We start from the raw sequence: 57091 nt of genomic DNA, 5'->3' as shown, positions 1-57091 counted from the left end.
GGGGACGTGCAGGAGGCAGATGATCAATGATTCTCATCATTGATGTTTCTATCTCCTTTCTTCTTCTCTGAAATCAATAAATATATACATACATTTTTAAATTGCACAGAACATTGTTAGGGAAGATTGCAAACACTCCATATGATACTATAATGGCAGATACATATAATTATAATAAATTTTCCTAAATCCATAGGATGTACACTATGGGTGAACCCTAAGGTAAGCTATGGACTTTGATTGATTATGATGTCAATGTGGATTCATTGACTGTAACAAATACGCCCCTCTGATGGGGGCTATTGATAGTTGAGGAAGCTGTGTGTATGTGTGTGTGGGTGGGGGGTAAAAGGGTATAAAGGAATTCTCTGTACCTTCTGCTCAATTTTGCTGGGAACCTAAAAGTACTCTAAAAAATAATCTCTATTTTAAAAAATTGCTCTGGCCAAATGAAACCCATTAATAGCATGGATTTAACCCACAGAACACTGTTTAGCAACCTATGGCACATCTTCTAGCTTTACTCCACACTCCTTTCTTGAGCTTGAGACCTGTAGTTTTTTCATTCAAATTTGGATAAATTGACCTGTGTATTCTACAGATGGCTCAAATGCAATTTGTATAAATTAGAATATACTTTACTCACATAAACAAACAAAATGATATCTGCTCCCACCTTGAAGTCCCTGTCAGTCACAACCCATTTGTTTGTCCTGATTAGAAGCTCTGAAGTCATCTGTGGCCCTTCTCTCTACTTTATCTCTCACCTCCAATTCCTTCAGTAAATCTTTACTGAGCATCTTCTAAGTGCCAGTACTGTGCTAAACACTAAGGATAAAAATACAAAAAGAGCCAAAACCAGTTTGGCTCAGTGGATAGAGTGTCGACCTTCAGACTGAAAGGTCCCAGGTTTCATTCTGGTCAGGGGCATGTGCCTTGGTTGCAGGCACATCCCTGGTAGGAGGTGTGCAGGAGGCAGCTGGTTGATGATTCTCTCTCATCCATGTTTCTAGCTATCTATCCCTCTCCCTTCCTCTCTGTGAAAAATCAATAAAATATATTTTATTTAAAAAAATCTGTGGTACATTTACACTATGGAATACTACTGAGCCATAAAAAAAGAAGGAACTCTTTTCTTTTGGGACAGCATGGGTGGAGCTAGAGAGCATTATGCTAAGGGGGGGGGGGTGGAAACAGAGGAAGACAAATACCATATAATTTCACTTATTTGTGGACTCTGATGAATGAAACAACATAGAAACAGAGTCCTAGATGCAGAGAACAGTCTACAGCTGTCGAAGGGAGGTTGGGAACTGGGTGAAAAAGGTGAAGCGATTAAGAAAACAAGACAAAACTCAGAGACACAGATAACAGCAGAGGGATTACCAGAGGGAAAGGGGGATGAGGGGCAGGAAGAAGAGAATAAAGGTGGATAAATGGTCATGGAAGGAGACTTGACTGAGTGATGAACACACAATACAATATACTTGTGATGGAGAAACCTATGTAATTTTATTAACTAATGTCACCCCAACAAATTAAATTAAAAAAAAAAATTTTTTTTAAATAGGTCCTGCCGAAACCGGTTTGGCTCAGTGGATTGAGCGTCAGCCTTTGGACTCAAGGGTCCCGGGTTCGATTCTGGTCAAGAGCATGTACCTTGGTTGCGGGCACATCCTCAGTGGGTGGTGTGCAGGAGGCAGCTTATCGATGTTTCTCTCTCAACGATGTTTCTAACTTTCTATCCCTCTCTCTTTCTCTCTGTAAAAAATCAATAAAATATATTTTAAAAATAAAAGAATAAGTCCTAAATAAATGGTGTCTGACTCATTTCCTGAGAACCCGCCTCTCCCAGCCCCCTTGTGGAAACTACATTTCCCAGGCTCCCTTACCAGTTGGTTCATAGCCGGGTTCAGCTAATGGGACATTCAAGTGGGAGACTGACAGACAGGAGGAAGTGAGAGGCAGGGTATTCATCCCTTTCTCCCTCTCCTTGGGGGTGAAATGGGACCTGATGTTCCTCTGTAGTTCTCACACCCCACTGGACATCCCTTCCCTCTGTGGGCCCATTACTCACCAGGTAGCCCCCACATATCAGTTCCCACAATGACTCAGCTCTTGGGCTCTAGTAATACCACCTCTAGTCCTGGGAGCAGTCAGAGTTTCCTATTTCTGTGCCCAACTTCTGGGTTTCCTCAGTGTCTCCTACTTAGCTCCCCAGCTATTCTACCACCTGTGCGACCAGCCCCTATTAAATTCCCCCTCTTTAAAATAACTATAGTGGGTTCAATTTTCCTGACCGGACTCTGGGCTGATACCCATGGCAAGTGTTCAAAACAAGTATGCATGAAAGGATAACTCAGCAGGCTTGAGGTGCTAAACTCTGCACACTCCAAGAAGGACTTGACTGGCTTCTGGGACATAACAGAAACCCTTAGAATATCCCACCTAATAAGAAAGCTTTTGTATACCTGGGGCCTTGGGCTATGCCAGATAGTTTATGCTAACAATGTGATTTATGGTGAACACCTGCTTTTATTTCCCGAGGCCAAGGACCATGCTGTTTCAGTTTGGCCTGGGGGTGGGAATAATGGAGACTGAATACCTGTGGTCAGTCATGCCGGTGCTCCATGCCATTGTGACTGACTTTCCACAAAAACCCTAAGCAGTAAGGCTCAGGTGAGTTTCCCTGTTTGGCAGCATTTTGAGCATATTGTCAATCATCATTGCTGGGAGAATTAAGCACCGCCTGTAGGACTCTTCTGGGTAAGGACACCTGGACGCTCACTCTCCTCTCTCTTAGACTCTGCCCTATGCACTTTTCCTTTGCTGATCGTAATCTTTGTTCTTTTGTTGTAATAAACTGTAACCGTGAGTATAATTGCTTTTCTGAGTTGTATAAGTCCTCTGGCCAATCGCTGAATCTGAATGTGTTCTGTTGACCCCCAACACACCAATTAAAAAGGAAAGTTTCCCCCCTCACAGACAAAATGACTAGGGCCCCCAGAACTTAAGTAACTTACCTAAACTGAAGGCAGGTTCTATTTGACTCTAAAAACCTGGCTCTTGTCACCATGTTGCAGTGCCTCTTGAAATGGCAGAGCAGGGGGTTGAGGAATGTGGAAGCATAAAGACCACTTGACTGAGAATTTGAAGTAAATGGCTGCTAAGGGCCCTTCTGGCTCTAACAGCTTATAAATCGGTAAGTCAATAGCACCAATTGAAGTCTTAGACGAAGCAATTATTTGCTTGTCAGGGAGTGACTGAAGGTTTGTGTGGATAAGGCCACTCCAGCTGTAGTGTGATGGAGGATTGGAGAGGAATGAAACAGGATGGAGGCTATTGCAGAAGTCCCGGGAGACAGGCTAACAGCCTGGACAAGGGGGTGACAGTGGGGAGGGAGAGAGAGCAACAATGCAGAAAATGGGCTACTGGGCATATCCACTGGGAATCTTGTTTCTATCCCTCCCTATACTAGGTAATGTTCTAGGTTTCCCGGTTCAATAAATAAAAGTTGGCTAATTAAAGCCAAAAATATTGGCATCCTCTTTGAATCTTTCCTTTCCCTTGCTACACCCAATTCTACTTCCAAAATATATCTGAAATGGATCTGTGGTAAGGCAGTTAGACAGACATGAGCAGAGCAAAGGCGATGGGCCAGGTACAGAAGGTCACCAGGTAGAAAGTCGTGGATGCCTCGCAAAGGACAATTGTAAGGTGGGACCTCACCCCAGGGTGACCTTTCCTCCACTACCATATCACTAGTCAGGCAGTTTGGACCCCCTGATCTTTCTTCCCTACAGATAACATCTAGGCAGCTTATGGTTCAGCTCCAGGCCCATAAAAGCAACAAAACCAGAGTGACCCCATGGTTGACCTCAGGACCAGCTGCATTGGATAATGACCCCCCTGTCCCGGTGCAGACCAACCAATCAGTGAAGACCTACATCCTGCAAGGACATACCTGGAGAGCTGCTGAATATTCTATTGAGATCTTGCCCTGGGGCCATCCCTAAAATCTCTGCCCTTAAACCCCTTAGCCCAGAGGACCCAGCTCACCCTCCCTCCTGGGAGAAGGCCCACTTTCTCTTCTCCCTCCCCCCAGGCTCCTTACCTTGACCTTCCTCACTCCCAAATTCTGGGGGCCTTTGCTTTGCCTCTATAACTTGTTTCCTAAGCCCATTTCTTCTACAAATTACTTCTACCTCTTTGATTTTCCAAATAAATGTTCTCTTATAGTTTGAGTCTTGGCTCTGAATCCGAGGTACCGAGGTTTATTACATGAAATATATTCCTTCTATATTTTTGAAGTATGATTTGTGCTCACTCCACATACTTATATTTGTAAGTATGATTTGTGCTCACTCCACTATATCGCGTGCATGTGTGCGTGTGTGCGTGATTTAGTTGTTTATGTAAAGACAAACTTGTTCTGGGGGCCTCCTGACTATAAAATCCCCAGATCCAGACTGTGTTTACTATGTCCAGGTGTTACGGATTGTACAAAGAAGCTTACCAAGGGATGAGTGTAGGCCTCAGAGCTCATTACAGACACTCCCTTTTGGTTTATTAGACTGTCATTATTCTTCAGTCTGCTGGTGGGTGGAGATGTTCTAAAGCCTTCTCAGTCACTGTCACAAGTTTCTAGTGAGTCATTTAATAACTTTTCAGCCACGCCACTTTTCCCGGAGGGTGGAGAGAGCCTGAGATGATTGCTTCTCCTACTTTTGTAGTGGCAGGGAAACTCTCAGTCACTTTGCAGCCCTGTAGCAGGCCCGTTAGGCTTACAGTCACACACACAGAGAAGGGCAAGGTGGATGTTTATTCATTTATTGGGAACTGAGGATCCACAAGAAGCTGATTTACCCTCAGAGTCCCAGTTCAGGGTGCTAACATAACAGGAAAAGAATAGCATACATCTGCACACAAACATTGGTTTGACTTTAGATGTAGTTTTTCTTTTTAGTAAATCAGTGATCAACAAGAAGGGATTTCTTATTGCATAAAAAGAATAAACATGGAGTTACTAAGACCCTATTTGTTTATTCAACTGCTATTTACTGAGCACCTACTATGTGCCAGGTGTCAAGTAGTTAAAAGCAGAGAGAGAACAATAGACAAGTGTGGTGGTTAATTTTGTGTCAATTTAACTGGGTCATGGTGCACCCAAACATTTTATTCTGGGTGTTTCTGCAAGGGTGTTTTTGTATGAGATTAACATTTAAATTAGTAGACTGAGAAAAGCAACGAATCCTCCCCAGTGTGGGTGGGCCTCATCCAATCAGTGGAAGGCCTGAACAAAACAAAAAGGCTGAATAAAAGGGACCTACACCTGCTTGATTGCCTTCTGAGATATCAGCTTTTTTCCTGACTTTGGACTTGATTTGAAACATTAGTTCTCCCTGAGTCTTGAGTTTGCTTGTCTTCAGACAGGAACTATATAATGAGCTTTTTTTGGTTCTCAGACCTTTGGACTTTGACTGGAACTAAATCACTGGCTCTTAAGTCTCTAGATTGCTGACTGCTGACCTTGTGATTTGCCAGCTCCCATAACTGCATGAGCCAATTCCTCTCCCTCTCCCTCTTTATTTATTTATTTTTTTAATATTTAATTGATTCTTTACAGAGGAAGAGAGAGGGATAAAGAGCTAGAAATATTGATGAGAGAGAATCATCGAACAGCTGCCTCTTGCACACCTCCTACTGGGGATGTGCCCGTAACCAAGGTACATGCCCTTGACCAGAATCGAACCCAGGATCTTTCAGTCCGCAGGCCGACGCTCTATCCATTGAGCCAAACCGGTTTCGGCACCTCTTTATTGTTTTTATTTCTCTGCAGAACCCTGACTAATATAACAAGCAAACTAATGATCATTTGGACAGTGATAAATTAATTTCCATGAAGAACATAAAACAACATCATGGTAAACAGAGGGGTGGTACTTTAACTCAGAGGTCAGGAATGCCTCTCTGAGAAGGTGGCCACTCAGCTGAGCCAGATTGGGAGAGCAGCAGCCATGTACCACACTCTGGCTGCTTTATGTCCCTGGTTTGCTATGTGGTCTTGGGTAAATGCATATAGATCTCTCTGAATGTTAGTTTCCTAGTATTGTTTTGAGAATAAAAAGCGACAATATAGGAGGATGAGTTAGTATTGTGTTTGGTCCAAAGAAGTGGCTGTGCTGTAAGCAGACAGGAGCAGAGCAAGGACGATGAGCCAGATACAGAAGGTCATCAAGGTGGAAAGCCCAAGGTGCCTAGTAACAGACAATCAATTGTAGGGTGGGACCTCACCCCCAGGGTGACTTTTCCTCCCTTAGCATATCTGCTGGTTGTGTGGTTTGGACCTCCTGACCTTTCCTCCCTAGAGATAAATGTGGGCCTCAGTTGTATTTTAGCTCCAGGGTCCAGATAAGTAATAAAACCAGCCACAGCTGATGTACAGCTCCACTGAATAATAACCTGGTGCTGGCCAATCAATCAGTGGAAACCACAACCTGGAATGGACACACCTGAAAAGCTACTGAATATTCTACTGAGATCTCCTGGGACCTCCCCTATAATCTCCGCCCTGGCCGAAACCGGTTTGACTCAATGGATAGAGCGTTGGCTTGGGGACTGAAGGGTCCCGGGTTCGATTCCGGTCAAGGGCATGTACCTTGGTTGCGGGCATATCCCCAGAAGGGGGTGTGCAGGAGGCAGCTGATTGATGACTCTCTCTGATGTTTCTGATTCTCTATCCCTCTCCCTTCCTCTCTGTACAAAATCAATAAAATATATTTTAAAAAAAAATCTCCGCCCTTAAAACCCTTAGGGTAGCCAAAACTGGCTTGGTTGCCAAAACCGGTTTGGCTTAGTGGATAGAGCGTCAGCCTGCGGACTGAAAGGTCCCAGATTCAATTCTGGTCAAGGGCATGTACCTTGGTTGTGGGCACATTCCCATTACGGGGTGTACAGGAAGCAGCTGATCGATGATTCTCTCTCATTGTTTCTAACTCTATCCCTCTCTCTTCCTCTCTGTAAAAAAATCAATAAAATATATATTTTTAAAAACAAAAAAAAAACCCTTAGGGTGGAGGACCGATGTGCCTTCCCCTTTTTCTTCCCCTTCCCCAGGCACTTTACCATTAACTTCCTCACTCCCAAGCTTCAAGGGCCCTTCCTTTACTTCTAGAACTTGTTTGATAAGCCCATTTCTTCTAGGAATTACCTTCTCCACCTCTGTGATTTACCAAGTGTTCTCCTACAGTTTGGGTCTTGGCTCTGAGTTCTTTCCTAGCCAGAACCTTAGTACCAAGGTTGCTGAACCCAGGTTTTGGTCTGACCCTTGTGGTCAGACAGCTCGTGCCTTTCCCGCAGCCTACAACAGCTATAAAAATGTCAGTTTCTCTTCCTGGTTGTTCACTAGGGGCAAAGATTGGTAAATGCTGACACTGAAACAAGCTGGGCGAGTAGAACTGACATGGATTTCTAGAAGGCAGTAAACAGCACACCCTTTGATAAAGGAACGCCTACTAGAGTTGTAGCCTAGGGAAACAATGGGAAACAGAAACAAAATGTGTCACCAAGATGTTCACCGTCATGTTATTTACACATGGAAAAGCTGAGAACAATTAAATTTCTGACAGGGGATGATTTAAATAAACCTTTACTAAAAGAGAGAGCTTTGGAGTTAATTAGACTTGGGCTCAAACTTTGGCTCAACTGGGTGACTCTGGGCAAGACATGCCATCCTGTAACCCTCAGTTCATTTGGAAAATGGGGATAACAGTACCACTACCACTCTCGGGGGGTTAAATGAGAGTGCTTGTGAAACATATGACACAGTGCTTGGCACCCATCAGACCCCCAAACATGGGAGCCATCAGGGAAAAATGCAAGTAAAGTCAGATTAACTTTAAAAAAACAAATTATATAGAGTGAAACCCCGTTTCTCTAATTTAATTCATTCTGGAAGGCTGAAGTGATTTGTTTGAAAGCTGAATCATTTTTTTCCCCATTAGAAATAATGTCAATTGAATTAAACTGTTCCGGATCCCCAAATGATTCAGTTTTAACCTTTCTTATTCACAGAACAGGTCTAATCACGGTTTAATCTAGAAACAACACTTACGTAAGTTTATTGAACCACTCCCTACTAGCCTTAAACGAATCACTTTCAGCACTCCAGGAATGTCTTTCTGATCAGTATGTAGCATCTTGGCTTATTCACATGTCATTGCCTCCCAAATTCTATCACTGGCTGCTCTTCTTTCTTTTTATTTTTAAATGGAATTACCTATTTTTATTTTTTCAATTGATTTCAGAGAGAGAGGAAGGGAGGAGAGATAGAAACATCAATGGTGAGAGAGAATCATTGATTGGCTGCCTCCTGCACATCTCCTCTTAGGGATTGAGCCTAAACTCCCCTCCCCTCAACCCCCATGTGCCCTAACCCGGCAATGGAACCTAACCTAAGTCTTTAATTGCCTGTGGCCATTATTTCTTTCACACACTGGATGGCCTCTTATGTTCTTGGTTGTGCTGTTGATTTCCCCAGCAACAAAAGCATTCTCTTCTTTGTTGCCTGAAAGACACCTTTTTTTTTTTTTTTTTTTTAAATACATTTTATTGATTTTGTACAGAGAGGAAGGGAGAGAGGTAGAGAGTTAGAAACATCAATGAGAGAGAGTCATCCATCAGCTGCCTCCTGCACACCCCCCACTGGGGATATGCCCGCAACCAAGGTACATGCCCTTGACCGGAATCGAACCCGGAGCCTTTCAGTCCCCAAGCCGATGCTCTATCCATTGAGCCAAACCGGTTTTGGCGAAAGACACCTTTTGTAATGCTGAGGTATCATCTTGAAAGGGTTGTCAGTTTGAGAACCAAAGTTTGGTTTGAGACATTTTTTTTCTGTGAACAATTTGGTAGAGAACCGAATTGTTTGAGATGGGAGACATTTGAGAAACGATGTTTGACTGAATACACTAATACTAAAGATTGCTTAAACTGATCTATAGATTTTATTAATTCTAATTAAAATCCAGCAAGTGTGTTCATGGAACGAGCTTTATTTGGAAGATTGACGTTAAGAAGTAAATGTTGCCGAAGCCCGTTTGGCTCAGTGGATAGAGCATCCGTCTACGGACTGGAAGGTCCCAGGTTCGATTCCGGTCAAGGGCATGTACATTGGTTGCGGGCACATCCCTGGTAGGGGATGTGTAGGAGGCAGCTGGTCGATGATTCTCTCTCATCGATGCTTCTAACTCTCTGTCCCTCTCTCTTCCTCTCTGTAAAAAAAAAAAATCAATAAAATATGTTTTTTTTAAAAAGTAAATGTTTCGCTCAGTGGATAGAGCGTCAGCCTGCGGACTCAAGGGTCCCAGGTTCGATTCTGGTCAAGGGCATGTACCTTGGTTACGGGCACATCCCCAGTGGGGAGTGTGCAAGAGGCAGCTGATCAATGAGTCTCTCTCATCAATGCTTCTAACCTTCTATCCCTCTCTCTTCCTTTCTGTAAAAAATCGATAAAATATATATTTTTAAAAAAGAAGTAAAGGCCAAGAAGGGGCAAGATATGTCCCAAGGAAAACAAGATGGAAGGACTTGACCTACTAGATATTGATATTAACACTTATGATACTGAGGACCAGGCGGTGTGCCTCAGTGTTTGAGCGTCGACCTATGAACCAGGAGGTTATGGTTTGATTCCTAGTCAGGGCTTGAGCCCCAGTGTGCAAGAGATAGCCAATCAATGATTCTCTCTCATCAGTGATGTTTCTATCTCTCCCTCTCCCTTCTCTGAAATCAATAAAAAATATATTTAAAAAAATAAAAACTGTACATTTATAAACCCATACTTAAAATTGTTCTTGATACATAGTTTCCTAGAATATCATAACATAAAAAACTACTTTAATTCAACACAGTTCATTCATATTTTATTGTCTTAATACCACAATCCAAATCTCTGGGGTTCTTTCTTGGTTTTTAACTATGAGGCAAATTTCACCTTAATTTTGAACACTTTTACACCTTTTCTTTTTTTTAAAAGCAGTTCTTTTTAAAAAATATATTTCTTTTTTTTTTATTTCAAACAGGAAGGGAGGAGATAGGAACATCAATGATGAGAATCATTCATCGGCTGCCTCCTGCACGCCTCCTACTGGGAATCAAGCCCGCAACCCAAGGCATATGTCCTTGGCCAAATCCAAAGTCCGAAGGCTGACACTCTATCCACTGAGCCAAGCCGGCTAGGGCTGCTTTTCTTTTTTTTATGTCTCATTATAAGAAGTTTGCATATTGCCTCCCAAGTCATCAGAAATATCCCTTTGTCTAATCATTGTGTTATATACCTGAAACTAATATAATATTGTAAGTCAACTATAATTTAAAAAATAAATTTAAAACAATAACCATTCAAACAGAAAAGAAATATTCCTTTATAAATGGTGTGTGCAGAATATTTCATCCCAGGGCTGCACCATAATTCCCATAGTCATCCCTAGTCAGGCTGGTGCCAGGCGTCGCAGCGCTCAGTCATCCTGACTCGGCTTTGGGGTCGTCAATGCAATTTGGCACCGGGGCACTTTCGGTCCTTACCTTGGCATCAAGGTGTGCCGCCCAAGGGAGGTAAACCCTGGGTTATGCTTCCTTCTCCCCATCTCCCATTTCTCCTCGTCCTCAGCGCTAGGGGGCGTATCTAACAGGCTCTCCATAAATACCCCAAGTATTTAAAACGCACATTTCAGTTTCTATGCTGATCTTTTACTTTAGTTAGATCCCTGAATGTTAAAATACAAAACCATTTGCACCAGAAACAGACGTGACAGGAGGTAGGCAGAGGTAAATTATAAGAGCAAGTTCACGCATTAATTCACTCAACAAGCTTACTGAGCACCTACTGTATGCCACAGCGGTGCGTAAAAGGCAACAAAATCAATAAATTCAAAATAGTGTTAGATGGTTATTCTAGCTAGAGGCTAGGGCAGAGGACTGAAAGTGAGCAGTGGCTAGAGAGGCCTCCCTGATAGGGGATAACATGTAACATTCATTGGGGGTCTATGCGGGCCGGTGTGCTAGGCGCCTCACTTCCGAGAGCCTGTTTAAACTCACGCCGCGACGCAAAGGCGCAGGGACTCCTCCTCCTATTGCACAGATAAGGTGGAGTCCAGTGCAGACCTGGGGTGCCCGTCAGCTCCGAGTCTAAGGCCGCATCGCCGTCACTCCTAGCCCCAAACCCCTAACGCATCCCCTGGAGCCCAAGCCCCTTCCGGACCGGAACTGGGTTAAAGCCTGACTGGGCGGGGCGCTCGGCGTCCGCGCATGCGTAGGGCGCGGAGTGCGCCTGCGCAGAACGCAGGGCTTGTCGCAGGGCTACGTGGCTGGCGGAAGTGCCTGTGTGCAAACGCCATCGGAGCATCGCAGGTAGCCGCGCCGGTCCAGCACAAGGCTACTGCTTGGCGCCCCCTCCGGCACCACCATGCTGAAGAAGTTCGACAAGAAAGACGAGGAGTCGGGTGAGGGGGCCCAGGCCTGAAGCTAGGCCTGAGGAAAGCTGGGCCATCGCGCAGGCTCTCAGCATCCTCCCTTGGGAGCCCTCCCTTTGGGGCTTCTGTGTGACCCGAGGCCGAGGTCCAATGAGGGGCAGACAATGAGGGGCAGAGGTTTGTGCAAAGGTCCACGACTGGTTAATGGCAAGCCTCGGAGAGCCAGAGCATGCTCCATTGCCCCGGCTTTCGTAAGATCGTACCGCTGTTCGCTGGATGACCTTGGGGGGGTCACGCGTCTCTTGGGGCCTCAGTTTCAGCATCTGTCAGGGGAGTAGCAGATGCTCTTTTGTCCCCCTTTCCGGTCCGATCTCTTGGGATTCGCCAGCACTAGGTTGATGCTGGCAAACGGGGGCGTTATCTGTGGGGCCAGTGCCCTGCGGCTCAGAACCTGGATTCTCATTCATTTATTTAGCAAACATCTTGAGCACTTACTGCATGCCAGGCACTTAACTGTGTCCTCATACTGCAGTGGAAGTGAGACATTTACTGCCTACGCTGGGAATATTAGAATGGTCACAGGCATAATGGAGGCGAGAGACATAAACCAAATAATAATAAAACATGTAGTTAATTACAAATGTGACATCCCCTGTGAAGAAACCCTAGTCACTGGGAGATGGTGGTCCTCACACATAGCAGGGGTCAGTTAAGTACCTTGTGCACTAATGAATGAATTCAAGACAAGACACTATGAAAGACACAGAAGAACGGTACCAGGGCAGCTGGTTTGTGGTACAGGGCAAACCTTGCAGGAGAGTGGTATGACTTATATGCAGGTTGTAGAGCTTTGATTGCCATTCGGAGGAGTTTGAACTTGACTAGGTAGACAGTCCGGACATCTGTCCCTTCTCTATGGGAGAATTTTGAAATTCAGGGTCACCGCTTGTACTCACTCAGTCTTCTCTGTTCTCTGAGTATAGGTGGAGGTTCCAACCCATTCCAGCACCTTGAGAAGAGTGCGGTACTCCAGGAGGCAAGTGTCATCTGTTCCCCTCTCTCCTCTTAATGTTCAGATGGATTTCATTGATATGCTAACACATTCAAAGCGCTGGTTTAAAGAACCAATAGGGGAAAAAATCTGTTCCAGGAAAGACAGGAAAACTTCTTCCTGGAGAGAGTTCAGTATGCTTACATTTTTGTTGTTCTTCATTTCTCTTTCTATTTAACAAGCGTTTACTACTATTTGTTAGTCAATAAGTGAGCATATTCCTAACTAGGATTGAAATTAAGGAAGATCTCAGGAGTCGTTAATAGATGAATTAAAGAAATAAAAGCCAAAACCCTTTCCTTATGAAAATAAGCTTATCTAAGCAACTGAATTTATTTATTCTGGGACTTCTTAGCCTTTGAATGTGCTTGATGGGAAATGGGAGGGAAATATACCGGACTGGAAAGTAATATCCTTGGTCACTTCTTCTTAGGCCCGTGTATTTAATGAAACTCCCATCAACCCTCGGAAATGTGCCCACATTCTCACCAAGATCCTTTACCTCATAAACCAGGTAACGGGGAGGCTTAGGGGTAGAGAAAACAGCGTTGGGAGATGTTGGGAACTTAAGTCAAATAGCCCTTAGGCTATTCAGCAGCTCAGTGGCCCAGCTCTGGATCCCCTCCACATCCAATTCTGATGTGTTGTCTTTGATGAGGGCTCTGAGGACCTGGCCTGGGCTGATGCAGCTGGAAGAGCCTTCATCCCAAGCTGATACTTCTGTTTTGATTAAAATAGGGGGAGCACCTGGGGACCACTGAAGCAACTGAGGCCTTTTTTGCCATGACCAAGCTCTTTCAGTCCAACGATGTAAGTGCCACAACAGCTTTCCTTGAGAGGGGAAAGTCTGGAGTTTTGTGTAGTCTGGACTTTTCTTTTTCTAACGCCGGCCCTCATGCTGGGCTAGGGGTCATAGGGCTTTTTCCATCTTTCCCAGCCCACCCTTCGTCGAATGTGCTACTTGACCATCAAGGAGATGTCTGGCATTGCAGAGGATGTCATTATCGTCACCAGTAGGTAAGTCTTGGATCTGTGGATGGTTCCTCTGATGGGTTCTATTGATACAGAGACCATTTTTTCTCATATATACTAGGCAATGAAACTTAAAAATATATATATTTTTATTGATTTCAGAGAGGAAGGGAGAGAGAATCATTGATCGGCTGCCTCCTGCACGGCCCTTACTAGGGAATCGAGCCCCAAACCCTGGGCATGTGCCATTGACTGAAATCGAACCCTGGACCTTTCGGTCCACAGGGGGATGCTCTAGCCACTGAGACAAACCAGCGAGGGCTAGACAATGAAACTTGATTGACATACTTTTAGGCGCCCTTTCATCTTCTGATTCCTTTATCCTTCATTTACTGCTGCCCACCCCATGGCAGCCTCTAGAATATGCTGTTTCCCTTTTAATTCTCTGGCCTTAGCTCGGGCACCTTGCTTTCCTTAGATTTCTCTTAGTTACCTGAGTCAGCCTGGAACTCTCACAATGACTTTAGTGAATACCAAGAGAGAGCACAAGAAAAAAAAAAAAGAAAGAGAGAGAGAGAGAGAGAGAGAGAGAGAGAGAGAGAGAGAGAGAGAGAACAAGAAAAATGGACATAGAAAATACAAGAGGTATACAAATAGGTTTCCTTATTAATACTGGTTTCTACATTAGGCTGAGTGATGACTAAAGTATATCCCTGCCCTTAAGATCTGGGGCTCGGTTCTCTTATTCTTGTTCACAGTTGTTGTTTTTTTGTTTGTTTGTTTTTTTGGGGGGGTGGGTATAGAAGGGGTGTCATATATTTATTTGAGGGTTCATTTAGAAAATATCTATTGACTGTCTATTAGTCCCTGTGATTAGCTCTGGGACTGGAGCAGCAAACAAGACAGACATGGCCTCTGCACTCCCAGAATTCACAGAGAAAGAACCAGGCAGTCAGGTCGTTCAGGTAGGACATAACATGGGACATAGGATAGGCTGAGAGAACAGACCAGAAAGGCACCCGCTTTGAATTTGTGTCATGAAAAGCCTCCTAGAAGACCTGAGCAGTGTCCTGAAGGAGGAATAAGAAATAGCAGAGGTGGAGGTGCTGGAGTGAGGAGGTTTCCAGGCTAAGGAAACAGCATACACAAATGCCTGGAGCGGAGAGATCGCATGGCCTTTATGTTAAAAGAGTTCATGCTTGATGGTAATGGCAGTCAGAAGCTTAGGAAATGTTTTAGTAAAAGCAGGGGAGTTATCTGGTCAGTTTTGAGTTTTATGCCTTTTGCCCCTGCAGCCTGACCAAGGACATGACTGGGAAAGAAGACAACTACCGTGGTCCAGCCGTGCGAGCCCTCTGCCAGATCACTGATGTGAGTCTGTTGCCACTGTCCAGCCGTCTTCCCTTCCCTGCTTTCAATCAAGGCTCAGTTTCCCCCTTTGCCTGCTTTAGGTTGTCCCTGCCTCATGAGGAGGGTTGGGGTGCACAGGAAACATGTTTGCCTCCTCCTCGCCTCATTTCTGCACACCCTGTCACCTGCATTCCTGAAGGTTACCAAGGATTGATGGGGTCCCCTCCTGCCCCACTCCTTGTCCCCACAGAGCACCATGCTGCAGGCTATCGAGCGCTACATGAAACAGGCCATCGTGGACAAGGTGCCCAGTGTCTCCAGCTCTGCCCTGGTGTCTTCTCTGGTGTGTAACTGCAGCCGGGACCCTGCAGGGCCAGGGGTTGGATTGGGGTTAGGGGGAAGGCAGGATATATTCTAAAGAAAATATTAGAATTGCTTTCCAGTAGATAATAAAAAGTGCTTTTGTATCCCCAGATCTGAGAGCCCCACTTAGCTTCTTAGTGAAAAGCGCCAGGGAATTCTGGGTTGATTGAGGAGGGGCCAGTTGAAGAGCCGTGGTCCATCGTTTGGGGTGACATATTATAGGAGTTAAAGCCTGGGAGAGTGAGGGTGGGAGCTGTCCTGTGCTTGTGCACCATCTCAGAAGACCAAGACAATGGAGAGGTCCTGGGCTTTGTCTGAGGGAAGAACCAGGCTGAACTGCAAGCCAGGCCCAGCAGATGTGACGGGAGAGCCTCCTGCCTTCCTGCCCCTTAATGTGCCCCGTTGCCCACAGCACCTGCTGAAGTGCAGCTTTGACGTGGTCAAGCGCTGGGTGAATGAGGCCCAGGAGGCAGCATCAAGTGATAACATCATGGTCCAGGTGAGCTGTGAGCGGAGCAGGGTCTTTAAACTACTTAGGCCGATGGCATGGCACTGGCCAGGCAGAATGGACTCCCACCGCAGAGATCCTGGTGGCCCCTGGCCAGAGCAGGATTTAATCCTTTTGTCACTGGATTATGGGGAAATTTGAGGGGTTTTGTTGAGGGGGGGGCTTGGGTTAGGGATTGCTTACCACCTGGTGCCAAAATATTAAAGTATTTTTGATAAAGTTTTGGGGTATGAACTGTAGCAAACCTGGCCCAGGCAGGCCGAGGGCCTTTGCCAAGCTGGCTTTGTTAGTGATGCATGGAAATATCTTTGTGGGACTGTTGTCCACATAACTCTTCTTCAGTGATCCAGGCCAGGAAGTCCTTTTAGCTCTTTGGGTCTCAGTTTACTTGTCTATAAAATGGAAATGAAAGTTTCTGCCTCACAAAGCAGTTGGGATAAAGTGAGACAACATCTATAAATATCTGACACAACTGACGCATACCTGTACAGTCTCTCTGTATTTTTCTCTTCTCTTTCTCTTCACCTTTTGCACTGATTCTCATCTCCAGGGTCATCTCAAAACACTTCCCAGGGTCAGAGAAGCTTCTTAGCATTTGAATGCCACTCTGATAAGGAAACAGAAAAGAGCAGAAGGGATAGGAAATAACTTTGTTCACCGTGTGTCTCTAGAATGGAGTCCCTGGATTTCAGGTCCTCTAGATCTTTGCCAATACCAACCTGAGTCCTTGGGCAAGTCATTAGTCTAAGAGTATCTACTTACTTATCTACCTTTGTCCATGCTCAGGGCCCAGCTCCCTCCTCCAGCTAAAGACACTGGGTTTCTTCCCATTCTTTCATCTCTGTGGCGTCTGTTGTCCCCTTCACATCTGTACTCAATGATGCCTGTCAGAGCCCTGGCCAGAACCAGGGGCAGGAACAATAACTACAGACACACTGTATCAGGAGCTATCTAGACAGACCGTTTGGAGGACTTGTCACAGCCATTATGATGCCCATTTTAAAAAATAAGAGAGCTGAAGCCCAGAGAGATGCAGAGGCCTGCCCCAGGCCACACAGCTAGTAGACCTAGGCTTCACGTGTTTGTACTCAGCTGCTATCTTCTGTCCTCTAGTACCATGCACTGGGGCTCCTATACCATGTACGTAAGAATGACCGCTTGGCTGTCAGCAAAATGATTAGCAAGTTCACGCGGCACGGCCTCAAGTCTCCCTTTGCCTACTGCATGATGATCCGGGTGGCCAGCAAGCAGCTGGAGGAGGAGGACAGCAGGTAATGGCTCTTGTCTCCCCTCACTGGATGATGCCTCATTCAACCTACCATGCCGGGCCATTTCCACCTTCTTACTGCCTGTGTTCTTTTGTAGCCGTGACAGCCCACTGTTTGACTTCATCGAGAGCTGCTTACGCAACAAGCATGAGATGGTGGTCTACGAGGCCGCCTCCGCCATTGTCAATCTGCCAGGCTGCAGTGCCAAAGAGCTGGCCCCAGCTGTGTCAGGTTACCAGCATTTCTTCTTCGGGCTTTACACATTTGTGCCTCCTGGGAACTAGGCCCTGGGCTGGGAGTCAGGGGAAGAAAGAAAATGCCCTCGAATAGGCCAAGGTCTAATGTTAAGAAAAGGAATTAGTACCTAGTAAGCACCTGCTCTGTGCTAGGTACTCTACTGGGGCCTCTCACTTGTGTTCTCTTTGGGGCATGGGGCTTTTAGTTTAAGGTGACTAGACGTCCTGCTTTTTAACAATTTGTTCCGCGTCCCGTGGCGTTTAAATAAAGTCCCAGTTTTTGGAAAGAATCTGTACTCAATGAATCTTTCCAAAAATCGGAACTTTTTTAAAAAGCCGCGGAACGCGGGACAAATTGTTAAAAATCGGGATGTCTGGTCACCTTATTTTAGTTCCATCTTACCATTAAAGAGACTGGTTCTGATAGTGCCATAGGTGTGGTTCAAATCTGTTCTACAGCGTGTCGGGCTGGCTGGCCATGCAGGAGGGTCTGGTGGAGGAAACCAGGAATTATGAAAGCAGTGCATGCTTCCTAAGGGCTGAGCTGTCTCAGGTAAAGGAGAAAGCAATTCAGAGGGCAGGGCCTGATAGCCACTAAGTGTCTCTGCCCTTAGCAACTGAGAGCCTTAGCAACTGAGAGCCTGGGCAAGTCATCCGTCTTCTCCGTGCTTCATCTTCTCTGGAATGTGGATAGTAACTGTGCCTGTTACATAAGATTACAGTAGGCAGTAAATTTGTGTGATCTATACAAATGGCTTTGAAAAGTGCTTAGCACCATGGTGACAACAGAGAAAGTGCTCTTTGCTGCTATTAAGGAGAATCCACTCGCCTTGGATTGTTTCGGATCTAGTTTGAGCATTCATTGCTTTATTTGTACAGGTCCGGGTCTAGGTGTTATGATCTCATTGTATTAAGAATGCACATGTGGCCGGGACCGGTTTGGTTCAATGGATAAAGCGTCGGCTTGGGGACTGAAGGGTCCCGGGTTCGATTCCGGTCAAGGGCATGTACGTTGGTTGCGGGCATATCCCCAGTAGGGGGTGTGCAAGAGGCAGCTGATGGATGACTCTCTCTCATCGATGTTTCTAACTCTCTATCTCTCTCCCTTCCTCTCTGTACAAAATCAATAAAATATATTTAAAAAAAGAATGCACATGTGCCGAAACCGGTTTGGCTCAGTGGTAGAGTGTCGATCTATGGACTAAAAGGTCCCAGGTTCGATTCCGGTCAAGGGCATGTACCTTGGCTGCGGGCACATCCCCGGTAGGGGATGTGCAGGAGGCGGCTGGTCGATGTTTCTCTGTCATCTACGTTTCTGGCTCTGGCTCTCTATCTCTCTACCTTCCTCTCTGTAAAAAATCAATAAAATATATTTAAAAAAAAAAAAAAGAAAAAAGAATGCACATGTGATGTGCTAAGTAGTTGGTACTAGAAAGTTGGTATGTTAAGAGTTTAGAGAAGGAGTTGTTCCTAGGATTGCTAAACACAGATTCAGAGAGGGGAGAGTGTTCTAGAAGGACAAACTCAATAAAAGTCAAGATGTTAAGGCAGGAGAGTTTGAGGGCAGCCTTTTTGGAATGAATGACCTGTTTTTTTAATCGCCATAATAATGTTCTAACTTGGCCAGGCAGAGAGATGGGGTTCATATTTGGAGAGATAAGTCTCTTTCTTCTTGGAGATGAAAATAGAAGAACCAAAGGAATTTCTTCACTGATTTAAGTATTCATTCATTCTTATTGTATTCCCCATATTTCCAGAATAATGAAACACATACATAGGATAGAGCCTTCAAAATAAAGCCAAGTAATAGAAAAGAACATGGTTACCTCAGAAAACAGCAGTCATGTTTACTGCTACCTCAAGTGCAGAATTGAGCCCTGAGCTTCCTGACAACTAAGGCACAGGAGGGGATATGCTGCCTGACATGCCCCTGCCAGGAGAGGAACCAAGGCCGTTGTGTAAGCCAGGAGTGAGGAAGTTCTGTTGGTTTGTGTGTGTGCTTTAGGAGAGTGGGATGGAGTTCTTCACAGGGGTCCACAGCTCAGACTTCATTCAGGTGCAGGCAGTCCTCGATGTCAGCCCTGGTCCTGCCATTTGCTTACTGCTAACCTAGACTTACCTCAGGTGCTTTACCCCTTTGTGCCTCAGTCTCCTTCCTGTTAAATGGGGACAACCGTAGCTGCTTCATAAGGCTGTGAAGAATCACCACCACAGGCATGGCAGCTCTCCAGCACAGTGCCTGGCACACAGCAGGTGCTCAGTAAACAGCCACTCTCGTCGTTCATGGGACCCATTGGGCCCTCAAGTGCATACATAGTACGGCCTCTGTGCTCATGGCTTCAGTACCCAGGAAGAGAAATCGCTTCCGTGGTTGAGGTGGGGGTGCTAGCAGGGAAATGAGCTGAAGCAGAGGGTTTGGGTCTGAACGGCCTCAGAGCCCTTGCATGCTCTCGATGCCCTATTCCTGCCCCTCTCCTGGAGGCCTACCTGGGTTTTTCCAGCTGCCCAGCAGTGATAGCAGCCTGGCACATGGCATCTGTCTCCCCACAGTGCTCCAGCTCTTCTGCAGCTCACCCAAGGCCGCTCTCCGCTATGCCGCTGTCCGTACCCTCAATAAGGTAAGGGTTCAAGACAGGCAGAGGGGGGACCTGGCCTTCTGAGAGGGTCACGGGAGGTAACCTGATCCAGCTGGAGGTATTTCCATGTCCCTGACCTTACCTGGATGTATGTATCCCTGGTCACAGTCACTTTCTACCAGATGGTGCGATGAGTTCATCCAAAGGAACTCTGACTAGACCCATCCATTGGGATGACAAGTCCTATTTTTTTTTTTTAAATCTCTTTCCTTGTCCTCTATCTTTCTTCCAAAAATAGGTTGCCATGAAGCATCCATCAGCAGTGACAGCCTGTAATCTAGACCTGGAGAACCTTGTCACAGATTCGAATCGCAGCATTGCCACGCTAGCCATCACCACTCTGCTCAAGACTGGCAGCGAGAGCAGCATTGACCGCCTCATGAAGCAGATCTCCTCTTTCATGTCAGAGATCTCAGATGAATTCAAGGTACCCAGGGCACCTAGGGAACATCCATATTCCCCAGAATCAGGAAGGTGCTTTTGTGTTCCCACTCCACGTTCCCTAGCCACTGTGCCAGGATTGACCTGACGGACTGTTCAGGCTTAAGGATTCAGTGGAGAAGGCCGGTACATAACTAACCGTTCACGGGGTCTGGCCTTGGGAGATGCACACAATCCTGTCTCTGGTGTTTACATTGTTCCTTTGTGTAGCCAGTGGACAGGACAAGGTGTGAGGACCGAGGGAGTTAATGCTGTCAAGGATGATGCTGTTTTCTAGTGTGGGTTGATGGTGGGGCCATTGACTGAGGGAGAAGGAAGAAGGAGGGAGAAGGTTATGTCTTGGATAAAGGAAAGGAAGATAGTGATGGTTACTGCAGATGTGTTGTGTTTGTGGGTACGAGGTGGAGTTATCTAGTAGACATTTGGAAACTGAGCTCGGACAAGAGACAAAGATCTGAGAGCCAGTGGCATAGAAGATGTAGTTAAAACTATGGGAGGAGATAAGATTGCTGAAGAGAAGTGGAGAGGACAGGAGACAGAGTACCCAAAGAGGAATCAGAAAAGCTGATTGGGAGAATCTCAAAGGAATGGGGGTGAGGGAGCAGTAGGAAGAGAAGCAAGACAACTGAGATGGAGAGGGGACTCATAAACTTACCATGAGGTCTGAGTAGCAAAGCAGAGTTTGGGGCCCAAGAGTATGGGTCTGGGACTGTTGGGACTGTCTGCCTGCTATCCTTCCCTGGGTGGGTTCAGGGACTGCATGTTCCCTGAGGGTGGGTGGGGATGGAGTTCCTTGTTTCCCTGCCCTGTGTCACTTCCCAGGTCTGGCCTTGCTTAAGGAGGGACTTCATTGACCATTAGTGAGCTAAGTAACTCCACCTTGGTGGCAGGAGGCTTCTGCTTATGCATGTCTGTTTGATTCAGGTGGTAGTTGTCCAGGCCATCAGTGCCCTGTGTCAGAAGTATCCTCGCAAGCATGCTGTCCTCATGAACTTCCTGTTTTCCATGCTGCGTGAAGAGGTAAGAGTAAGATGCATTCAGGGCATGCCAGAGCTCCTGGTGCTGGGAGCAACTTGGCTGCTGCCTCCGTGTCATTTGGGTAAACCCAGGTCCAACTGTTAACTGGGTAGATTTTCTGGTTCCTGTGGCCCTTTAAACTCCTCATGAACCAACAGATAAACGTGTAGTAATTACTAGTAATTGCAGTAATAACTATAAAGATTTAGTACCCTGACTTGAAACAGTACATGCCCTGAGGCAGTGCTTGTAGATAATGGGAAACCGTGTTTCCTACTGGTAGCTAGTGAAGAAGCATTCTGGACCATTCTAGGGACTCCATGGGGTGGTTTCTGGTGAAGCCTATGCTGATTATTGTGGCATTTGTCCTCTTCATTCTGACATGAATTAGTGATTTACTTACCCCACCTTTCTTGGATATGTCAACAAAGACGATTAACTCAGAGGAGCAGAAGCAAAGTGTTTGTGGAGTAGATTTGATGCCCAGATATTTGATGCTCCTTTGCCCCAGTCCCAGAGAGGCCCTTGGACCAAGGCAGTAGAGAAGCCATTGTCTTCGGTGTCTATGGGGTTCCCAAGGGTATTGGAAGGGAGGAGAGCACTAACGCTGAGGGAGCCTGTAGCTAATGGGCCCAGCACTTTGGAGACACTACACAGTGTACACCATCTTGTAATCCTCACAACAGATCTTGTCCATTGACATTATTTTTTCTTTTTAAAAGTCAGGGATTTGAGACTCAGAGAAATGAAGTAACCTGCCTGTGGTCACTTGACCAATACATGTCTAAGCCCAGATCTATCTGACTAAAAAGCCCATGATTTTCTTCCGGATCTCCTTTTCTCCTAGAAGAATTCATGGGTCCATATGAAATTGAATGTAAGAGGTTCACTTATCAGGTTGCAGCACTTAGACAGGGAGACCTTGTCTTATAGAAACAGGTCTATTTCTAGCTTTCTGCAGAGAGGCTTGTTATTCTCTAGTAAGAGCAGCTGCCAGCACAATCTGGATGCACCTACTCTTAGCTTGCTGCCCACCAGGCTGACTGACTAGCTGTAGAGGTGATAATGACAATAGTGCTTGAAGGTTTACAGTGTACCTACTCATATGACAACCTTATTGAGCTGTACAAATGCATTTTATTTATTCTTCAAAATAACTGAGGTAAACACACTAATGGTCCTTATTATGAAGGAGTGTGAGGCTCGGGCAGGGTAAGTGGCTCATAGCCATAAATCAAATTAATCTGAGAACAGGGGCCTGATTTGATCCACAGGTAAGTTTTACTTAAATTGTAAAAGTTTTAAACATTTCAGCCGAAACCGGTTTAGCTCAGTGGTAGAGCGTCGGTCTACGGACTGAAAGGTCCCAGGTTCGATTCCGGTCAAGGGCATGTATATTGGTTGCGGGCACATCCCTGGTAGGGGGTGTGCAAGAGGCAGCTGGTCGATGTTTCTCTCTCATCAACGTTTCTAGCTCTCTATCCCTCTCTCCTTCTCTCTGTAAAAAATCAATAAAATATATTTTAAAAAAAAAGTTTTAAACATTTCAGATTACTAGCCATTATTATAAAATCAGGAAAACACTGCCACCGCCACCATAACAGATTTCCGGTTTTCGCCCCCAAAAATTGTCGGATCTGGCATAATGCTAGGCTGAGCGGTGATTTCCTTTGTTGGATGGGACAGGCACTGTCCTTTGCCCCACCCACCGTTCCCATTTAGTCTGCTTCATGTTGCCAGGTTACATCCTGGTATCTGTAGGCATCTCATTTGCCACCTTTGTCATTAAAGTCTGTAAGTAGCGGGACATAAATTTGATCAAGGATCTTCTGATTCTCCACCGCCCCATTTTGCCTTTTTTTTTTTTTTTTAATTGTGGTTAAAATACGCATGACAAAATTTATTATCTTTACTGTTTTAAGTGTATAGATCAGTATTAAATATATTCAAATTGTTATGCAATATCTCTTTTTCATCTTGTAAAACTGAAACTCTTTACCCATTAAATATCAACTCCTCATTTTCTGCCCCCCAGCCTCTGGCAACCACCAATTTACTTTCTTTATGAATTTGACTTCATATAAGTGGAATCAAGTAATATTTGTCATTTTGTGACGGGCTTATTTCATTGAGCATAATGTCCTCAATGTTATACCATGTGTCAGAATTGTGTATGTTTTGTTTTGTTTTTATTTTTATTTTTTATTTTTTTAATATATTTTATTGATTTTGTACAGAGAGGAAGGGAGAGAGATAGCAAGCTAGAAACATCGACGAGAGAGAGTCATCGATCAGCTGCCTCTTGCACACCCCCTACTGGAGATGTGCCCGCAACCAAGGTACATGCCCCTGACTGGAATCGAACCCGGGACCCTTCAGTCCCCAAGCCGACGCTCTATCCATTGAGCCAAACCAGTTTCGGCTGTTTTCTTTAATATTTTGAGGAACTACCAAAGTGTTTGCCATAACGTCTATACAACCCATTTTGCTTTTTATGTCAAAGTTAGGAAGAAAATAAGACTCAACATGTTTTAATTAAACCAAATATGGTTAGAACTGGAAGGGCCCCAGCAAACATTCAGTCCAGGTCTTTTGTTTTACACAAAAAGATTCTGTTTTTGATCCTGGTTAGGCTCTGAGCCTCACAGCTCATTCTGGAGCCAGCAGCCTCCTTGTTCAGCTTGACCCCTCCCACTGCAGGGTGGCTTTGAGTATAAGCGGGCCATTGTGGACTGCATCATCAGCATCATTGAGGAGAACTCAGAGAGCAAGGAGACAGGACTGTCACACCTGTGCGAATTCATCGAGGACTGCGAATTCACTGTGCTGGCCACCCGCATCCTGCATCTCCTGGGCCAGGAGGGGCCCAAGACCAACAACCCCTCCAAGTACATTCGCTTCATCTATAACCGAGTGGTCCTGGAGCATGAGGAGGTCCGGGCAGGTGGGTCTGAGATAGGGCTGAGCATTGACTCTGAGCTTGTTCTTCACCAGGCTGCTCTTATACAGGGGCCTGAGCCCCCAGTGGGAACAGGGCACTTGGTGTTTTTGGCTCACAAACTCAGTTTTTTATAATATTGTAGAAGGACCTTAGATGCTTAGAGGTCATCTAATTGAATGGTTCTTAATCTCTCTATTTGTTTTATTGATTTTTTCTCTCTTTATATTCGTGTTTAACTTTATTTCTTCTTTTTAACAATAGCTTTGAGATATAATTCACATACCATAAAATTCCTCTTTTAAATAAGTGTGCTATTAATTGCACAAATGTTATATTATTTATTTTAATTTACTACTCTTTTCTCCTCATGCCCACTGGATAGATTTTTCTCTTTCACCAATTGTTAATCATGAAGTAATAGTTCATTTTCTCATTGATGTTAATCTAATGCTTAACTGAATTAGGCCACTTGGATGCATAAGTTGAGAAGCCTGACATTGGCCAGCTCCTGGGGCCTCATCATAATTAATGCTGAAAGTGGCTCTTGGAACCCTAGATTGGGACTGACTTCTCGATGAAATAGATGAGGAAATTGAGGCTGGGTGGTGCTAAGATCCACCCAGTCACTTGTGTTGGCTCTGGTGTATCAGGTATATTTTATGTGCTTCATAAACACAGGTGCTGTGAGTGCTCTGGCCAAGTTTGGAGCCCAGAATGAAGAGATGTTACCTAGTATCTTGGTGTTGCTGAAGAGGTGAGTCTGTGCCAGAGGGTCCTGACGGATGACAGAGTTCCCTCAGGCTCAGACAACTTTCCTTTGTCTCTTTAACTGTAAAAGGGAGGGGTGGTAAATTTGTGGTCTTTTTTGTGTCTGGGTTCTTCAAGATATTTTCAAGGTTCATCCATGTTTCAGCATAGACCGATACTTCATTCCTTTTTTTTTTTTTTTTTTTTTTAATAAATTTTTATTGTTCATATTATTACAAATGTTCCTTTCCCCCCCCTTCTCACCCCACCCTCTGCCCTTTCCCCACCCCCCATTGTCCTCATCCATAGGTGCACAGTTTATGTTCAGTCTCTTTCCACATCCCTCTCTCCCCTACTTCATTCCTTTTTATTGACTAATATTTTATTGTTTGGCTGTACCACATTTTATTTATCCATTCATCATTTCATGTGCATTTGAGTTGTTTCTACTTTTTGTCTCTTGTGAATATTGCTCCCAGGAGCATTCCTATACAAATTTTTGTGTGGACATATGGTTTTTTTTTTTTTTTTTTTTTTTTTATATATATATATATATATATATATATATATTTTATTGATTTTTCACAGAGAGGAAGAGAGAGGGATAGAGAGTTAGAAACATCGATGAGAGAGAATCATCGATCAGCTGCCTCTTGCACACCCCCCTCTGGGGATGTGCCCGCAACCAAGGTACATGCCCTTGCCCGGAATCGAACCCGGGACCTTTCAGTCCGCAGGCCGACGCTCTATCCACTGAGCCAAACCGGTCCCGGCTGTGTGGACATATGTTTTAAGTTTTCTTGAGGATATAACTAGGAGTGAAATTGCAGGGTCATATTAAATTTTTTTTTTTTTTTTTTTACATATGCTCTTGAATACAGGAGATTCATTGCCTCTCTACTGGGTTGGCTTTAGGAGAGAACCCAGGGAATATGAACATGTGACCTCCTGATAAGAGTTTTGTGGGTCCCTTTGTGGGTTTGATGGCTAGATATCACATCTGGGGACTGTGCTCTCAGAGCTTTAAGAGACCAGCTTTCTCTCGCCATTCTTTGAGGAAGCCTTTTAGTATCCATCCTGTTACCCCTTATTCAGAAGTACCTTGTGTTCTGGCGGCAGGTGTGTGATGGATGATGACAATGAAGTCAGGGACCGAGCCACCTTCTATCTCAATGTCCTGGAGCAGAAGCAGAAGGCCCTCAATGCAAGCTACATCCTAAATGGTGAGCCTCTCCTGGTCTGTCTTTGACCCCCTACCAGGGTTGTGACCCTTTTCATTACTCTGGGCAGGGATAATCTGAGGCAAGACTTTCCTAAACTTTCATGGCAGCTTCATGGCATGCCTCTGATCCCAGGGGACCTCGGTCCTGTGGTTTACCCAATGTGGGTGGAAACAGCCCAGTGAATTGAAACACTGATCATTAATTTAAAAACCGTTTGTGTAGTGCTTTATTGTTTATCAGTCCCTGCTGGATGTATATTTATTCCCCACACCAATCCTATCAAGGGGGTATTGGATGAAGAAGTAAGTGGCTTTCTCAGGGTCATACAACCTCCATCCCAGGGCCTCAGTTTTCCATGGGGGATTCCTGCTGCTCATTCTGTCATTCCTTCCAAGCAGATTGACCTCTCTCTCACTGGCCTCTAGGTTTGACCGTGTCCATCCCTGGTTTGGAGAGGGCTCTACAGCAGTATACTCTAGAACCATCAGAAAAACCTTTTGACCTCAAGTCTGTACCCTTGGCCACTGCACCCATGGCAGAGCAAAGAACAGGTAAGTAACACCTGTACTCCTTTCAGAGGCCCTGAGGTTCACGCCTCCATTGGAGGGTGTGCATTGACCATGAAGCCATTAAACGTAACCAGGATGGATGGGGTTGTGCTGGGAGAAGGGGATAATCCTTTTTGTGTCTGGCTTCAGGAAATGGACACATATGCACACACACATTCACACACACACACACACACACACACACTTGCTCTCTTTCTCACGTTTTATATTACACACTCAGAAAATTGTAATCTCTAAATAACAGCACTGCTCAACACCACAGTGCTCCATTCGTGGAGTTGTTGACACCATTGTATTTTCTCCTGCAGAAAGCACCCCCATCACAGCAGCTAAGCAGCCTGAGAAAGTGGCAGCCAGCCGGCAGGAGATCTTCCAGGGTGAGTAACAGTGCTCGGTGGGGCTCATAGGAGCAGGGCTCCATCTCCTCAGCTTTGGAGTGGCTGTCCTTCTCCGGGGAATTCAGAGTAAAAACTCTCATTTATGGGTCTGTCCTGATGCTGAGCCCTGAGAGTATTTTCCAGGGGTCTTCAAACTACGGCCCGCGGGCCACATGCGGCCCGCAGAGGAGTCTGATCCTGCCCGCCAGGTTTTTTGGGCAGTGAGCGCAGCCGAGGTGTTACAGTAGGAATTAGTAGTTCATATAGTCCGGCCCTCCAGCTCTCTGAGGGACCGTGATCTGGCCCCCACTTTAAAAAGTTTGAGGACCCCTGTTTTAGACAGTACATTGGTCCTCATGTGGAGGATATTAGGTCCACTTGGAATTTGTGGAATTGGAAGTTCGGAGAGAGCAGTTTGCCCAAGGTGTGAAGGAGCTGACATTAAGATCCAAATAAAACTGGCTTAGAGCTGCCTGTCACAACAACCCTGTGAGAAAGATCGTATCTATTTTATTGGTGAAGACACTGACACTCAGAAACATTACCTGATAGCTGGAAGCAAAATCCCCCAGCTGGTAAGTACCAGTTCTAGAACCTTAAGGCCCAGGGAAATGAATTCCCACAGAAAAATATTCTGGTGGCTGATGATCATGAAAGCCTAAAAGTTCCTTCTAATATGTAAGCTGACTGTTTCTGGGTATCTAGTGAGGCCTACCCCTATGCCCCACAGCCAGGTTCTAGCAGTGGCCTGGGTCCTGCTGCCCACACATTTCTTAGATAATGGTCTTTTAGGCTGCAGAGGACTGAAGCAATCACGTAGACTCTTTGTGATGAGGAGGAAGCAAAATAATAGCAATAATGCCTACTTTCTGTCTCTATCTGTGAAACAGAATTGAGGACCTACTAAGTGCAGGGCAAAATATCAGATCCCTGGCCTCCGGGTACAATTCCTGTCCCTGAGGAGATGAATTTAATTGGAGAAACGAGTTGAAGTCTTAGGAACTTGCTAGAAATTCAGATTCCTGGGTCCCAAACCCAGAGATTCTGATAAAGCATATTTGGGATGGGTCCAAGAATTGGAGTTGTTTTTAAAAAAATACATTTTTATTGATTTCAGAGAGGAAGGGAGAGGGAGAGAGATAGAAACATCAATGATGGGAGAGAATCATTGATTAGCTGCCTCCTGCACCCCCACACTGGGGATTGAGCCTGCAACCCGGGCATGTGCCCTTGGCTGAAATCGAACCTGGGACCCTTTAGTCTGCAGGCCTGTGCTATATCCTCTGAGCCAAACTGGCTAGGGCAGAATCTGAAACATTTTTTTATTTTTATTTTTTAATGTATTTTTCAATTATAGTTAACCTAAAATATTAGAATAGTTTCAGGTGTACAATGAAACAATTTTTATTGGCCATTTGTCTTAACTGACCAACATATAGGACCAGATTCCATTGCTATAACAGCATTCATCTAATCCTCTTAGTACTTTCCTACTTTCATCTTCTTTTAAAAATTTTTGGTGAGCTTCTAAAGTTGAAGGTGGGGTGAGTCACCAAATAGATTTTGCCTAGAACATTGAGGTCTCTTAGTCAGTTCGTTGCTTCTGAGATCTTTTGTGGGACCGAGGGGAGGTATTCATGGTGGGTGGTACAACTGAGCAAAGCTAGGGAGATGAGAAAATATGTCAGTATGTTTAGGAAATAGAAAATAGTTGTGTGTACAGATCCACCCATCTCAGTAGGATGGAAGACCTTACGAATTGGGCATGAGCATTTGTTAGAAGCCATCACAAGTTAGTCTGGGAATTGAGAAGCTGAGTAAACGTGTGGCCTGTGTTTTTCAGAGCAGTTGGCAGCAGTGCCAGAATTCCAGGGGCTGGGGCCCCTCTTCAAGTCCTCGCCTGAGCCTGTGGCCCTCACTGAGTCCGAGACAGAGTATGTCATCCACTGCACCAAGCACACCTTCACCAACCACATGGTGTTCCAGGTGAGCAGAGAGGGCTGTGGTCCAGCTAAAGCCTCCTGAGACCATGGAGTGGTCCCAGATTTCATGGGTCCTGTCGGGTAATGGCTTCCCCATACTGAGTTGTTTGGGGCCCAACTTGATGACTGCACCTGTCACCAACTGGTCTCTTGCACCCTTGACCCAGAACCTTTCTGCCTCCTGACTGTTGGCATGGAGACAAGAACCTGAGCAGGGTGACTGGGAAGGGAGTCCCTGAGTGAGAGGTAGAATCTCCTGACTTTTGTACTAGACCTAGAGCAGTGTCTAAGTAACCCCCTCTTCCTTCCTAATCCAGTTTGACTGCACAAACACTCTCAATGACCAGACCTTGGAGAATGTCACAGTGCAGATGGAGCCCACTGAGGGCTATGAGGTGCTGTGTTATGTGCCTGCCGGGAGCCTATCCTACAATCAGCCTGGGACCTGCTACACGCTGGTGGCACTACCCAAGGAAGACCCCACAGCTGGTGAGCCCCTCTCCAGATACCAATCTGGCCTCAGGATCAGAATGGGATGGGCAGCTTGTGTGCTGACCATTTATCTCTTATTGAGCTTCAGCTCCCTGATTTCAGTCCTGAGAAGAATGGCTAAGTCTGGGTTCTTTAAATTCCCTCCTTATAGAGGCCTATGGAGATAGTACTGCCATCCCTATTCATAGATGAGGAAACTGGGATTGGGGTTAAGTGGCTTATCTAAGTTCAAATAGCTGATAAGAGGCCAAAATCAGATCTATCTGGTCCTCAAACCAGTATTCTTTCATTATGCCATGAAAGAGTAGAGGCAGGCACAAACACTAAAACATCCCAAATCCACTCTTCCCAAGGAAGCCACCAGCTTCTTTTCCAGGCCTCGGACAGTAGACCTATTGCTATTATGTGGACATAGCATCCATTTCTGCTTTCCCCTTTTCCCTTCCCCACAAAGGGACTCCTTAAACTCATGACTTAACTCTCCTGCCCTTCAACAAGGTGGTGCCTTCTGTCCAGATTTGTGGGGCTGGGTAGCATGTTGCCACTACTGATAACGTGGCAAAGGCCTAGAGAGCTGGCGGTGGCCACCTCCCCTATGGAGAAGCTCTTCCCTGTAGTGGCTAGGGACATCCTGACCACAGCCTTTCTGTCTCACAGTGGCCTGCACATTCAGCTGCATGATGAAGTTCACTGTAAAGGACTGCGATCCCACCACTGGGGAGACGGACGATGAAGGCTATGAAGATGAATATGTGGTAAGAAGATAGAGTCAGGAGGCTGTTTGTGCCTGAGCTGAGAATAACTCCCCCATCCCCCCCAGAAGCTGACAACCAGACTTGAAGCAGATTCTTGCTGTTTTGAGCTTTACAGCTCTCATTGAAAGAAACTGTTTTTAATGTGAAAAAAAAAATGAATGCTCATGTGTAAAATAATCACAACTTGGAAAATATAAAAACAAAGTCTAAACAAACATTACCCATAGACTTTAAAATATTCTTATATAGCTATGTCATAACTCACTTGATTCCTTTCATTTGGGATTCCACATTTTTACTATTTATAAATGCTGCATTAAGTATCTCTTTGTATATAAGTTTTCAGAATATTTCGGTAGGATAGATTCCTAGAAGTAGAGTAATTGTGTCAAAGGTAAGCATGATTGTAAGACTTTTACATTCATATTATCAAATTGCTTTCTAGAGAAAATGGATGCGTTTGTACCTGCTAGCTAGTCCTTTTATACACTGAAACAGCCCTTCCAATTCTATCTTTCTGAGGTTGAATGGAATCTTTCTGGGCTTTGACCATGGAACAGTGGCTCAGTACCACCTGATTATAGACCATGATGCTCAGTTTGGGAATGGAGAGTGTTAAAGTTCCTTATAACTAGAGGGCCTGTCACCGTGGAATACAGCTGACATCACTGTTGTGTTGTATCGTCTTAGAATCATTGTTGAGGAAAAGCCTTTCCTGAGCCAGCAATGACCCCGTGGGCAGGAACTGCCCTTGGCCATCTGAGCTCCTTGGGAGAGCGGGGTATGACATCGCTTTTACTATAGGAGCTGAATCCTACTTAAGCACACCTTGAACATCTGCAAGAAGAGGGCTTGGTGGAGATCTGTTGGATGAATAAATGGGAAGTCTTTGTACAATTAGTCCAAGGTGCGGGGAATAATTATGTGACATGTTCAGGGAGGACACAGCTAAGATGGAGGCATTGATCAGATATATGTCAGGCCCAGAGGACTCAGCTGAAGTAAAGGGGAGCACCTCCTGAGTATTAGGAGTGACGCTCAGATCTCTATGAGTACTCTCCTGTACAGTCCCTAGATCTTTGAGGCACTGATTCTAGGCAGGCTTCAAAAGAGATTTGATCTTGCAGCTAACACCCTCAGGTGAGTACTTTGTCAGGGCATTTTCCAGGGGAATACTTGTCTGTGAGGACTGAGGACTGAGGACAGGTACCTGGTCAAGTTGCTGTGTATCCCCAGAGCCTAGCACAGTGTTCAGCACCTAGGAAGTAACTGCTCAGTGTGTTGCAGGAAGAGTGAGCAGTGAGTTCAGAGCAGAGGCCCAGTGCCGAGCAAGGACACTCTACTGGAGGTGTGTACCTAACATTTAACCCCCCTCTCCCCAGCTGGAAGATCTGGAAGTCACTATAGCTGATCACATCCAAAAGGTCTTGAAGCTGAACTTTGAAGCGGCCTGGGATGAGGTAGGGGATGAGTTTGAGAAGGAGGAAACATTCACCTTGTCTACCACCAAGACGCTTGAAGGTAAAATCCTTGGCTACTTACTGTTGAAGTATTCCTCATATTTGCTCCCTGCTCCTGTGCCCCCAGGGATCAGAGCCATCTCTACAGCACATACTTCAGATGCCACTTTATTAAAAGCTTTTCAGAGTAGGGGTAGGGGATGGGGAAGCTGTGGGGGCACAAAGGGGAGACAAGTTATCTGGCTTAACAAATACAAAATAGTATTGAATGGAAACCAATTGAAAATGAAATAAAAAAATAAAACTAGCATTTCTCCCTACAGAGGCTGTGGGAAATATTGTGAAATTCCTGGGAATGCACCCTTGTGAGAGGTCAGACAAAGTGCCGGATAACAAGAACACCCACACATTACTCCTGGCCGGTAAGCAGCATTTCCAGTTGGGAAGGGCCTGGGTATCTTGTAGCCTGGATGCCGCAGCATCTTGGGCTGTGGGCTCCCACTGGAATCACAGGAATGAAAACTCACAAAGTAAAAAGAAGACCTGCAGTGAAAAGTCTCCATCCCAACCTTTGCTGCCAGTCTTCCAGTTCCCTTCCAACAGGCAACCATTGTTACTATTACAAACAATGCCAGTATGTCTTTCAGAGATTTTATGGATATAAAAGCTAATATGTACATATTTCCCTTTTTTATTCAAATGTTTGTGTGCGCATGGTTATATATATATATATATATATATATATATAATTATTGATTTTAGGAGGGGGAGATAGAAACATCCTATATAATAAAGGGTTAATATGCAAATAGACAGAACGGTCCATTGACTTGTTGCTATGACATGCACTGACCACCAGGGGGAAGACGCTCAATGCAGTGTGCTCCCACAGGGGGAGTGCAGCTCAGCTAGATGCCGGGCTCGTGGCTGGCAAGTGCAGCAGTGGTGGTGGGAGCCTCTACTGCAGGGCCAGTAAGGAGCCCTGGACTATGACAGCCCTGGACTGTGAGAGGGATGTCTGCCTGCTGGCTTAGGCCGGATTCCCCTAAGCTGGCAGGCAGACATCCCCTGAGGGGTCCTGGACTGTGAGAGGGTGCAGGCCAGGCTGGGGGAACCCCTCCCTGCCCCTGGCCCAGTGCACAAATGTCATGACCTGGGCCTCTAGTCAATAATAAGAGACAATCATTGATCAGCTGCCTCCTGCACGCCCCCTACTGGGGATGGAGCCTGCAACCCAGGCATGTGCCCTTGATTGTAATCAAACCTGGGACCCTTCAGTCTGCAGGCTGACTTTCTATCCACTGAGCCAAACCAGCTAGGGCCATATGCTTTTACTTTTTACTTAAGAGTGCATCTTGGAAATCTTCCCTATCAATACAGTTTCCTCATTTTCTTTTTCATATTATGGTAAAATATACACATAAAATTTACCATTTTATCCATTTTTAAGTGTACAGTCCAGTGGCATTAAGTACATTCATATTATGGTGCAATTATCACCATACATCTTCAGAACTTTTTTGAACTTCATTCTTTTTTGGTAGCTGCCTCAAATTCCATTGTGTGGACATACCATATTTTATAGAACCAGCCTATATTGATGGATATTTAGAATGTTCCAGTGTTTGCTATTACATTGTTAAAGTGAATAATCACACATGCACATGTGTACACCCACATACTTTATTTGGCTTGTGTGCACTGAGGTCAAAGTGCATTTCTCATTTTGATAAATATTTCCAATTACTTTTCATAGAAATTGTATGCCTTTCTTTCCACACTCTGATGCAGTGTGTTATCTATGTTATGACCTTTGCCAGTCTGGATGGAAAATGGTATAGCTTGGTGTAGTTTTATTTTACATTTCTTGCAAATTGAATGAAATTAAGCTTCTTCTCAAATGTGAAGTGCCATTTGTATTTATTTTCTGTTTTATGAATCATTTTCATATTCTTTGCCTAATTTTCTAATAGGAATGGGATTTTAAGCATTCATCATAGAAATATTAAAAAAAAAAATAGAATGGTATAATGAACACCTATGTGCTCTTCTTCCAGTTTCAACAACTATAGCATCTGTATCCCTACCATTGTCTCCCTTGTCCGAGTATTGTAAAGCAGATTACAGTTATATCTTCCTGTATCTTAAAAAAAAAAAAAAAATGATCCTTTTTTTAAAGGGGGGAGGTGGAATAATACAATTATCACACCTAAAACAACGAACAAAAGGAAATTGGAGATTTTTTTTTTTTTTTTTTTTCTGAGTGTTTATAAACAGTAGCTCTGCTTCAGTGCCCTGCTCATAGTTGACAGCCCCAAGCCCATGTTTCCGGCCACAGTGAAGCAACCCAGTCCCATGGGTCTTGCAGACACCTGCTCTGCGGTTTTGTCACGGCGGGGCTGTCCCTTCATCTGTGCTCTTAGATTCAGCCAACATATGTGAGAGACCCTGTGATATGTGAGAGAGACTGTCGGTTAATTCATTTGATCTTGACAGAAGTTTAAAATATGGTTAGTATTATTTCCTCCGCTTTCTGGTTTAGGATACTATAGCTCGGAGAGGTTAAGTGATGTGTGCAAGGTGTCACTCGGGCATTTCAGTCCAGTTTCCTGGTCCCAACCCTTCTCCCACTTCACTACCCCAGGGCGGCCTTGATCAGTTGCTGCCAATGCCACCTCAGCATAGCCTCTGCCTCCCCCTCTGCCTTACACGCCTGTGTTTCTCTTACCTTCCAGGTGTGTTCCGGGGTGGACATGACATCCTTGTGCGCTCCCGGCTGCTGCTTTTGGACACGGTCACAATGCAGGTGACAGCCAGAAGTTCCGAGGAGCTGCCAGTAGACATCATCCTGGCATCTGTTGGCTGAGGGCCTGCTCCCACCCTTGGCCCCCAACACTACGCAGAAGTTGCACCTTCCTCGTGTATCCAGTGGAAACCCCGTCCTAAGCTTCTGTATTCAAAAACAACTAGGAATCATTGGGGTGGGGTTTTATTTTATTTTACTTTTGCCCCAGGACTGTTAGGGGGTAACTTTTTGTTTTTTTAAGGATCATTTTAGTAGTTTATCCTAGAACTTGCTGCCCTGCCTGCCAAGGAAGGATATCACAAATTAATAAAATACTTGCATCTCTTGAATTTATCCCCAAAGAAACCGGCTTATCCCTATAAATAAATCAGTATGTATTTATTGAATGACTGCTGCTTCTTGTTGACTCATGCTTAAGGGGCTCCACCTTTCCCCTCTGGGCCTCCCTACCCAGAGCACCTACTCTGCCCTCTTTGCATCCACAGACCTTTGGCTGCTGTTCTTACCATGAGGCGGGACCCTCTCCTACTCATCTCTGTCCAAGCCTCACCCTCAGGAGCAGGAGCAGTGCAGGTTCACTGAGGGAATGACACCAGCTGACAGGCTTTGAGTTCAAACACTTATTTTTTGCATTTTCACAACCACCTTCTTTTTCTGGGTGATGGAGGTCCCTGAGGGTTTTGGATGGATGACCTGGGTATCCCTAACATCTGAAGTGTGTGGGGGGGTCTGCCTGCTCCCACTAGTCTAATTCAGGGAATGCACAGAAAGGAAAAACAGCCTGGAGTGAGCACACTCTATTAGCTCCGGAGGCAGAAATCCCTGGTTTATGTCTCAAGGGAGCAGGCTCAGAGGCCACCTTGGTTGTATTTGTAAACTCAAGCCAGGTGGTTTAGCAACTTTGTGACTGAAATATATTTGCAAAGCCCATTTTTAAAAATCCAGGACAGCTCTGGTTGGTAGACGAAAAGGGGCCTTGGTTGAGTATCATCCCTTGCACCAAAAGTTTGTTGTTTTGATTCCTGGTCAGGGCACATGCCCTGGTTGCTGCTGGATCCCTGGCTGGGGCCGTGCAAGAGGCAGCCCATCCATGTTTATTGCTCTCACCTTATCAGTGTTTCTCCCATTCCCTTCTGTAAATAATCAATTGAAAAATCTTTAGCCCAGCCCACCTGGCTCAGGGATTGAGCGCTGACCTGTGAACCAGGTTACCTTTGGATTCCCCCGCATTCCCAACAGGACTGCTGGCTGGATCCCCAGTGTGGGGCGTGCAGGAGGCAGCCAATCAAAGACTCCGATGTTTCTCTCTCCCTCTCCCTTCCTCTCTGAAATCAAGAATATTTTTAAAAAGAAATCCAGGCCCTCCCCCTTAGAGATTCAGATGGGGTGAAGGTGAGGGCCTTGGAAAGTTGCATTCCAGGGCCCACTGAAGTGAGTGACTTGTGTGATTCTTGCAAGTTTACCTGATGGTCCACTTTTGCCCCAAACTTTGAGTCAGTTACTAGGACTGTGAAGTAAAGAAAATACTTCCTTATTTCACCCCTATAAAGACCGAGGCCCTAGAGTTAGGGTTCCGCTACACCCAGGGCACCGCAGGCTCCCGGGACGGCGCTAGGGTCTCTGCCCGCGCTGAGGGGGAGGACCTGGTCCTGAGGATCCAACGTGGAGGACAGTCCATCTCCAAGAGCTCGAGGACCCGGAGTGGAGCTTCAGATTCCAGGAGCCACCTCGTCAGGAGGCGGGAGGAAAGAAGCCCGACTGCAGGGCCTCGGGGCGCCCGGGGCCACCGCCCCGTGGGGGCGGGGCTGGTGCGTCAGCGGGCGGGGCCGGAGCGCGGAGCGCGGAGCGCGGAGAGCGGGACCTGCCGAGCGGAGCGCGGAGCGCGGGGCCGGGGAGCGGAGAGCGCGCTGCGCCGGGCGGTGACGCGGAGGCCGGGCCCGGCCAGAGTGAGGCGGTGCGGGCGGCTGGTGGGGGGAGGCGGGCGGCCGAAGTGGATGGGGGTGAGGGTAGGGGAGAATAGGGGGTGCGGCTGGGGCGGGTGAGATGGGAAGGGGACGGGGGCGGGACCTCTGCCGGGCGCGGAGGGACGGGCTGGTGGCGCCGGCGTCGGGCCGCCTGGACGCCGGGCGCGGGCGGTGTGGCCTGGGTCCCTGCTCGTGGGAGCGGGAACCACGGCGGGAGGAGGCTGGTTCGGGCACTAACCGCAGGGCTGGCCCGGGCCTGGCCGCCGTCGGGGCGGGGAGGGCGGGAGGCCCAGTCCATCCTGGAGGGAGAGGGAAGGAGGGAGGCCGGGGCCGCTCGGAGGAGGGGCGGCGCCCGGACCCCGGTGTTGGCTTTGCAGGCTGTTTGCAGGCTGAGGCTGAGAGGCGCGGCGGGATGTGCGGGCGCACGTCCTGCCACCTGCCCCGGGACGTGCTCACCCGGGCCTGCGCCTACCGGGACCGGCGGGGCCAGCGCCGGCTCCCCGAGTGGAGGGACCCCGACAAGTACCGGCCCTCCTACAACAAGAGCCCGCAGTCCGACAGCCCCGTGCTGCTGTCCCGCCTCCACTTCGAGAAGGTAACGCTTTGTCTGCGTCGTGTTGGCTTCACAGTCGATCTTTGAACTATTGGGGGGTTGGGAGGGGGAGTGTTAAGGTCGCCAATAACCCCCACCTCCAGCCCTGCAAAAGCCTGAAAATCTACATATAATTTCCGACTCTCCGAAAACTTTAGTTAACAGCCTACCCTTGACTGGGAGCCTTGCTCATAACATAAACAGTAGATTAAAATCTTTTTGCATGTTCATCTATTATGCATCTATTCTCTGGCTTACTGTATTTTACTGTACTTAAAATACAGTAAGCCAGAGAAAATTAAATGCTATTAAGAAAATCGTAAGGAAAGTACATTTACAGTATTTATTGAGACAAATCTGTAGATAAGTGGACTCATGCAGGTAACACCTGTGTTGTTCGGGGTTAGCTGTATTTGGTTTGGGGCATGCTCAGTCTCAGAGATGATATTTAAAAGCCAGCCTTTATTTGACCCCGGGTTGAGAACCACTCTGGCCTCACTGACAGGAGTTCTATTGGTATCTTTGAGTCTTGCAAGATGATTCATATTCTTCAGGCTCAATTTAAGAGCCTTCTTTATACAAGGCATACTACTCTTAGTGCATGTCCAATTTACATGAGCCTTGTATTTGAATACATTTTTGAAGACAGCATCTTTCCAACCACACAGAAAATCAGGGTCATTTGAGTATCTTAAAAAATTTTTTTTATAAAAAGGCCTCCGCTGGGTGGCTCAGTGGGTTGGAGCATCATCCCATATGTCGAAAAGGTTGCAGATTTGATTCTTAGGGCGCATACCTAGGTTGCTGGTTCAGTCCACAGTAGGGGCACACATAGGAGGCAACCAATGGATGTTTCTCTCTTTCTCCCTCTTACCCTTCCTCTCTCTCTAAAATCAACAAACATATCCTCAGATGAGGATTTAAAAATTTTGTTTCTTCCCTCAGCTGGTGTGGCTCAGGAGGCAGCTGATCAATGATTCTCATTGCTGCTTCTCTCTCCCTTTCCCTTCCTCTCAGAATTCCATAAATAGATACTTAATGTTTTTCCTTTTTAAATAATCATAAGGTTCCCATGCCCCTTACTAGTATTATTGAATCAGAATCTCTAGGCCTAAGGCAGGATTAAGATTAGCTAATTTAAAACACCTCTGATGTTTCTGGAATATTGAAGTTTCTGTTCTCTCTGCTTGTGTTACAGTCTTTTTATGTTTATCTTCTATTGAAGCTAGATGTATTTGGTTTGGTTATCTGAAGTCTAGTTGCATTCATTGTGTTTATAGTATTCACCTATTGTAGTGTTGGAGTGACCAATAATTTATAATCGTGTTTTTGTTCTTTGCTTTATTCTTATTATAAGCATGCATGTGATAAAAATGCTTCATTCCAGAAGTTAATAGTTTCTCTGTGTCTTATGTTTTTTAATTTAAATATTAAATATCCTTGATATGTTTTAAAAACATGATTATTTTCATGCTGGTTTTTAAAAAAATTCATTTTATTGATTTTTCACAGAGAAGAAGGGAGAGGGACAGAGAGCTAGAAACATTGATGAGAAAGAAACATCGACCAGCTGTCTCCTGCACCCTCCCCACCGGGGATGTACTCACAACCAATGTACATGCCCTTGACCGGAATCGAACCTGGAAGCCCTCAGTCTGAAGACTGACGCTCCATCCACTGAGCCAAACTGGTTTTGGCTCCATGCTGGATTTTTATTGTTTGATCCATAATGCTTAAATCACTTTATCAAGCTGATTATACCAGTGCTACATACTCTTCAGAACTCTTGTGATAATATGGTAGTCAAGAAAGACTCATCTCTACATTATAGGGATCACATTATTTTGAAATAACCTAATAACATTTATCTTTTTGATTGAATGAAGCCATTTACATAAAATAGTTTATTCTTGCCCAACTGGTATGGTTCAGTGGTTGAGCATCGACCTATGAATTAGGAGGTCATGTTCGATTCCCTGACAGGGTATATGCTGGGGTTACAGGCTTGATCCCCAGTGAGGGGCATGTAGGAGGCAGCTGATCAATAATTCTCTCATCATTGATGTTTCTGGCTGTCTTATCCTCTCCCTTCCTCTAGGAAACCATTTAAGGAAGCTTTTTTTTAATGAGAGGATAATCAAAATAAAGTGAACCTTGACTGGGAGATAAAACATGTTTTAAAAGAAGGTATAATTTGAAGTGAAAAGAGAGAAGAATTAAGTGTATGAGACTTTTTCAGCTTTGTGGGTGTTTTAAAAAAATTTATTGATTTAGCCAAGACCGGTTTGGCTCATTGGATAGAGCGTCGGCTTGGGGACTGAAGGGTCCCGGGCTCGATTCCGGTCAAGGGCATGTACCTTGGTTGCGGGCATATCCCCGGTGGGGGGTGTGCAGGAGGCAGCTGATCGATGACTCTCTCTCATCGCTGTTTCTAGCTCTCTATCTCTCTCCCTTCTTCTCTGTACAAAATCAATAAAATATATTTTTTTTAAAATTATTGATTTAAAAAAATATATTTTATTGATTTTTTTACAGAGAGGAAGAGCGAGGGATAGAGAGTTAGAAACATCCATGAGAGAGAATCATCTATCAGCTGCCTCTTGCACACCCCATACTGGGGATGTGCCCACAAGCAAGGTACATGCCCTTGACCAGAATTGAACCTGGGACCTTTCAGTCCGCAGACCGACGCTCTATCCACTGAGCCAAACCGGTTTCGGCAAATTTATTGATTTTTAACAGAGAGAAAGAGAGGGGGTTAGAGAGTTAGAAACACCAATGAGAGAGAAACATCAATCAGCTGCCTCCTGCACACCTCCCACTGGGGATGTGCCCGCAACCAAGGTACATGCCCTTGACCGGAGTTGAACCTGGTTCCCTTCAATCCGCAGGCCGACACTCTATCCACTGAGCCAAACCGGTTTCAACAGGGTTTTTTGTTTTGTTTTGTTTGTGTGTGTGTGTGTGTGTGTGTGTGTGTGTGTGTGTGTACACTACCTCTTTAGAATTATAGAATGAGTGTTAGCTGGAAGAATAATTTTATTAAACAGATGTAAAGGCAGAAGTGTAGGAAGATTGTGACTTGTCTGAGGTTACCCAGTTAGTGATGGATACAGCTGGGACTAAGGTTCACCACTGACCCCACTTGAGTAAATGCTTCCCGGAAGGAACTGGGAATGGGGAACATGGAGGCCCTAGCAAACTGAGAACTCCTTTTCTATCCATGGTATGACTTTGCTTATTGATGTAGTGTTTTGACTCCACATCTCTAATAAATTTTATTAAGATTGTTAGGCTTTCACCGAAACTGGTTTAGCTCAGTGGTAGAGCGTCGGTCTGCGGACTGAAGGGTCCCGGGTTCGATTCCGGTCAGGGGCATGTACGTTGGTTGTGGGCACATCTCCAGTAGTGGGTGTGCAAGAGGCAGCTGGTCGATGTTTCTCTCTCATCGACGTTTCTAGCTCTCTATCTCTCTCCCTTGCTCTCTGTAAAAAAAAATCAATAAAATATATTAAAAAAAAAAAAAAAAGATTGCTAGGCTTTCCTAATTGATAAATAGTTGAGGTTTTCTTTTTCTCAAACCTGTAAATTGTAAAGTAAAATTAGAATCATTTCAGCAGTTTATTTAATCCGTATCATCAACGGCCAGTACATATGTATAGATTGCAACATTTACATTTGAAGCCACTGGTTTGCAAATTACTTCCTCTTTCATTTGCCTGTATCAGGGTTACAAGCTGTTCTGGTCACAAGTCCAAAAATATAGAGGAAAGATGAGTAATACTAAGCAATATTTTCAGTATTTTGACTTTGCAGCTACTTTTTTTTTTTTTTATGTTTTTATTGATTTTAGAGAGAGGAAGGGAGATACAGAAGCATGAATGGGAAAGAAACATCTGTTGATCTTCTGCATGTCCCCTATTGGGGATGGAGCCCACAACCCAGGCCTGTGCCCTGACCACGAACCAAACCATCGACCTCCTGGTGCACAGGATAGTGCTAAGTCAACTGAGTCACACTGGCCTGGCTGCAGCCACTTTTTATTCATTATTCTCATAGAGAGCGGCCTCACGTTTGGGTTTGATTTACAATTATCCAGTGAACACACTCGTTAGGGAAATCCTCAGTCTGATTGGTTGAAAATAGGATTCCAGGTACTCCTTTTAAAAATAAATATATATATATATATATATATATATATATATATATATATATATATATTTTATTGAATTCAGAGAGGAAGGGAGAGGGAGAGAGAGATAGAAACATCAATGATGAGAGCGAATCATTAATTAGCTTTCTCTTGCATGCCCCTATTGGGGATCGAGCCTGCACCTGGGCATGTGCCCCTGACTGGAATTGAACCTGGGACCCTTCAGTTAGAAGGCTGAGGTCCAAGTACTCCTTCATGAGGATTGGCTCAAATGGCGAAACACAGACAGGCAGCTTAGCCTGGGCTTTCCTTCTCAGTGAAGTTTGTGTGAAAGGCCCCCGTGTAGAATGGCTGCTAGGCTCTGTTCTTTAAATCTGAACTCAGCCACTGGGAGCCTTTCCCAGTAGATATCTTCTTTCTTGGGGCCCACACACTCTACCTAGGCTGCCTCTGTCTTTACGGGAGGAACACACACACACACACACACACACGCACACACACACGATTCTCATTTATAAATTCTGTGTTTGCAAATTTGCCTACTTGCTAAAATGTATTTATAGACCTCTAAATATACTGTTACTTTTAAACATGGGTATATTTATCATTCATGGACAATACAGGTGGTGAAATTTTGAGTCACCTGATTGAATAAGACAAAGCTCTTAAAAAACAAACAAAAAATGAAGCTCTACCTTCGTGTGTGTGTGTGTGTGTGTGTGTGTGTGTGTGTATGTAGCTCTACCTTCTTGTTTCACCTCTTATGCTATAAACAAGTGTCCTTCTTGCAGTCCATTTAGTGTTATGTTTTATGCACTGTTTAAAACTGTTCCCAGGCACAGTCCTGGAGTGCTTGTTGGCTAGTATTCCCAAGTGTAAGAAGATTGTAATATGCCTTACAGAGAAAATACATGTGTTAAATAAGCTTAATCCAGCATAATTTACTGTGCTGTTGGTCATGAATTCAACATTAAAAAATCAACAATATATGCAATAGTGTCTTTAAATAGAAATACACATTAAACAAGGTGGCATATTAATCAGGTGATGAAAATATTGTCCCCATTGGCTCATGGGAAACAAGCCCTGCATTTCCCCTAAGACCAGCAGATGCAGATGGGTGTTTGCTGACTCGGGGTTTGAGCAGTGTTGTGGATCCTGTCGTGATTAATGAGAATGGAGGATGGGTATAGACAGGGATTGACTGCTCAGACAAGATTTTGAAAGAAACAGGACAGGATCTTATCAAGAGCACAGTGGAAGGGTTAATTCGGAGACACCACTACTGATGAGTCCTTTTTTGACTTTTCTCATTCTGCTTTTTTTCTCTCTAGCACTTTTTCTTGGACTCTACTTTCCTCTCATTTCTCCTTTTCTCTTTTTATACCTCCAGGTTAAATCCTGCACTTTATTTACTCCCTTAGAAATTTTATCCTGGTGGCTTTAAGTCACCTTTATAATTCTGACCTAAAAAAGTACTACACTGCGATTTGTATGTGTGTTCCATGCCACACATTTTACTGGTTCTCCAGGGCATGCATTGTTCGCTCTGTTTTGACAGAAAAGGAAAGTTGAGGGTCCAGGAAGTTGAAACTAGTCCAACTTCGTAAGTAGCAGTGAAGGAATTTTTTAATCTGAGTCTTACAAAGGCCTTATTTTTTCCTCTGTACCAGAGGTTGGCTAACTATGGTCCTCAGACCAAATCTGGCTCACTACCTGTTTTTGCACATAACGTTTTATTAGATCAGATCCAAGCTCATTCATTTGTTGTTTGGCTCTTTTCTCACTACCAATGGAGACAGAGTTTAGTTGCTTGAGTCATTGCAACGACTATATGAACTCACAAAGCCAAAAATATTTGCTATCTAGCCCATTACAGAAAGAGTTTGGTGACCCATTTTCTCTATCATGCTGCCTCTCTCCTAAGTTTAATTCTACATGCTTTTTGGACATGGTAAATAGCTCTATTTGAATCCTATTCTAGTGAATTAAAATAATCTTGAATTATTTAAAAAATGATCTGAGAGAGAGAGAGTAAAAGAGAGACATCTACTTGTTGTTCCACATATGCCTTTATTGGTTGCTTCTTGTGTGTGCCCTGACTGGGGATGGAACCTTGGCATATCAGGACAACACTCTCAACTAACTAAGCTACTCAGCCAGGGCCAAAATAACCTTTATTATGTTCACTAGTGAGAAATTAAGACAAAGCATTGCAGATATTGTTTGTCACTTCCCTGAAGTCTGGGGTCTCAGCTGAAAAGACTTGGAATCTGGGGCTAGAATCATCTAGAGCAGGAGTTAGAAAACTAAAGCCCTCTGATCATTTTTGTAATGAAATTATATGGAATACAGCAATATCCATTTATGGTCTATAAATGCTTTGTCCCTATAACAGCAGTTATAGTTGAGACAGAGACTCTCTAACCTGACGAGTATTTAATATCTGGCCTTTTATTTAAAAGAAAAAGTTTACAAACTTCTGATCTAGGGGCATCTTCAGTCCTTACCTGGCAGTGATGTTGGCTGCTAACCTGTGCTGCCAGCCAGAGCACCTCCATGTGGTCTGTGCACACAGCCTGCCGTTTTCACAGCATGGCCGTTCCGTTCCAAAACCAGCGTCGCAGCAAATAAGCAGGAAGCTGACTTCCTGACCGAACCTTAGAAATCACAGTGTTACTTGTGCCACACCCTGCGAGCCACAGCCCATTCAGATTCCAGGGAAGGGAACATAGACTCCAGCTCTTAAGGGGGAAAATGGTAAATATTTTTCAACCTTTTATTTGAACTGCCACATCTAGACTTGCCACTATTATCAGAAACTCAACATGTGACCTTTCCCCAAATCAAACCCTTCAGAATTTTTGTTCAATGGTCGCATCATTATTTCAGTTGTCAGGGACTGAAAACTTAATCATCCCTGTTTTCTTTTTCCTGTTGCACCACAGTTTCATTTTTCTATCTTTTAGATGTCTTTTATTTTCACTACTGTCACCAGAGCTACTGTATCCTTATTATCAGATCCCTGGACTATTGTAGTAGCACCAAAAATACATACTCTACCACTGGTTTCTTCCGTGTGTACTATGCTGTGCAGAATGGTGTGTATGTGCACTTCAATCTGTAAATTTTATCAAATTCCCAAGGGCCAAATGCAAAAAAAAAGTATACAAGCCATTTGGTGGGGGCCAAAACTACCTTCACATTTGGAAATTTTTAGAGGGACTCAACATATAAGGCATATAGTGGCCAAGCTTTATGACAGTGAGAAGATAACACAATAGTATCAGTTAGGGAAAAAGACACAAGTAGAAATCTGGAAAATTTTGTGTGCTTCCTTATGTTCTCTCTCTCTTTTTTTTTTTTAATAAGTTTTTATTGTTCATATTATTACAAATGTTCCCCCCCCCACACACACACCATTGCTCTCCTCCACCAGGTTCCCACCCCACCCTCTGCCCTTTCCCCACTCCCCATTGTCCTCATCCATAGGTGCACAGTTTATGTTCAGTCTCTTCCCGCGCCCCCCTCTCCCCTTTTCCCCAAGAATCATCAGTTCACTCCCCTTCCAAACCTCTGATTCTATTATATTCAACAGTTAATATTGTTCATCAGATTTTTTTAATTTCCTTGGTTTTTAGATTCACTTGTTGATAGTTACGTATTTGTTGTTCATAATTTTTATCTTTATTTACTTTCTCTTCTGAAAGATATGTTCTCTTTTTGTAAGGGGACAAACTAAGTACATTCCTTGATAGGCACTAATTACATGTTTGTAGGAACAGAATCTCTTTATGTCCCCTATTCTACCCAAGCAGAATGTCTTACATTCCCATAAATATAATTGCTAAAGAACACAAGTTACATTATGATAAATTACTGAAATTGTTTTCAAGTAGAATCTTTCTCTTTTAATCTTTTCTCTATTCTTTTTTCTTTCTTTCTTTCTTTTCTTTCTTTCTTTTTTTTTTTTTTTTTTTACAGAGAGGAAGAGAGAGGGATAGAGAGTTAGAAACATCGATGAGAGAGAGTCATCGATCAGCTGCCTCCTGCACACCTCCCACTGGGGATGTGCCCGAAACCAAGGTGATGTGCCCTTGACCGGAACCGAACCCGGGACCTTTCAGTCCGCAGGCCGACGCTCTATCTTCTGAGCCAAACTGGTTTTGGCTCTTTTCTCTATTCTTTGTATTTTGATACTAATAGTAATGTAATGCATATGCTAAACTTGGTTTTTAAAATTTTATTATGATCTCACTGGATCTTATTAACCTTTGGCAGGGTGCAGACTCATCTGAGCGTGTCATTGCTCCTATGCGATGGGGCTTGGTCCCATCTTGGTTCAAAGAAGATGATCCTTCCAAACTGCAGTTCAACACGAGCAACTGCCGTAGTGATACCATGATGGAGAAACTGTCCTTCAAGGTCGGTACCTCATCCAGGGAAAGGTGCTTTTTAGGAACAGAGCTATCAGAGCCTTAGACACCTGAAAAGTAAAATAAGGTTCTCTGTGGAACCTCTCGGAAGGTCCCTCTCTGAATACTGTTTTATTATTACTGTGTAACAAACCAGGCCAAAGCTTGGTGGCTTAACAAATCTACTATATTATTTCTTATATTCTCTGGGTTGACTGGGCTCAAGTGGACAGTTTCACTTGTGTAGTTATAATCAGATGACAGCTGGGGCTAGATATCGAAGATAGTTTATTTTTTAATTTTATTTTTTTCAGAAAGGAAGAGAGAGCGCTAGAGAGAAACATCAGTGATGAGAGAGAATCATGGATTGGCTACCTCCTGCATGTCCCCTATTGGGATCGAGCCTGCAACCCAGGCATGTTCCCCCAACCGGAAATCAAACCGGGACCCTTCAGTCCACAGGCCAATACTCTATCCACTGAGCCAAACTGGTTAGGGCTAAGAGAGCTTCTTTACCCGCATGTCTGACACCCCAGTTAGGGTGGATAGAACAACTGGAAGACTTCCACGTGCCCACCTGGGGTTTTCAGGGTAGTCAGGCTTCTTACGTGGCATCAGGCTTACCAAAGCTCATGATTCAGGACAGGAGGGCAGGAGCCGCAGGATTTTGTGGCCTCGCCTTGGAAGTCATAGCATCACTCCTATGGCACGCTATTGCCCCATGGGAGATGAATACTGGGATGCATAGTTCATTGGGGAACCAACTTTGGAGACCAGCTACCACACAAGTGCCTATTTGTTAGAGAGCTATTGCTGTTGTGTACATTTAATCTTTTCAACATCTGAGTGAGGGTGACTTTATATTATACATGTGAAAACTGAGGTACAGAGAAATAACTACTCTAAGATGATACATTGGCAGATCCAAAATTAATATTTTTATTTTTATTAAATATATTTTTATTGATTCCAGAGAGGAAGGGAAGAGGGAGAGACAGAAACATCAATGATGAAAGAGACTCACTAATCCGCTGCCTCCTACACATCCCCCACTGGGGATCGAGCCTGCAACCTAGGCATATGCCCTTGATCAGAATTGAACCCCAGATCCTTCAGTCCTCAGGCTGATGTTCTATCCACTGAGCCAAACTCGCTAACAATAAGACCCAAGATTTTTTTTTTTTTTTAATGTATATACTCTTTATTTTTAGAGAGAAAAGAAGGGAGAGGGATAGAGAGATAGAAACATAAATGAGATAAAAGAGATACATCATTAATCAGCTGCCTACTGCACACCCCACTACTGGGGATCGAACCTGCCACCTGGCATGTGCCCTGAATGGGAATCGGAACCAGTGACCTCTTTGGTTCCTGGGTTGATGATCAGCTACTTTTACTGAGCCACACCTGGCAGACATAAGATTTTAACTCAATTCCATGCAACGTGATCCTGTCACTAAGACCATGTCTTGCTCCCGTTTCCCCGCAGGTGCCTCTGGGAAAGGGGAGACGCTGTGTTGTTCTGGCAGATGGATTCTACGAGTGGCAGCGAAGTCAGAACACGAGCCACAGGCAGCCGTACTTCATCTACTTCCCCCAGATCAAAACAGAAGAGGTATCAGCAGCACTCATTTAGAAAGACACAGAGAACTCACCTAAAGAGGGACATTTTTCCCTCCCCTTACAGAGTGTTTTATTTTATTGATTTTGAGAGAAAAACATAAAGTTGGTGTTTTACTTATTTATGCATTCGTTGGTTGACTCCTACATATGCCCTGACAGAGGATTGAACCATCATCATTGACAGGATGATGCCCTAACCAACTGAGCTACCTGGACAGGGCCTTCGTAGAGTTATTTTTTAAAATAATAGCTTTATTGAGATGTAATTCACTTTTTAAAATTATGCAAGTCTGATTTTTTTTTAATGTTTAATATATTTTGATTTTTTTACAGAGTGGAAGAGAGAAGGATAGAGAGTTAGAAACAGCCATGAGAGAGAAACATCGATCAGCTGCCTCCTGTGCACCCCCTACTGACATTCCAGATAGGGTGGATAGAACAAAGGTAATCAATAAAATATCCCCTACTGGGGATGTGCCTGCAACCAAGGTACATGCCCTTGACTGGAATCGAACCTGGGACTCTTCAGTCCGCAGGCTGACAATCTATCCACTGAGCCAAACCAGTCAGGACGCAAGTCTGATTTTTGAATATATTTAAAGTTGTGCAACCATCACCACTATTTTTAGAAAATTTTAAAAAATATTTTAAAATGTCGATGAGAGAGAACCATCGACCAGCTGCCTCCTACACACCCCCTACTGGGGATGTGCCTGCAACCAAGGTACATGCCCTTGATTGGAATCAAACCCGGGACCTTCCAGTCTGCAGACTGATGCTCTATCCACTGAGCCAAACAAGTTTCGGCCATTTCATTGATTTTGGAGAGAGAGGAAGGGAGAGGGGGCAGAGAGAAACATTAATCGGTTGCCTCCCATATGTACCCCCAAAAGGGATTGAACCCAATACCTGGGCATGTCCCTGACTAGGAATCTAACCTGTGACCCTTGGATGCACAGGAGGACATTCTGACCAACTAAGTCACACCTCAGGGCTAATTTTTATTGATTGATTTATTGGGGGAGGAGAGAAACATCAATTTGTTTTCTACTTATTTATGCCTTCTTTGGTTGGTGAAGGGATCAAACTGGCAACCTTGGTGTATCACAGCGATGCTCCAACCAACTGAGTGCCTGGCCAGGGTTGTGTCTTGTAAATTTTTATTGATTGCCATAGTATGTAACATAGAAACTGAGATAAATAATATTTATGCCTGGAAATGGATACACTTATCCCTCTATTAGGCCATCACCATGTGAGATTGAGTGGATCTTGTCCGCTGAACGGGGTTTGAAATTTGTTGTTGTGATTGCCTTTGTTCACCACTGGTTTTAAAAATTTTTGGTCTCACCTTGTGTTTAGAGTAAGAGTTGATTTTCCAGAGGATTTTTCTTAGTGACTCTGCTCCCTTCAGCTGTAATATTTCCCTCTGAGCCTGTGCCTAGAGAGGGTCTCCCATGCTCTGTCCCTTACCCAGAATTAGACTGCTGTCGCTTGTCACTTGGTACTGCCTCTCTGAAGGGGAGGGGAGTGTTCTCTGTTGTCTTCATTCATTCGGTCTCACTCTTTGGCAGAACTGTGCCACTAGCTCCCAGGCTCAGCCTTCCTCAGGGATCTTGTTCCTTCCCCAGAGGAGTAGAGGGTTTGGGGTTTTTTTCTTTTATCCTCCAGCCTCCATGAATCCTTACCTATATCTTAAGAGTGATCGGGTTTATTACCCTTCCCCCTGACTCCCTAAGGATTTTATTCCTCAGAGGAAGAGTGATCAGGTAAAGCTTTATGCCTTTCCTGAAGCAGGAGAGCTCCCCTCCTGCAGGTATGCACCAGCAGGAAAGACTTTCTTCAGTTGTCTGACCTGTTCCCCCTTCTTTCCTGTGAGCACCCAGGCTGGTCTGTGGAGAAGAATATGCAAGCCCTGGCCAGTTTGGCTTGTGGATAGAGCATTGGCTTGCAGACTTAAGGGTTCCAGGTTTGATTCCTGTCAAGGGCACTTGCCTCCATTTCAGGCTCTAACCCCAGTAGGGGGGTGTGGAGGAGGCAGCCAATCAATGATTCTCTCTCATCATTGATGTTTCTATCTCTATCCCTCTCCCTTCCTCTCTGAAATCAATGAAATTTAAAAAAAAAGAATATGCAAACTGATGCAAACATCCTGGTGTCTATAGCTCTCAGGGATCTTGTACTCTCAGGCTAGCCCACACTCTGCATATAGCAGTTTGATGATAATTTTATCTCATTTCATATCTGCTGTATGAAGGACTTGCCTTCCTCCTGTTGCCACTGGTAAGCCAGTGCTTATGTCTCATCTCCCCACAGAGATTCCTGTCTTTCTATGAAGTTTAAGCTAATTGGTTGCCATGTGACCTCAATTCTCTAATGAATTGAAGAAAAGTTATGGTTTGGTCTATTATCTAGCCTTTTTTCTTATTATTTAAGGTGAAGTTGACACTCTTTCCAGTTTCCTGTATTCCAGGCCTTGACCTGAATCTTAAATGGCAAGGAGGAGCTGGCACGACAAGAAAGGGGGGAGGGACGTTTGGGGCAGGGAAAGATTGTTTCTGCAAGGCACTGGGAACAAAAGGATATGGTAGCTTCTTCACAAACAGTTTGGTTTGGTTCAGATTAACATTGTAAGCGAAAGCTGGCATGATGGACTAGAAGGCCTGAATGCCTAATGAAGGAATTAAATTCTATTCTGAAAGCATTGAAATAACCATAAATTTATAGCTTTGGTGAGTATTTGCCACCAATCCTCTTTCCTTTGAGTTAATAAGGTATGTGCTAAATGACTTCCAAAATGATTGCGATGCTCTTAAGTCTGTAGTAGTACCCAGCTTGCATGTAAACGAAGGCTGGTGAGTATCTAATCTGCCCATGTATTTTGTTTCCAGTCGGGCAGTATTGATGCTGCAGATAGTCCTGAGGACAGGGAGAAAGTTTGGGACAACTGGAGGCTACTAACAATGGCTGGGATCTTTGACTGCTGGAAGCCACCACAGGGAGGAGACTGCCTGTATTCCTACACCATCATCACAGTGGACTCCTGCAAAGGCTTGAATGACATCCACCATAGGCAAGTCATACTGATCCCTGGGTCCAAAGGATTCAGGGAAGGGTGTGTTCTCTTTGTTTTTAGATAGGGAGCTTTTGAAATTTAAAGTTGCTGTATGCACATGTTTATTTATTTGCTTACTTTTTAAATGCTGTGGTACCCAGGTCCTTATTCTTTTTTTTCCTTGTTTTCAAATATATTTTTATTGATTTCAGAGTAATAGAGATATCAATGATGAGATAATCATTGATCAGCTGCTTTCTGCACACCCCACCCTGGGGATCAAGCCCACACCCGGGGCATGTGCCCTGACTGGGAATTGAACTGTGATTTCCTGAGCTATGCCAGCCTGGCTATATGCACAAATTAGACAGTAGGAAACCAGGACAGTTGCTCACCAATATAATTACAGTCAGTTTGGCTATAACATGACATGCATTCCTAAAAGTCACCATATTATTCAAAATTGTATAATGAGAATGACAGACTTTATGGGAAAAGGGGTTAAGAGGGCTCCACTTAAAAACTTTGTCAGTGACACATTAATAAAATAGAAATTATTAAAAATTACCACAGTTTTATATATTAGGTGATTTCAAAATACATAGATACTACAATAAATAATGGTACTTTACCTTAAAAAGACCAATAGTTTGACAGAGCGTCGGCTTGGGGACTGAAAGGTCCCGGGTTCGATTCCGGTCAAGGGCATGTACCTTGGTTGCGGGCATATCCCCAGTAGGGGGTGTGCAAGAGGCAGCTGATTGATGTCTATCTCTCATCGATGTTTCTAACTCTCTCTCTCTCCCTTCCTCTCTGTACAAAATCAATAAAATATTAAAAAAAAAGACCGATAGTTTGCTTGTGGAAGTATGTGTTGGAAGAGTTGCAACTTATGAGTTATTGTGAAGTAGATATTTATGCATTTATCTCCTAAAATCAACTATGCCACCCACCAATGAAGTGTATTCCATGCTTTGCGTTGGTTTAAGACATAAAACTGGAAGCTAAACAAAGGATTTTTTCCTAGCATCTTCCTGGGTACCAGGATCATGGCTCTTAGCCTCTTTGCTTCCTGAGGCATAGCTTCCTTTTGTTCACAATTATGTGCATAGGTCTTTCTTACCGTAAATCTGTCATAGGTTGTAAGACTGGAGATTATTGTTGATAGACAAGTTTCTCAGGACCTGTTTCTCCTTTAATTGTAGCTGGGCCATCATAGAAAAGTCACTGCAGTGCACTGGGTCCAGTCATAATTACTGTTCCCTGCCATTGCTATAAAACTTTATAAAATGGCTCTCCTAATGTTGAATTTCGTGCTCTGTCAAGTGTGGTCAAGGAGCACATGGCAACAATCAGCATGTAAGGCACAGAGGTGGGGCGAGCTTCTCCTTGGGATGATTTGTGCTCTCAACTAAAATCTCACTCCCTACCTTCATTCTCTCTCTCTCTCTCTCTTTTTTTTTTTTTTAAATATATTTTATTGATTTTTGTACAGAGAGGAAGGGAGAGAGATAGAAAGCTAGAAACATCAATGAGAGAGAGTCATCGATCAGCTGCCTCTTGCACACCCCCCACCGGGGATATGCCCGCAACCAAGGTACATGCCCTTGACCGGAATCGAACCCAAGTCCCTTCAGTCCCCAAGCAGACGCTCTATCCATTGAGCCAAACCGGTCTGAGCCATTCTCTCTCTTCTAACCAATGTTTTGACCTCACTGGCTAGGATGCCTGCCATATTAGATGGAGAGGAGGCAGTCTCTAAATGGCTTGATTTTGGTGAGGTCTCCACTCAGGAAGCTCTGAAGCTAATCCACCCCACAGAAAACATCGCCTTCCACCCGGTCTCTCCCGTGGTGAACAACTCCCGAAACAACACGCCCGAGTGTGTGGCCGCTGTTGACTTACAGGCCAAAAAGGTAGGCGTGTGTGACTCTCACAGTTCTTTTTGAGCTTTCTGTCTTCTGTCGGGGTAGCATTTTCTTTTAGGATATGGCTTTTTAGTCAGAGCCACCACCCAAAACTCTCATTCCTTATTCATGGCAAGGGTGAGCAAGCAGTGATTCAAAGCTGGCTTTCAAATGTAAATGCTAGACCCTATCCAGACCTACTGAGTCAGCCACTATTCAGGACTGAACGTGGATTTCTATCATTCAGAAGCTCTTTGGTGAGTCTGATAATAAGTTACTGGTAAGTTTGAGGGCTTCTACTCTAGAGGGTGATTGTGAGAAAGAAAAAGGAGCCCTTGACCATAATTGTATCTCTGTCCATAACTAACTGTGATTTTTTTTGTATCTTTTCACTTTTTCTCGCTTTCCCAACCACAAGCTGGAGGAGTTCCAATCTCTGTTCCCCTTCAGGACTATTTGCTCTATACGTTAACTTCTTAGAGTTGGTAAAGACCCTGAAGATGTATTTTGAAGGGAAGTTGAACAAGCAAATGGCCTGCAGTGGGAAAAGGAGCTCCAGAGCAAAAAGCCGGCTCCGCTGTCTTTGGTGCCTAGAGGGAGCTGAAGCAGGACATGGCTCCGTGTTCCAAGAACAGGCATCTTAGAATGCCGAGAAGTCTTAAGGACAATGATTGCAAAAGCACCCCCCATTTTTCCTTTTTTTTTTTTTTTAAGTTTTCCATACCCATAGTCAGTGTCATTTTTTTCTTTTGTCTCGTTTATCTGCAAACTCATGCAACCCTGATATATATGTTTTAATTAGATGTCTCTAAAAATGACACATTTTGCACTAGCTACTGCCCCGTTTCTGACATGGTCTTTACACCAAAAGAATTCACATTTTGGTGAGGTAGTATTGTTGAATTCAGAACCTTCGATTTGGGTTGGGGTGCAGGTAAGGGAAGCAGAAGAGCAGTGCTGGGCAAGGAGAGGTTGTGCAGAAGAGTTACATGGTAGGGAAGCAGCCTGTTCAGGCTTAGGCTGAACCCCTAATCTTGGAGGCTATTTGAAGCCCTATCTCCCCCAGCTTCATCTCCCAACTCTTTGCCTGGTCCCACTAACTTACATTGTTTTCCCTGAGAATGCGTCATTCTCTGCACGTCTGAAAGCTGTCAGTGCTCTGCTGTGAATGGCTGCCCAGACCTCCATCAGGCCTTCTCTAAGAGCCGCTCCCTCCCCTCAGCCCCTTGGAGACACTCAGTTGCTCTTTTCTTCCCACTCCTGACCAGTGCGTCCTATCTGCCTTTAGTAACAATTTATAAATCTGGGTCAGTAACTCATGCCTCTTCCCCTATTTCTTCCCTTGGAGTTGTCCTTTTCCCAAAAGCGTGAGCTAAATGTTTTTTCATCTTTTCCCTAGGAGTTCAAGGCAAGCGGCAGCAGCCAGATGTTGCAGTGGCTGGCCACAAAGTCACCCAAAAAGGAAAACCCCAAAACACCCCAAAAGGCAGAGCCAGATGTGCCCCAGTGGTCCAGCCAGTTCCTGCAGAAGAGCCCACTCCCTACCAAGAGAGGAGCAGCTGGGCTCATGGAGCGATGGCTGAAACAGGAGAAGGAGGAAGAGCCAGCGGCCAAGCGGCCTCACAACCAGTAATGCAGGACTTTGAGAGACCAGGGTCATGGTTGCTGCACTAAATGCTGTTGATGGTAACAGATTCTTTCACTGTGTGAATATGGCTTTGCTTTGGGAGGAGGTAGCACCGTGTTAGTTCACAGCTGTGGGTTCATGGGGGAGGGGCTAACGTGGCTGGGACGGAGAACACACAGAGGGATGTGGGCAGCCTGGAAGGGGAGGGCCCACTTCCATCAGCTCATAGGGGTTCATTATGCCGGCAGCCCTATCTCGGTAAGACTGATGGAGCCTCCCTCAAAACCCGATCCTCCTGGCAGTTCTCAGCTCCTGGCCTGGTGCTGCTTAGCCTTTGGGCTCTGTCAGTCTTTTGGGAATTAAGTTCTTAACACGTATTTTTTTTTCTGAATAAATTATATTTTACAAACTGTTTATATTTCAAAAAATGCTATTGGTGGGGGTAGTTCTGGGACTTATTTTGGGCTTTCTGTGGACAAAACTGCTTTTTGGGAAACAAACAAAAGGTTTGCAGGCTCTTTAGTGAGTCTCTTCTCTCAATCTTGGAAGTTGCCTGAATCTTTTTTTAAATCTTTATTATCGGAAGTATTAGTTGTCTGAATCCCTTAGCTTAAAACCTACCTGACCACCTGCCAAACACAAGGGACTGTGGGGAGAATGGGGTACAGGGAACAAGACTCTGGCCTTAACCTAGGGAGCATAGAGTCTGGGTGAGGAGAATCCTAGTCACAACCTCCACAGCCTCCACGTCCTATGCAGATCCCCGGCCTCTGGATAGAGCAGAGCACAGAGGGATGACTCGGGCTTGGGGTAAAGGTGGGAGCTGACCATCTGCCTGCCCTGGCCTGGTCAGAGCTCCTATGATTTGCTCTGCAGGCTCCTCCTGGCACTGAACTGCTTTACAGTTAGATACTCATCTGGGGTAGTTACCGGTTGTCCCTCTACCCAGATTATTAATTCCATGAAAGCAGGGACCTCTTTTTCACTCTTTTGTTCTCCCAAAGTTAACGGTAGGTGTGCCAATATCTGTTAGGTGAATGTGAGTACTTACTACATGCCCTGTCCTGTGCTAGGCGAGGAGCCACAGCATTAACCAGATGCCACACCTGGCTATTAAGCACTTGGGTGTACGGCACGTGGGCCCCTCCCTTCTGGCTCTGGTGTACCAGGAGAGGCCCTTCCCAGAGATCCTGAGGGAAGAGCCAATGACTCCAGAAGCACCAAGGCTCTTGGGGCATCCAGGAGACAAGGACCCGCAAAATGCTGTCCCAGTGGCTGTATGAAAAGGAAGCAGGCCCTGAGCAGACTGGATGGTGCCCCCCCCCCCCCCCCCCCTACTACCACCACCACCACTATGGAACCTCTGGAGGGCGTTGGCCCAGGCCCCTTGCAAATCAGGTATTGAGAGCTCTACCAACTAGAGGGCAGCTTTGACCCCTCCTGGCAGGGGTGATGGGAGAGTGGTCTATGACTCCAACCCTTGTGGTGACTTCCACCCACTCTACCTTGTCTCTAAATTTGTCTTTAGATCACCATTCCAGTTGAGAAGGCATGATTGGCCAGTGGTGGTGAGTACTCAGAAACCCTTCACTGAGACCAGGAGTGCTTCATTGTGGCCTCCAGTTTTGCTTGAGTTGCTCTGCATGGTGTTTTGGTGGTATTTTTGAGATTTAAAAAAAATACACATAACTGCCGAAACCGATTTGGCTCAGTGGATAGAGCATCAGCCTGCGGACTGAAGGGTCCCAGGTTTGATTCCGGTCAAGGGCATGTACCTTGGTTGTGGGCATATCCCCATTCGGGGGTGTGCAAGAGGCAGCTGATCGATGTTTCTCTCTCATCGATGTTTCTGGCTTTCTATCCCTCTCTCTTCTTCTCTGTAAAAACTCAATAAAATATATTTTTTTTAAAACACACATAACTAACCTTAGCCAGTGTAATTCAGTTGATTGGGCATTGTCTCATACACCAAAAGCTTGCTGGTTTGATTCATGGTCAGGGCACATGCCTGCGTGGCAGGTAGGATCCCAGGAGGGGATATGCAAAAGGCAGGAGATAGATGTTTCTCACATCAATGTTTCTCTCTCCCCCTCTCTCTCAAAATCAATTAAAAATCTTAAAAAAACAAACAAACACAAGCCTTGAACTTATTTCTTTAGCCTCAGGTTTAGTAAGCAACAAAAATGAAATTTCCCTTATTTTTCATTACTGTCTCCCCACTGTCAGGGTTATAAATCAGTTTGGTAGGGTTTTTTCTTTAAAAAACCCCAAACAAACATATATTATTTTTAGAGAGAGAGCAAGAAAGATCAACTTGTTGTATTCATTCATTCTTATATGTGTCCTGACTGGGAATCAAACCTGCAAACTTGGTGTATGGGGAGGACACTCTATTCAACTGAGCTACTTGCCAAGGTAGGTCTTTTTATTTCAAGGTAGGACATGAAAGAATAATGTGTCTGCAGGAGCTTTTATTTTTAAAATTTTTATTTATTGATTTTAGGGAGAGGAAAGGAGAAAGAGAGAGAAACATCGATTTGTTGTTCCACTTATTTTATGCATTAATTGGCTGATTCTTGTATGTGCCCTGACTGGGAATCCAACCCTCAACCTTGGCATAGTGGGACAATGCTCTAAACCAGTGGTCGCCAACCAGTTGTCCACAGACCACTGGTGGTCCACAAAGTCTGAAAGGTTGGCGAACACTGCTCTAAACAACTGTGTTACCCTGCTAGAGATTTTTCATCTTGCAAAACTGGAACTTTTTACCCATTAAATAGCAACTCCCTATTCCTCCCTCCCTCCAACCCTGGCAACCACCACTTAACTTTACATCTCTATGAATCCGATATTTCATACTAGTAGAGTCATATAGTATTTGTCTTTTTGTGTCTGGTTTATTTAACTTAGCATATTGTCCTCAAGATTCATCCATTTGTAGTTTATATCGGAATTTCCTTGCTTTTTAAGACAATAACATCATTGTATGGATAGACCACATTTTGCTTACCTATTCATCCACCGAAGTACTTGGGGTGCTTCCACCTTTTGGCTAATGTAAATAATGCTGCTATGAGCATGGTGTACAGA

At 44.8% G+C, this 57091-nt stretch overlaps 2 protein-coding genes across 4 annotated transcripts; both read left to right on the top strand.

The window, feature by feature from the left end:
- The first annotated feature begins 11312 nt into the window (after positions 1–11312).
- Positions 11313–35051, top strand: COPG1 (COPI coat complex subunit gamma 1). The gene is made up of 24 exons (XM_084886928.1): positions 11313–11501; positions 12455–12507; positions 12956–13036; positions 13261–13332; positions 13460–13539; positions 14790–14865; positions 15095–15187; positions 15620–15706; positions 16829–16986; positions 17081–17214; positions 19770–19837; positions 20094–20282; positions 21221–21316; positions 24014–24257; positions 24933–25008; positions 26121–26224; positions 26650–26775; positions 27102–27170; positions 29014–29156; positions 29470–29641; positions 30302–30399; positions 31782–31920; positions 32183–32281; positions 34595–35051. Exons 1-24 carry the CDS (start codon positions 11465–11467, stop codon positions 34723–34725), a joined length of 2625 nt encoding a protein of 874 aa, XP_084743054.1. The 5' UTR covers positions 11313–11464; the 3' UTR covers positions 34726–35051.
- Positions 35052–36475: 1424 nt separating this feature from the next.
- On the top strand, positions 36476–54415 carry HMCES (5-hydroxymethylcytosine binding, ES cell specific). 3 transcript variants are annotated; one of them, XM_084886941.1, is made up of 7 exons: positions 36476–36619; positions 37007–37224; positions 45656–45799; positions 47279–47404; positions 50304–50485; positions 52191–52383; positions 53774–54415. In XM_084886941.1, exons 2-7 carry the CDS (start codon positions 37042–37044, stop codon positions 54005–54007), a joined length of 1062 nt encoding a protein of 353 aa, XP_084743067.1. In that variant the 5' UTR covers positions 36476–36619; positions 37007–37041; the 3' UTR covers positions 54008–54415. The 3 variants fall into 3 exon arrangements, with proteins under 3 accessions (XP_084743067.1, XP_084743068.1, XP_084743069.1); XM_084886942.1 differs by having other exon boundaries at positions 36478–36611; XM_084886943.1 differs by having other exon boundaries at positions 36491–36632.
- Positions 54416–57091: the final 2676 nt, after the last annotated feature.

Source organism: Pipistrellus hanaki (genome assembly GCF_964339955.1).
Source record: "Pipistrellus hanaki genome assembly, chromosome: 6".
NCBI classification, from domain to species: domain Eukaryota; kingdom Metazoa; phylum Chordata; class Mammalia; order Chiroptera; family Vespertilionidae; genus Pipistrellus; species Pipistrellus hanaki.
The sequence above is the reverse complement of the archived record's forward strand: the minus strand, read 5'-3'. Positions and strand labels throughout refer to the sequence as shown.

Coding starts and splice junctions, on each gene's coding strand:
- COPG1 (XM_084886928.1), top strand. CDS start 11,465: ATGCTGAAGAAGTTCGACAAGAAAGACGAGGAGTCGG. Junction 15,707..16,828: donor GTGATAACATCATGGTCCAG/GTGAGCTGTGAG, acceptor TCTGTCCTCTAG/TACCATGCACTGGGGCTCCT. Junction 24,258..24,932: donor GCATGAGGAGGTCCGGGCAG/GTGGGTCTGAGA, acceptor TCATAAACACAG/GTGCTGTGAGTGCTCTGGCC.
- HMCES (XM_084886941.1), top strand. CDS start 37,042: ATGTGCGGGCGCACGTCCTGCCACCTGCCCCGGGACGTGCTCACCCGG. Junction 45,800..47,278: donor TGGAGAAACTGTCCTTCAAG/GTCGGTACCTCA, acceptor GTTTCCCCGCAG/GTGCCTCTGGGAAAGGGGAG. Junction 52,384..53,773: donor TTGACTTACAGGCCAAAAAG/GTAGGCGTGTGT, acceptor TCTTTTCCCTAG/GAGTTCAAGGCAAGCGGCAG.